The sequence below is a fragment of the Aquarana catesbeiana genome, linkage group LG01 (genome assembly GCF_042186555.1).
Source record: "Aquarana catesbeiana isolate 2022-GZ linkage group LG01, ASM4218655v1, whole genome shotgun sequence".
Classification (NCBI taxonomy): Eukaryota; Metazoa; Chordata; class Amphibia; order Anura; family Ranidae; genus Aquarana; species Aquarana catesbeiana.
Genome location: NC_133324.1, coordinates 962727717 through 962799805, shown reverse-complemented (window position 1 = coordinate 962799805; position 72089 = coordinate 962727717). Strand labels below are relative to the sequence as shown.

At 43.8% G+C, this 72089-nt stretch overlaps 2 protein-coding genes across 2 annotated transcripts; one reads left to right on the top strand and one right to left on the bottom strand.

The window, feature by feature from the left end:
- Window positions 1-20762: 20762 nt before the first annotated feature.
- On the top strand, window positions 20763-30535 carry LOC141126779 (olfactory receptor 2A12-like). The gene is made up of 2 exons (XM_073612765.1): window positions 20763-20861; window positions 29567-30535. The coding sequence occupies exons 1-2, from the start codon at window positions 20763-20765 to the stop codon at window positions 30533-30535; spliced, it is 1068 nt and encodes a 355-aa protein (XP_073468866.1).
- Window positions 30536-44974: 14439 nt separating this feature from the next.
- LOC141128753 (olfactory receptor 5V1-like) lies at window positions 44975-45946 on the bottom strand. The gene has a single exon (XM_073616229.1). The coding sequence runs from the start codon at window positions 45917-45919 to the stop codon at window positions 44975-44977; it is 945 nt and encodes a 314-aa protein (XP_073472330.1). The 5' UTR covers window positions 45920-45946.
- Between the last annotated feature and the right edge of the window lie 26143 nt (window positions 45947-72089).

Sequence of the window (72089 nt, the reverse complement as noted above, 5' to 3'; positions counted from 1 at the left end):
TTTCCATTGGTGCATGTACCTGTATGCCCAGTTACTTGCATAGAAGCCTTCAAAATGGGCACATCTATATTATTATTTTTTTTATTATTCCCAGTTCTGGTCCCATAGACTTCAGTAGGGTTTGTTTGTTCCGAACATTTGCGATGTTCAAAAGTTCTGCCTTGAACCAAATAGCGGGTCATTCGGCCCATCTCTACCTAAGACCTACCGGAGAAGGAACCGACAGGCCCCGGATGCTGACTATAGAGATTTCCGGCGGGCAAGATGGTCCCCGGAGTCTCTGAGAGAGACTCTTTACAGCCTAGAGGTGTTGACTTGTAGACCTCAGATCTCACTGTAAAGAGGACCTGTCATGCACTATTCCAAGGGATGTTTACAATCCTTGTAATAGGAATAAAAGTGATCAAAAAATTAACAATAACAAAAAAAAAAAATTGAAGCGCCCCTGTCCTCGTGTGCTCGCTCGCAGAAGCGAACGCATATGCAAGTCGTGCCCACAAATGTAAATGCTATTCAAACCACACATGTGAGGTATCGCCGCGAACATTACAGCAATAATTCTAGAACTAGACCTCTAACTCAAAACATGTAACCTGTAAAAAAAAATTAGGCGTTGCCTATGGGGGTTTTTAAGTACCGAAGTTTGGTGCCATTCCATGAGCGTGTGCAAATTTGAAGCATAAAATGTTGGTTATCCATTTATTACTTGGTAACATCTTTCACATTATACAAAAAAATTGGGCTAACTTTACGTGTGTGTGTTTTAAAAAAAAAAAAAAAATTGCTGCGCAAATACCGTGTGAGATAAGTTGCAATGACCACCATCGTATCTTCTCTAGGGTGTCTGCTAAAAAAAAAATATCTAACGTTTGGGGGTTCTGTGTAAATTTTCTAGCAAAAAAAATGATTTTTACATGTAGGACAGAAATGTCAGAATTGGCCTGGGTGGCAAGTGGTTAAACTCGCTTTTTCTGTCCAATGCTTATTACCAGGTCATACTATAAATGATGGTTATACGGAGTGTGTCTTTGTCTTTTTTAGAGGCTTTTCATTACTCTATCGCTTCCATTGCTCATGATGCGTAAGGTCTTCTTGTGACTAGAAGGATGCTATTTTATCCAGGACAACAGCAAGTAGACTTACAGGAGAACTTCCTTGTTATGAAGGAACTTGGCAAATAACAAGATAACCGGTCAGTGAAATATTCTAATCATTGAAATGTCTTCTACAAGTTATGTATCTGTATATAAATTTGATCTGTAAGATAAATATACTTTTCCAAGAAGTCACAAACTGTAAACTTGCCCTAAAATAAAAGGAGCATTAAAGTAGATACACACTGCAACACTCTTAACCCCTTAGAATGGCCCCCTCCCTGGCCCTATAAGAGGTTTTATGATGCTGGGATGTGGGGCAGGGTTTCTAATCCTGTGATTGGCTGGCTGTCACGTGATCGGGAGCTTTCCAATCAAGAGTGGGAGCTTTCCATTAACTGTCTAGTGGGGGGGGGGCACACTCTCTCGGCATAGCTTTTGTTTTACATTCTGGTACACCTATTTGCGGCCGCTCTGTGTTAAAGCCCACCCGCTGTTGCCTTATGAGTTTATGTGAAATCTCCATTCATGGCTGTAAAATATTGTCATTATGTATATATTTCATTTAGCTTGTATCTATGTAAGGCGTGTAACATAGCTTCACAGAAGTGTCTGTTAGACAATTCGGTGCCTAAGCTTGTGTATCTAAACAATGGGACCCAAATCTCATTGTTCTACACATATTCACTTCAAAGGATCCCATCGTGAAAGGGATGGGTCAGGAATTATTAGGTTGAACATATGACAGCCAGGAAATTAGTCTGACTTCAGCTTCTAATGCACATTGCTTGTTCTCACAATTTCAGTATAGGAAAGGTTGCTGTACAGATGACTGCTGGCAAGGCTGAAGTTTTAACTTTAAATGGAGCATAATGCCTTCTCATTCTGGGAGCAGCAGACCGCCTGAAATGGTTATGAGATTTTCAAGTGAACATACAGAAATTTTCAGTGTTTGATCTATAGGTGTGTGTGTGTGTGTGTGTGTGTGTGTGTTATAGCAAATGTAAGTACATCAAGATATCAGTATGGCAAAATTTGTTTTTACTAGTTTTGGATATAGCAGAAAAACTGTCCTAATGACCACTTGAAGATGGTGATTGTCCCTAGGGGGACTTTAACAATGGAAACCATCACTAGTCTAAAACAAAAGTTATGGCTATACATATACTTTTGATTATTTTTCTCCCTTCGCCTTTCAGGACAGCACCTTGGAGAGAGCGTAGCTCCACCTCTTAGACAGGAAACACTGCGTGACAACGCCCCTTTAAAAAGCAGCTGCTTCCACCATGCCATCAGTTTTAGTGTTTCCTCCGCCATGGTGGAAGCACTGCTTGGGGAACCAGAGGGGCTGCGCTCTCTCCAAGGAGAGGGTTTTGGCAGGACCTCCACGTTTGGATACTCAGACCAACCCAGCTCCTTCCCTTACGTGAGGAGGGTGCTCCGGTGTCCCTTCCTTCTCCGGCTCACAGGAGTAATGGTCTGCCGGAAGTTTTCCACCCGGGGTGTTCGGGGGGCCGCGGTTGTGCTCAGTAAGAGCGTCCATGCCAGGCCTCTGCATGGCGGCGCCGAATCCCGGACAGCAGGTGATGTCAGTTCCGGTGGGCGGATACTTCCGGCGGGGCGTAGCAGCGATTGGTTCCTGCTGCTGGAACGCAGGAGGAAGGGGCGGGTCCTCTGGCCGGGACTTCCTTTTGTTTGGCACATGGAGCCTAGTACACAGTGCAGCAGCTGCGGATTGCACTATGGAGACAGCGGAATCGTCAGCAGCAATGGCGGATGCAGGCGCCCAGGTTCCCGGCCAGGCCCAGGTAGGAGAGGTGCGGTGGCACCTCTTTCCTTTTATATCACTGGGTGTTTTATCTTTGATGTGGTTATTCAAAACCTGCTGCTGTCTGCTATGGGGTAACAGTTTCCATTAGCAGTTCAGCAAAGGAGTGAGACTCTGGGCACTTAGGGTGTTGGCTGGAGGTACTACTTTTCTCTGAAGCCTTAGTTCTAAAGGACCTGGGTTTTTTCTTGTTTCTCTGTTTCAGAAAGCTACTGCCAAATCAGAGAGAACAGGGAGAAAGTGCCCCTCATGCAAAAATCCTTTAAGGGACTCTTGGCCCAAACCACTGTGCAAATCCTGCATTGTGGATTTAGTAAAAGAAGAATCCTCACAAGAGTGCAAAGAGCTCTTATCTTCTGTGAGGAAGGAGTTAGCAGAGGCCCTAGGGACAGTGCGTTCCCTTGTAAAGCACGGCCAGAGTTCCAGCCAAGAGCAGAGTTCTCACTCCAGTTTCCCTCAGTCCACTTCCAGACAGGTGGAAAGTGAGTCGGAGGAGGAAAGGGAAAGCATTCCACCCTCAACCATTGATTCTGAGGAGGAGGAGGTGGAAGAAGAGTCAAGATCATCTAGATATAAGCTGTCACTTGAGGAGGTGGATGAATTACTCAAGGCAATTTATACTACCCTGGAGATCCAGGAAGAAAAGGCTCAGCTGTCTGTGCATGATAAGATGTACCTGGGGCTGGAGGAAATTAAACACAGGGTGTTCCCTGTGCATAAAGTGTTAACAGACACTATTAAAAAGGAATGGAAGAACCCAGAGAGAGGACAGTTTTTTTCTAAAACCCTCAAAAGGAGGTTTCCTTTTGAGGAGAATGAGGAACTATTGTGGAATAAAAAACCAAAAATAGACGCTGCCTTTTCTCAAGTATCTAGGAAGACTGATTTAGCTTTTGAGGACATGGGTATTCTCAAAGATGCTATGGATAAGAGGGCAGATGGGCTACTGAAGAAAGCCTGGGACTCATCTCTAGCTAATCTTAAGCCAGCAATGGCGGCTACGGTTGTGGCTAGGAATCTGGAGTGCTGGTTAGAGCAACTTAAAAATCATGTTGTGGCAGGTACCTCCAGAAAAGACTTATTGGAGTCCTTCCCTACCCTGCTTAAGGCAGTAAAATATATGGCAGATGCCTCTGCAGAATCTATCAGGATGTCAGCCAGGTCCTCTGCGCTTGTTAACTCAGCAAGAAGAGCACTCTGGCTAAAGACCTGGTCAGGGGATTCAGCTTCTAAAGTAAAACTGTGCGGAATTCCCTTTTCAGGAGACCTGATGTTTGGGCCAGAACTAGAGACTGTCCTTGACAGGACAGCAGACAAGAAGAAAGCTTTCCCACAGAAGAAGAAAACGGTACAGCAGAGGAAAAATTTTCGTCCTTTTCGACAAACCGATAAGGAAAAGGACCACACACAGAAGAGACCCTGGTCTTCTCAGAGAGGAAGAGGTAGAGGTGGGGTACTCTTTAGAACCCCAGAACAAACCCCTAAAAAACAATGACCATCTAGTAGGGGGGAGACTACAGGACTTCTTACCAATCTGGGAAAAAACAACAAAGAGTCCTTTTGTTCTGGGGTTAATCAAAAAGGGTTATCAATTGGAATTCTCACAAAGCCCCCCAAGTCGGTTTTACATCACAAACCTGCCAAAGGATCGGGAAAAGGCTCTGGCCATGAAGTCTCTGTTACAGGAACTGATGCAACAGAAGGTCATTTCCCAGGTTCCGAAAGATCAAGAGGGGAAGGGGTTTTACTCCCACATTTTTATGGTCAAAAAGCCATCAGGAAAGTTCCGCCTGATTCTCAATTTAAAGGTTCTAAATCGATCCATAAAATACAAAAAATTCAGGATGGATACGATTTTCTCAGTAAGGAATTTGCTAACCCCCAAATGTCATATGGCTTCCATCGATTTGAGAGATGCCTATCTCCATATACCAATAGCGCCCCCATCACAAAGGTTCCTGCGTCTTGCAGTCAATCTGGGGGGAGGGGAGATTTGGCACCTGCAGTTTCGGGCTCTGCCTTTCGGTCTTTCCTCTTCTCCCAGGGTATTCACAAAAGTGATGGCGGAATCTTTGGAGCCCCTGAGACTGAAGGGGATTTCAATAGTACCCTATTTGGACGATCTGCTACTGTTTGCAGACTCAAGGGGTCAAGTAGAGGTCAACCTACAGACAGTTCAAACACATTTAAGAGGTTTGGGATGGCTTCTCAATCTTCAGAAGTCAAACTTAATTCCATCTCAAAGGGTAAGGTTTCTGGGGTACGAAATAGACTCGATAGAACAGAAAATTTTTCTACCCCAGGAGAAAATAGAGAAGATGCAGTTGACCCTGATAACACTTCAATCCAACGCAGAGATCTCTGTAAGACAAGCCATGTCTGCTCTGGGTCTGTTGACAGCAGCAATTCCTTCGGTACAGTGGGCCAGGTTGCATTCCCGTCCTCTGCAATCGGATATCCTGATGAATTGGTCATACCAGGAACCTCTGGAGAAGAAATTCAACTTGGGGGCAAGAGCAAAAAGGTCTCTCTGGTGGTGGAGGAACCTAGGAAACGTTTCAAAAGGGCTTCCTTGGGTCTTTCCGGTAACCAGAAGGCTGACTACAGATGCCAGCGCCTGGGGATGGGGAGCTCACCTGGAAGAAAAAACGGTTCAGGGAGTTTGGACCAAACCAGAAGCAAGAAGATCTTCAAATTGGAGAGAGTTAAAGGCTGTTCACTTAAGCCTCCTCTCCCTCCAGGAATTCCTAGTGAATCAACATGTCCAAATATTGTCAGACAATATGACGACAGTATTATATTTAACAAAGCAAGGGGGCACAAAAAGCAAAACCCTAATGGGTCTAGCGCATCAGATCCTAAGATGGGCAGAGAACAATGTGGCCTCTCTATCAGCAGTCCATCTAAAGGGGACGGAAAACACCTTAGCAGATCTCCTCAGCAGGAAAGAAATAAGGGAAGCAGAGTGGTCTCTCAATCAGGAATTATTCGAAAAGATTTCCAAGAGTTGGGGTCATCCCCAAGTGGACCTCTTTGCAAAAGAGGAAAATGCAAAAATACCAGTCTTCTTCTCTCTTCAGAGACAGGATCAAGCTCTCGGAGTAGATGCGTTAGCTCACAAATGGGACTTCCATCTGTCCTACGCTTTTCCCCCGTTCCAACTGATACCAAAGGTGTTAGCCAAATTCAGATTGGAGTCCACGGAGCTAATATTAATAGCTCCTTATTGGCCAAAAAGACCCTGGTTTTCAACCTTGATGAACCTCTCAGTGAAACCTGCTTGGAGATTACCAATCAGGGCAGACCTGTTGAGTCAGGGCCGAATTCTCCATCCAGATCCAGCTTACCTCAAACTAACAGCTTGGTTTCTGAAGAACAAATCTTAAGACGGAAGGGTTTATCAGAGAGGCTTATTTCTACCCTTCTTGCAAGTAGAAAAAAAGTGACGAGAGACATTTACTTTAAAGTCTGGAAGATCTATAATTCTTGGTGTTCCAGTAAAAACTTTGATTTTCGTACCACATTTTCAGTTTTGGAATTTCTTCAAGAGGGATTGGAGAAGGGGTTAGCAGCAAGTACGCTCAAGACGCAGGTAGCTGCTTTATCAGTTTTTTTGGAAAGAACCCTGTCAGGGGAACCTTTAATAATCAGATTTTTTAGGGCAATGGCAAAAGTAAAGCCTAGACCTGTTGTTAGTTTTCCCAAATGGGATTTATCTTTAGTTCTTCAGGGTCTAACTATGGCACCGTTTGAACCCATAGAAGAAGCATCATTACGTTTCTTGACGTTAAAGACTATTTTATTGGTAGCAGTAACTTCCGCACGTAGAATTAGTGAGTTACAAGCCCTTTCAATTAAAGAGCCCTTCATGAGATGTCTACAGGATAGGGTAGTCTTAAGGACGGATCCAGCATTTCTACCAAAGGTGGCTTCAGTTTTTCACCGTACACAGGAAATCATTCTCCCTACTTTTTGTCCTTTACCTTCGGGAGCAGGAGAAGAAGCTTTCCATACCCTTGATGTCAGGAGGTGCCTGCTTAAATATCTGGAAAGAACAAAGGAAATCAGAAAGTCATCCTCACTCTTTGTTTTAATGGAAGGTACTCACAAAGGAGGTAAAGCTTCCAAAAGGACCCTTGGAAGATGGTTAAAGCAGGCCATCAAAGAGGCATACATATCTTTGGGTCTGGAACCTCCGGAAGGGGTATTACCTCATTCTACTCGAGCAGTGGCGGCATCATGGGCAGAAAGGGCTGGGGCATCTCCTGAGCAAATCTGCAAGGCTGCCACATGGTCCAGTTTTTCGACCTTCATAAGGCACTACCGCTTGGATCTACTATCAGCCTCGGACCAATCATTTGGTAGGAAGGTTTTGCAGGCAGTAGTCCCACCCTGAAGTAAGTTTCTCGGTTATCCTCTCCAAGGTGCTGTCCTGAAAGGCGAAGGGAGAAAACCTTAGTTAGACTTACCGGTGACGGTATTTCTACGAGCCTTTCAGGACAGCAGCCTACTTCCCTCCCTTGGTTATCATATGTAAAGTATAATTATAGGACCTGGTAATTGTCTGATTATATTTTCCAGCATGTCGGAGGATTTCTCGGTAACAACTGATGGCATGGTGGAAGCAGCTGCTTTTTAAAGGGGCGTTGTCACGCAGTGTTTCCTGTCTAAGAGGTGGAGCTACGCTCTCTCCAAGGTGCTGTCCTGAAAGGCTCGTAGAAATACCGTCACCGGTAAGTCTAACGTTTTTTTTTTTTTTCCCTCCTAGGTGGGAATTACAGAAGACTTGGTTCAGAGATGTGCAGTTCAGATCGCCCCAATGCCCTCAAATTCAGAGAAAGGACTGGTTCCCATGGATGCAAAGCCATAAAATGTGTTGGTGTTTGACAAGGAATGCCATGTGTCAAGATCAGACTTTGGCCTTGCAGATGTCAAAAGGGACAGTGATTACTGCCTCACTTGGATGTTTTCCACATTGCCCAAGAAATGTGTGGAACGATCAGTTGGTGTAATCATCTACCACCTACTTAACAGCCGAGTTTACATGACATGTGATGAAGAAATATAAAAGTGACTATATCCAGAGTGACGATCCACTGACTCATGGTATTTTGGACATGGATTGCACAAAAAGATGTCTGTACAGAAATAACAGGACTAAAAGCTGGAATGAACCCCAGATTCTGCCGCTAGAGAAGAGGATGAGGATCTTTTTTTAAAAAGCAGATCTTTAGTACAATCTGAAGCCTTGTGTGAGGCTTTCCAGCTTAACACCTAACGGCTTCCATCACAACCTTCCTCCAGGGCTTCCTGATTGATCATAGGCACTTCTGGCTCTCAATCGGAGATGACTCCAGAGAAGGACAACAGGGAGGCATGAATGATATTTAATGAGAATTTTCTTTACATGTTGGTCCAGAGGTGATTGTTATCAGAATTGGTGAGCAATAGGAGCATTTTGAAAGGGCATATGTAGAATTAACTTTTTCAGATATTTGGTTTTTAGTAGAAGGATCAAAAGATGGTACATGTACTGTGTAGTCAAGTGTACAATAACCTTGTCCTATTAGCGGTTCTGCACCATGTGTAGTCATTACTCCTTTCCCTTCTAAACCCACCACTGACTTTTTTTATTTTTTTATTTTTTTTTTTCTCTCCCCTGGCTTTAGTTGTCCATCTTCTGATAAAGAGGAGATTCTCTCAAAGCAGATATTGATATTTGAGCTTCTAATACTACATATGTATACAGTAAATGGAAAGTATGCTACCTGTACTATGTCTTTTACATTTTGTGTTCTATAATTGCATAATAAAATGTTTAATGTTTTGTATTGCATTTCCAAAAATGAATGAATAATACAAATACACCCTCCCTTTTTTTTTTTTTTTTTTTTCTCCTCTTAATTCATGCATAAATCCATGATGCGAAAGGGAAGGTGAATAAAGCAGGAAATTACTAGATGGCCCAGTGCAACCTACTTTTTTTTTTTTTTTTTTTTTATATAATTCTAATTTTCCTCTTTTATAGATATCACCAACCTCCATCTTTTTCATTCATCCCTCAAAGGTTTCCCCTGTACTCCATTCATAAACTCTCCATGCTACCAGGCCTCAATTTTTCCTTACGATTATAAATATACCCCACTTTTTTTTAAGTTTGTTTGTGTTTTTATTTTTTTGGGGGGTTTTCTATAATAAATATAAACTTTTCAGTAATATATTTTCTAATAAAGTGTGTAATAAAACCTACTTTTTTTTTTTTTTTTTTTTTTTTAAGTTTGTGTGTGTTTTCTCACCCCCCTTATATTCCGGTGAATACTACTAATGGGTAAAAATACTGGGGTCCCCCCAAGACTTGTATTGAATCTAGAATGCTTGATAACTCTGTAACCCCCCCCCCATACTGATCCCACCCAAAAAATATAGTGTGGGTAAGATGTGAATTTCATGGGGAGGTTAAATGGAATCAGAGTGTCAACTTTCTAAAAGGGCCCGTTTACGGTCCTTCAGACTTTAGGGGGCTGGACTGACCAGTGGGAGTAGAAAATGTCCTGGTGTCAGTGGAATCCAGTGCCCCATCGGTGTAAGTGGAAAGCATAAAATCCAGAGAAGGGCCAGACTAAAGAAAACAAAGCCACATCTGGCCCCCAAGCCACACTCTGAAGACCACTGCTATATCCAGGGAGCTCTGAGCCCAAGTACAATGCCTGCAGACCAACCAAAAGAGGAAATGTTACCTGCTGGGACTTTAGTTCATGTGATTCCCTCCCACCAAATGAGAACCCTCCCCTGCCTGTGTGTAGTACACACAGGCAGGGGATGTGATGTCATCTCTCCTCGGCTCGGCAGTTTCCGTTCCGGCGCCGAGGAGAGAAGGCTTCACTGTGAGTGCACCAAACACTACACACACACAGTAGAACATGCCAGGCACACTTTACACCCCCGATCGCCCCCCAAATCACCCCTGTCAGTTTGTGACAGTTACTGTGTTAGGGCAGTTAGTATTAGCCCCCTTTAGGTCTAGGGTATCCCCCTAATAAAGTTTTAACCCCTTGATCACCCCCCATCGCCAGTGTCACTAAGCGATCATTTTTCTGATCGCTGTATTAGTGTCGCTGGTGACGATAGTTAGGGACGTAAATATTTAGGTTCGCCGTCAGCATTTTATAGCGTCCGGGACCCCCGTATACTATCTAATAAATGTTTTAACCCCTTGATTGCCCCCTAGTTAACCCTTTCACCACTGATCACCGTATAACTGTTATGGGTGACGCTGGTTAGTTCGTTTATTTTTTTTATAGTGTCAGGGCACCCGCCATTTATTACCGAATAAAGGTTTAGCCCCCTGATCGCCCAGCGGTGATATGCATCGCCCCAGGCAGCGTCAGATTAGCGCCAGTACCGCTAACACCCACGCACGCAGCATACGCCTCCCTTAGTGGTATAGTATCTGATCGGATCAATATCTGATCCGATCAGATCTATACTAGCGTCCCCAGCAGTTTAGGGTTCCCAAAAACGCAGTGTTAGCAGGATCAGCCCAGATACCTGCTAGCACCTGCGTTTTTCCCCTCGGCCCAGCCCACCCAAGTGCAGTATCAATCGATCACTGTCACTTACAAAACACTAAACGCATAACTGCAGTGTTCACACAGTCAGGCCTGATCCCTGCGATCGCTAACAGTTTTTTTTTTTGGTAGCATTTTGGTGAACTGGCAAGCACCAGCCCCAGCCAGCATCAGGTTAGCACCAGTACCGCTAACACCCACGCACGCACCGTACACCTCCCTTAGTGGTATAGTATCTGATCGGATCAATATCTGATCCGATCAGATCTATACTAGCGTCCCCAGCAGTTTAGGGTTCCCAAAAATGCAGTGTTAGCAGGATCAGCCCAGATACCTGCTAGTACCTGCGTTTTGCCCCTCCGCCCGGCCCAGCCCACCCAAGTGCAGTATCGATCGATCACTGTCACTTACAAAACACTAAACGCATAACTGCAGCATTCGCTGAGTCAGGCCTGATCCCTGCAATCGCTAACAGTTTTTTTGGTAGCGTTTTGGTGAACTGGCAAGCACCAGCGGCCTAGTACACCCCGGTCGTAGTCAAACCAGCACTGCAGTAACACTTGGTGACGTGGCGAGTCCCATAAGTGCAGTTCAAGCTGGTGAGGTGGCAAGCACAAGTAGTGTCCTGCTGCCACCAAGAAGACAAACACAGGCCCGTCGTGCCCATAGTGCCCTTCCTGATACATTCGCCAATCCTAATTGGGAACCCACCACTTCTGCAGCGCCCGTACTTCCCCCGTCCACATCCCCAACCAAATGCAGTCGGCTGCAGGAGAGGCATTTTCTTTATGTCCTCCCGAGTACCCCTACCCAACGAACCCCCCCCCCAAAAAGATGTCGTGTCTGCAGCAAGCACGGGTATAGGCGTGACACCCGCTATTATTGTCCCTCCTGTCCTGACAATCCTGGTCTTTGCATTGGTGAATGTTTTGAACGCTACCATTCACTAGTTGAGTATTAGCGTAGGGTACAGCATTGCACAGACTAGGCACACTTTCACAGGGTTTCCCAAGATGCCATCGCATTTTGAGAGACCCGAACCTGGAACCGGTTACAGTTACAAAAGTTACAGGTGATATATGCCGAAGCATGGGGGCAGCAGGGGCGGAGGAGTGATTTGCTCCTACCTTTTGCGGGAGGATGCCCCCATGCTTCGGCATATATAAATGGTGCATGTATGCCCATCATTAGAAGTGGGTGGATGAAGGGAGGTATTCTAATGGTGGGCATACCCACCGATCAATCTGTTTTTTTCGTTCAGCCCACAGGCTGCATGAAAAAAAAAGATTACAATATATGCCCAACAAGGCCAGCAATGTACTGGTATGTTGCTGGACTTTGAGTGGTTATAACAGAATGATGCCTGCAGGTTTAGGTATCATCTTGGTATCATTCTTTTCAGCCAGTGGTCGGCTTTCATGTAAAGCAATCCTAGCTCCTAGCAGCTAATTAGCCTCTAGACTGCTTTTACAAGCAGTGGGAAGGAATGCCCCCCCCCCCACCTTCTTCCATGTTTTTCTCTGGCTCTCCTGTCCCAACAGGGAACCTGAGAATTCAGCCGTGATTCAGCCAGCTGACCATAGAACTGATCAGAGATCAAAGTGGCTCCAAACATCTCTATGGCCTAAGAAACCGGAAGCTATGAGCATTTCATGACTTAGATTTCGCCGGATGTAAACAGCGCCATTGGGAAGTTGGGAAAGCATTTTATCACACTGATCTTGGTGTGGTCAGATGCTTTGAGGGCAGAGGAGAGATCTAGTTATCTAGACACTTATAGATATCGTGACAACCTTCCAAGAATATTATGGGGGGTTGTATGCTATGAATAAAAATGACACCCTGGAGGAGAAGGAAAAAAAAGAGTGAAAATGAAAAATTATTTAAAAGACATTAGAATGGTCAAAATAACTGAAACTGAACAAACTTTCTTAGAGGCTCCCATAACTGAGGATGAAGTAAGAAAGGCACTCAAGAAAACGCCTGTAGGTAAAAGCCCAGGCCCTGATGCGTTGACGGTCCTATACTATAAAAAAATACCAGGATTATCTAATCCCCAAAATGTGCTCTTATATGAACGAAATTGGGGATAAAGGGAAAATGAGAGGAGGAGCATTGGCAGCTAATATAGCCATCATCCTGAAAGAAGATAAAGATAGTGCACTATGCTCCAGCTACAGACCCATCTCGCTCCTAAATGTAGACACAAAATTATTCACCAAAGTGCCCATGGAAAGACTAAAACAAATAATAAATAAGATCATACACTCAGACCAGGTTGGGTTTATACCGGGAAGAGAGGGACGTGATAATAGTACCAAACACTCTTAGTAGTACATAAAATCAAAGAGAGTGGAGCTCCAGGTCTACTTCTGTCAATAGACGCTGAAAAAGCGTTTGACAGAGTGTACTGCGGCTTCATGATGTGCACACTGGAGGAGATTGGCCTCGGGGACAGGATCCGTAGATGGATAGGGGCACTATACTCCAGACCTACAGCGAGAGTGAGGATAAATGGGGTACTCTCAGAGCCATTTGAAATGTTCAATGGCACAATACGGGGGTGCCCACTCTCCCCGCTGCTGTTTGTGTTGGCTCTCGAACCCCTTCTTTTTTCTGGCATCAGGCAAAACCCGGACATCAGTGGGATAATGATAGGCAAAGATGAGTATAAACTGGCTGCCTTTGCGGATGATATCTTGCTTTATGTCACACGCCCGAGGATCACTCTCCCGAATATTATGTCTACACTAACAGAATATGGGAAGCTATCCAACTTTAAGGTTAACCCGACCAAATCGGAAACACTCAGTAACAAAAGTAAATCTAGAGATTATTCATATCAAAAACATTTCCCCTTTATGTGGGGGAAAAAAGAACTAAATTATTTAGGGGTCAAAATTACTACATCAAAAGAGACGCTATTCCAGGCAAATTATATGCCCCTTCTCAATGAGATAAATCAAGAACTAAACAGAATCTTACGCGGTCAGCTATCCTGGACACGGAGAATTAATATATATAAAATGGTAATACTGCCAAAAATTACATACAAAATGCAGATGCTTCCAATAACGCTTCCACAAACATACCTCAGAAGTATACACATGATGTTTTTAAGATTCATTTGGAGAGGAAAAAAACCCCGCTTAAAATTCACACAACTGATAAAAGACAAGGGCAAGGGGGGGTGGGGGGCATCAGATGTTCGTAAGTATTACGAGGCTATAGCCTTGGCAAGGGTAATAGACTGGGTTAAAAATAACGTAGAAAAACATTGGGTAAAAATGGAAAACAAAATTAGTGAAACCAATTTGAATAAAATTGTATGGATTCCACAGCACTTAAGAAAATGTAGCGCTGAAACACAAGATATCACAAGACACGCACTCAAAATCTGGGACACATTGCACAAAAGGGAGCACTGGGTTTTCAATTCACCCCTAATTCCACTTAAGGATTCAGAATACTTTGCATCGGGGAAGGAGGAGTGGTTTGGAAAGTGGATTTTGGAGGAAAATGCCCAATTAAAAGACGTAATGTGTCAGGATAAAATATGCACATATCAGGAACTTAAAGACAGGGAAAATCTGTTAGTTATTAATACATGGTGGTACAACCAACTGAGCCACTTCATCGACTCATTCCCGCAGCCAATTACATTGGCAGACAACCTACTACCATTGGAGAAAATTTGCATTGAAAAAAACAGGAGGGGGGGTTCTCTAAGATCTATAAATTTCTAATAGAGCTGGGGGAGCACGGACTTCCCAGCATTCATTAGGAAGTGAGAGAAGGAACTGGAAAGTAAGCTTACAGACCCAGAAGTGTGGCAGATACTGAGGAGAGCGAACGCCACCTCGGTTAACTGCAAAATACTGGAGCTGAACTATAAGTGTTTGGCGAGAATGTACATGACCCCCGATCGTGCACATAAATGCCAGAAGGAAACTTCACAACTCTGCTGGAGGGGTTGCAAAGAAATAGGGTCAATGGCCCATATTTTGTGGTTCTGCCCGGAAATCAAAAAATTTGGGGGGGAAGTGAGGGGAATTATTAAAGAAATCACCAGTATTGACATCTCTGACGACCCTTGGGAATGTTTATTTCATAAGAGCGAAATGCCCACAAAAACCTATTTGAAAACGTTACTACCACAGCTTACCGACGCGGCCAAAAGTCTTATACCCAGGTATTGGCAAAAGAAAGAAAGACCCACGATGAGGGAATGGTTTAATAAAATCAATGAAATTTATAGCCTAGAATACCTTAGGTTCAGTGAAAGGACGAAAATGGCGGTCTTTGAGACGAAGTGGAGGGTATGGGTGGAGTTTAAGGACTCACTAAGAGCCGCTGAGATATGGGCTATCTAGCTTAGGGATCGGGAAATCGTTTTATGGTGTAAAAGGGGTTAGGGGGTGATGAGCAGATATCGGGAAAGACAAGAGGAGAACGGTGTGGGAAAGGGGGGTGAAACAAGCGAGTTGTGGATGGGGGGGTTGGGGGTTGGCAGGAGGGGGGAGGGGGGGCGTGCTCTGGGTCAGGTTAAACGTGGGTATTATAGTGTAATAAATGTATGTTTGTGTCATACTTGTTTTGTAAAAACGCAGATTAAAATTGCCACTATGATATGCCGAAATGAAGGACGATTTTGAATTTTAAATAAATGAAAGATGACTTGCTGACGTGGCAAAAAAAAAAAAAAAAAAAAAAACAACTGAAAGAATTAGGTCTTCAGCAACTGATAAATGCTCCTACACATGGTTCAGGACACATTCTGGACCTCATCTTCAAACAAAATATGGACGTCGACATATTCGACAACCTACCGCTACTATGGACGGATCACTACGCTATCAAATTTAAAATCGCTACCAACACCACCCTCCAAAAACGGAAACAAGCAGTAACAACACGCTGGACAAGATCTCAGAAGAAACTACACTCCGAACTCTTCAAAACCAAGGCATTACTACAAACAGCGGACTCAGTGGCTCCAAAACATAGAACACACATCCACAAAATAAACTCGGGATGGTTTAAGGGCACTCTTACTTTACTAAAGCAGGAACACAGAAGAGCTGAAAGAGCCTGGAGAAGAAACTCCAAAAAAGGAAAACCACACAAACTACAAAGCACTCATGGAGAAATATCACAAAGCAATCTTCAAAGCAAAAAAGGAACATTTCTTAAACACCATCTCAACAGCCTTAAACGGCCCTCGGGAACTCTTCAAAATAGTCACCAAGACTATGAACCCTACCTGCCTAGAGCCCCTAGGAAACGAAACCCAAGAATTCTGCAATGAGTTATCAGATTTTTTTATTGACAAAATCGACAACATCCGGGAAACAATTCAACAGAAAAAAACAACCAACCTCATTCATCTAAAGCAAAAAGAAAAAATCGATACGAACATCACACAATCACCGAATTTTTCGCTGATCCCAATCACCACTGACACCACCAAAAACATCATTAAAAGCCTCAGAGACAGCACATCACCAAACAACATCATTCCCACAAAACTCCTGAAAGAATGTTCTGACATCTTGGCTACTATAACTCTCCTCATAAACCAATCGTTCAAAGAAAGGACTGTTCCTATCGCCCTCAAGCATGGGATCATTAAACCCCTGCTAAAGAAACCCAACCTCGACCCTAAGGAACCTAACTACCGCAGACCGATAACAAGCCTTAACACCATCTCCAAAATTATGGAGAAAGCAGTAGTACAACAGCTTCAACACCACCTGGACACGCACAAACTCCTGGACCCTCTGCAATCAGGCTTCCGCCCAGGCCATGGCACAGAAACGGCACTTCTCAAAATATGGGATGACGCCCTCGAAGCAGCTGATGACGGAGAATCATGTCTCCTGGTACTGTTGGACCTCAGTGCAGCTTTCGATACAGTGGACCACAATACTCTACTCATCCGCCTCACAGAAGTAGCAGGAGTCACAGTTTCAGATCTACAATGGTTCGCATCCTTCTTAGGAAATCATTCTCAGACAGTGAAACTAGGAGCATTCACCTCTGAAACCCACAAAATCTCTTGTGGAGTCCCTCAAGTTTTACCCTTGTCACCAGTGCTCTTCAACATCTATATCCACCCACTCCTCAAAATCATCAGAAAATCTGACCCCTGCTTTCACTCAAACGCTGATGACACTTAACTCTACTTTCGTATCACCGGAGAAAAAGACCATCATCAGCGACTAGAAAAATGCCTCACTTTGATGGACGACTGGATGACCACTAGCTCCCTCAAACTCAACAGATCAAAAACAGAGCTTCTTCTCCTACACGCAAACCAAAATTCCAAAACTAAGACCCCTTGGACCCCCCACCATCTTTGGACAGACCATCTCTCCAAGCACCAAAGCCAAGAGTCTAGGAGTCATTTTTGACTCAGAAATGTCAATGGATGCACAAATAGGATCAGTAGTCAGCGGATCTCACCATCTCCTCCGACTGCTATGTAGACTCATCCCCTTCATTTCAGAAGAGGACAAAGCAGCAGTAGTTGGAACAATCATTAATTCCAGACTCGACTATGCAAATTCCCTCTACATAGGACTACCCCAATATCAGCTTGCGCACTTACAACTCATCCAAAACACGGCGGCAAGACTGTTAACAGGAAAAACCCTGGGAATCCATCTCCCCATCCCTGAGGAGCCTACATTGACTAAGAAGAATCAAAACACTTTCAAGACCCTCTGCCTCACCCACAAATGTATACAAGGAAGCGCTCCTCAATACCTATGCGAGAAAATAAAACGCTACACATCCAATCGCAGTTTTCGAATTTCTAACCAAAACCTCCTCCTTATTCCCAAACCCCGCTACAAAACAAAGGGAGAACGAAGATTCGCAGTCCAAGGACCACGGCTATGGAACGCTCTACCGACTTACATGCGCATGGAAGAAAACCATCAGGCCTTCAGAAAAAAACTCAAGACCTACCTCTTCTTAGAAGCTGGACAACACAGGATGGATCTAGTGCCTTGAGGCGATTCAGTTCGCATTTGCAGCGCTATACAAATCATTAATTAATTAATTCATTCATTCATTCATTAAGGAGGCAGCAAATGCTCCTTGCTCAATAAACCTTTAGCAACCTCTGGAAGAATCTTAGGGATCCATTTTGGAAGGTATTTGCAGTGCAAGCCAAAGATTTGTCTTAAAACTTGGTTTGTCGTTCACTGAGAACATGTCAGTATGATATTTTCCATTACTCGATATACACATGGAGTGTTCTCGGTCAGTGTCTCACCATGTTATGAAGAAATGATCAGGATGTTTGGAGAAGAATCTCTAGAAATAAGCCCAGACATGGCAGCTCCAATAGTCCAATCCTGACAGGTCCTTTTAATTCTCAGGCACTCACTTTTCAAGCTGATTTCATTTTTATGCTCAAAAAGATGTTATTTTAAATAAATTCCTCTTTACAATGAACCCATTGGTTTACAATGTTACTGGAAATAAGACACAATGGTATAAAAGAACCAGCAAAAACTTACAGCTAATGTTACAATCAGATGTTTTTTGTCTTTTTTTCTACCGGAAGCCTTTTTGAAATCTGAACCACCAAAAATGACATTGTAATTGGGATTAGGATTTGGCCATCCAAATCTGTGAAGTTTGGTCAAAATTTAATGTCATCGAGAATTCAGGTTCAACTTGGTGTCTCAGTCCCAGAACCTGTATATAAACACAAAAAAAAACCAGAGGGGCAGATACATACAGTATTTTTTTTTTCATGCTTACAGATCACCACCACTCCCAAGTCCTGAAGTGAGGCAAGTAAAGCCTGCGGTCAGCACCATGCCCTGGCTGACAACATCCTTTTGGGTGGTATACACTGCAATGGTATCATATTGTCATGAAAGACGTCCTGGTAAACCTGCTACTGGTGGAAGATCTGTGCGCAGAATCCCTGTCAGAGGAGTCAACGGCCGCACACGGATGCACGCTAGCGCAAACGGGCGCACGTGTGTGCACGAGGATGCAAGCAGGCGCACGCTGGCATGTGCGGGTACGCGCAGTGTGACAGCACTTGGCGCCAAGAGGTCTATTTAAAGGAGTCTGTCATCATGCCTTCTTGCTGTCCGGTCTACAGTGTTTTCCTGAGACCCAAGCTACTTGTTACCTGCCTACCTGATCCCTGTCTACCCGGCCTGCTCCTGACTACTCCTGTTTGCTTATAAGTATAAAATTGATGCGCTCTAAAATATGACCAATGTGCAAACAAACTATAGAAAAAAAATGCTCAAATAAATAAATATTGCATATAAACCTAAAATAAAATGGTATAAATGATTCTGGTGCTAATACATGAATTTAAATTCCCCATAGAAATGTTCCACAAAACTGGTGATGTGACGGTGAATAGAAAATTATTAAAAGAACTCTGAAATAAAAAGCGTGGGAGGAGCTTAGGACGTTCAGTGCTGCAATACACTTTGAGTTTAACAGCAGCAGTTTCTCTATGGGAAGCCTCGTCCACAGCGGCTGACTGCAATCTGCATACTGAATGCCTTAATATACCGGGCGTATGTGAGTGTATCTCTTATAGCTGTTTGCTTGTGTACTAATTTACTAGTTCACTGCACAATGATATATCTTTTTGCTTGTCTTGCATAAATCTTTACCCTGAGAACTGGAATTACCAGCAGTATAATGGCTGAAGTGGGATGCAAGAAAAACCAAATATCCTGAAACAAACGATTTAACCCAGTGAATCAATCAACTGGATTAAGGGCAGGAATTGTTTAATTACTTTTATTTCTCCTAAAAACTTATTCCTGCTGGTATAATTTTTATTTCAGAGTTCTTTTAATAATTTTCTATTCACCGTCACACCACCAGTTTTGTGGAACATTTCTATGGGGAATTTAAATTCATGTATTAGCACCAGAATCATTTATACCATTTTATTTTAGGTTTATATGCAATATTTATTTATTTGAGCATTTTTTTTGCTATAGTTTGTTTGCACATTGGTCATATTTTAGAGCGCATCAATTTTATACTTATAATTTTATTCTTTGGGAATCTGATCACCGTGTATTGATAGCAGCTTTATTTTATTGATCTAATCACAGCACCTAATTTTATGTAGTATACCTTTTAAGCACCGTCATTTGTATATATTCAAATGTATCCACATCAGCGCTTGGTTTTTACATAGTATTAGTTTGCTGCCAGTCCCCGACCCTGGCTTGTCTTGACTACTCTCCTGCCTCTTCCTTTGGTTTGATCGCTGCCCGCCAGTTGCCGACCCGGCCTGTATTCCGACTACTCTCCTGCCTCCGTCTGGTACCTGCTCTGCCTGCCAGTGTTGACCCGGCCTGTCTGACCTTTCCAGTGTTCCTGTCAAGTTCCAGTGCATCTCCTTGCAGTCTGCTGTGCCAGTGTCCCTGCCGAACTACAGAACACCTCCTTGATGTCTACTGTTCCAGAGTTCCTGCTAAGCTACAGTGCTCCTCCTTGCAGTCAGCTGTTCCCGTGTTCCTGTCAAGTTCCAGTGCATCCCCTTGCAGTCTGCTGTGCCAGTGTCCCTGCCGAACTACAAGAACACCTCCTCCTTGCTGCCTGCCGTTCTAGTGTACCTGCCAGCTTCCCCTCAGCTGCTTCAGAGGTCCGGATCAGCCCCTACATCTGCCACCTGCCAGGCACTTTTTGGCCCTTTGCGCTCTTGAGCCCCTGTCTCCTCTATCAGGGGTTCCCAAGCCAGAGGCATAGGAGAGGGTGCTCCCTGTATTCTGGGCGCCACCATCAGGTATGTGACACATATATTGTGTTGTCCCACCAAAAATATGAGGCTACACCAGCCCTCTGGCAGGATGAACACCTAAATTTTATGAATCTGTTATTGAAAGCATAATCTTTGTTTAGGGACATATATACAGTATATTTATAATTATAATTCTGCTTGGTATATATACTGTATATGTATGTATGGTTTCTTACATAAAAATAACATTTAAAAACAGGTATTGGAGATTCCAACTTTCCATAAACATTATCGTTCTTTGTTCTTAGATAGTTTCCATGCTTAGGATGATGAAATCAAATGTTTATTTCATAATGCTAAGATTGTTTGTTTTATTTTTCGATATCAAAAACAAACTAATGATCAGCTTTGGGAAATGATTGGCACCCACTGGGATTGATCATCACCACAGTATTTGATCAGAAGAGTATATAAAAGGTGATGTGAGAAGTCATGAGATGTAACGCTCGGCTGAACCTCTCCGGAGTATGGGCATACATGGAGGACTCCAACATACTCAGGAAGATGATCATTATAATACGAATCTGTATATTCCCAGGATAAATAGCGAGGAGCACAGTGCCAAGGTACAGTAAATATTCTGCTAATGTCACTGTATGAAGGATAGCTTTTACACACAGCTTCTGAAAGATCAAAACTGTTCTATGTAGTGGGAGAAATAACAATACCAGTACTGGTGTGTATGTATATATATATATATATTATGGATATTGTAAAATTGAATGTCATGTTGGTGCTTTTTATAATGTCTATGCATTGTGCTCTCTACTCTGACAGTAATAGCAGCCCAGCTCTAGACTGACTCTGACTGCTTATGTAACGACACACACAGCATTCTTCTCCATTGACCTCCATTGTACCTGTTCACTGCTCTGCCAATGTAAAATCACACACAGCATATTTCTCTACTGACCACCAACCTAACAGCACACACAACATTCTTCTCCACCGACCGCCGCTGCACTGGTTCAATTTTTTTCCCGACCCCGTCCTATGTAACAGAACACACAGCATTCTGCTCCACTGACCCCCACTGTGCTGATTCACTTCTTCAGATACTGCTGCCAATGTAACAACACACACAGCATATTTCTCTACTGACCACCACTAATGTAACAGCACACACAACATTTTTCTCTACTCTACTACCCTTACACTCCATTCCTAGAGTGACTCTGACTGCCAATGTAAAAGCAAAAGTGACATTCTTCTCCGGTGGTGGCCACTGTACCTGTTCACTGCTCCACCAACTGCTGCCAATGTAACATTAAACAGAGCATAATTCTCTACTGACCGCCATCAATGTAACAGCAAGCACAACATTTTTCTCCACTAATTGCCGCTTTTCCAGTTCCATTTTTTGCTGACTGCAATCAATGTAACAGCACACCCAGCCTACTTCTCTACCGACTGCCACCAATGTAATGGCACAGAGGTTTTTCATTAACTGCCACTGTACTGGTAACTTTTCCACTGGCTGCCATCAGTGTAAAAGCACACAGAATTTTTCTCTATTGACTGTCACTAATGTGATAGCACCTGCAACATTCTTCTCTACTGACAGAGTAAATCCGGTGTAGGGTTTAACGTCAAGAGAAGAATGCCATCTGTGAATTGGGATACCCGAAATTCTGTGTGCTCTTTCAGCTATGCGCTTAGCCATTAGCCCGGGGGCCTCTGGGATATGGCAGGGGTGGAAGTATAGATGTCGCAGAATTTGCCATTGCGACTGGGCCCCATGCTGCAGGGGGCCCGTGTGCGACTCCCCGAGGGAAGGCTGCATATAGGACCGAGCTCCCCGATCCTCAGACGATGCGTAAAACGTCAGCGCAGCTCGGTCACGCTGTGATTACTCTGAAATTGAAAGCAAGGAAGGGGTGTCTAGCACAGTGTATGCTGTGCTCTCTGCCTCCCCCTACAGTGCAGTACCCGGCATGGAGGAATAGCGCTGCAGCTGATGATTTTTAAAAAGGCGATCTATATATGTTTGTATGCATGTGATGTGTGTTTATATGTGTGTGCCTGCATGTTTGGGTGTGTGCATGTGTGTGTCCGCATGTGTGTGTGCGTTTATTTGTGTGCATGTGTATATGTTTATATGTAGGTGTGTGCATGTGTATATGTTTATATGTAGGTGTGTGCATGTGTATATGTTTGTGTGTTTGCTCGTGTGTGTGTGTTTTATATGTGTGTGTGCGTTTATATGTGTGTATGTTTATATATGTGCATGTATTTATATGTGTATGTATATGTGTGTGCATGTGCATATGTGTGTGTTTACATGCATGTGTATGTATACACATTACTATTAATCCTGACCCCCTTTTTCTTTACGATTAGAACTCATTTTTTAGGGCGGGTTCATAATACCAACAAGAAAATACCATTCCTCTGAAAAGCGATGCAGGCTCAGATAGCTTTTCAGAGGCATTTGACAGGCAGGGAAGAGGCAATATGTTGCGCCTTGAATGGTAAAATGTTGAGAAACACTGATACAGAGAAACTGATATCTCCATTTTCCTCCTGCAGATGCTGAAAGCCTGCGGGAGGGAAATATGGGGGAATTGGAAGGATCAGTTCCTCTATATGTAGCCGCACCCACTGCGACTCCTATGCAGCTTCTTTCTGCTGCCCCCGTGTGCTCTCCAGCCCCCTTGTACTTTTTCCTGGCCCTCCGTGCTCTCTCCTAGCCCCTCCCCTTGTCCCCACAGCTCAGCAGAGTTCCCCCCTTCCCTCTCCTCTCTTGCCGGTTGCTGTAGGGTATCTGCAAGGAGAGTCACAAACTCAGTCCATTCATCACTGAAACATAGCAAACTGTATTTACTATGCTTCGGTTTGCGAATAAAGGGGCAGCTCTATACAGAGCTATTCCTGACCATTCATTCTGTGCAGCAGAGGCTGTGTTCTCAATCTCATTTCTCGGTCTCAAAGGTGAAACATCAGAGGTCTGCTTAGACCCCTGATATTTCACAAAAGCCCCCAACTCTTAAAAAAAAAATTCAATATTTTTTCAAAAATAATATTGTAAAACAATAAATAAATAAATGGTAGAAAAATACAATAACATTAAAAAAAAAAACAGACGCCAGTGGCAGAACTACCAGGGTCCCAAATGTCACACTTGTGACCGAGCCTTGGCGTTTATGCCACTGGGCTCGTAGGGAAGGACCCCAGCTGGGGGTCAGGGGGGCCCTTCATGGTTTCTTGCACCGGGGCCCTGAAGGTTCTTGTTACGCCACTGGGATATGGATTTCGCATATATCCAGTAAGGATTCTACCTTTTAGGTTTCTGGAAGATCAATGATGTGTAAATTGTTCCACCTTGAGCGATTCTCAAGATCTTCTAACATGGCTTGGATATATGTATCTGAGAATGTTGCTGCGATGCTAGAATAGATTGGCAGAGTTCCTTCTCCAACACAGAGATACGATGCTCAGCCTCAGAGAGCCTTTGTGCCTGATCTCCAAGTTCCTTACGTATCTGGTCTAGGCCTACTGCCACAGCTCTGTCCACAGCTGCTGTGATGGTAGGGGATTAGAGAGCCGCCATTGCTTGAGCGAACCTGTCTTGAGAATTCTAGTGTTTGGTCTGACTGGGTTCAGGAGATTGTTGGCTGCTTCTGTCAGCTGCTGCCTCAGTCCCGGCAGCCATATGAGTTCACTTTTCTACTGACTGCCACCAATGTAACAGCACATACACCATGTTTCTCTATTGACCACCACTAATGTAACAACACATTCTTCTCTACTGACAGCTACTATAGCTCTCTTCTTTACTGACTGCTGCAATGTGACAGCACACACAGTATTCTTCTCCACTGACCACCTTTATATAGATTCACTACTTTACTGACAGGCCCCAATGTAAAGGTATACTTCTACTGGCCAAGTATGTAACTGCAAACACAGCATACTTCTCCACTAACCGTCACTGTACTATTTTACTCCTCCAGTGACTGCTACCAATGTAACAACAACACAACATTCCTCTGCACTGACCACCACTGTAACAATTCACTTTGTTGCTGACTACTAACAATGTAACAGCATACACCCTACTTCTCTACTGACTGCCACCAATGTATTTTTAACCACCTCCTGTCCACTGTACCTATTTAACCACTTTAGGACCGAGTCTCCTTTTTGAGATTTGGTGTTTACAAGTTAAAAACTATTTTTTCGCTAGAAAAATAATTAGAACCCCCAAACGTTATACATTTTTTCTAACACCCTAGAGAATAAAATGGCGGTCGTTGCAATACTTTCTGTCACAACGTATTTGCACATCGGTCTTACAAACGCACTTTTAAAAAAAAAAAATACACTTTTTTTTAATTAAAAAATAAGACAACAGTAAAGTTAGCCCAATTTTTTTTATATTATGAAAGATAATGTTAGGCCGAGTAATCTCCATAGGCGACATTTAAAACCACTTTATGACCGAGCCTCTTTTTGAGATTTGGTGTTTACAAGTTAAAAACTGTTTTTTTTTTTTTGCTAGAAAATTACTTAGAACCCCAAACATTATACTTTTTTTCTCTAACACCCTAGAGAATAAAATGGCGGTTGTTGCAATACTTTCTGTCACAACGTATTTGCACATCGGTCTTACAAACGCACTTTTTTAAAAAAAAATACACTTTTTTGAATTAAAAAATAAATTAAATAGTAAAGTTAGCCCAATTTTTTTATATTATAAAAGATAATGTTATGCCGAGTAAACTGATACCCAACAAGTCACACTTCAAAACTGTGCCCGCTCGTGGAATGGCGAAAAACTTTTACTCTTAATAATCTCCATAGGCGACATTTAAAAAATTCTACAGGTTGCATGTGTTAAGTTACAGAGGAGGTCTAGAGCTAGAATTATTGCTCATTTCAGATGATTGCAAAATGAGCAAACAGTGTGACCAGGCAGTGGGAAATACAAATAGAATTCTAGGATGCATCACTAGAGGGATCACCAGCAGGAGGATGGAGATCCTGATTCTTCTATATAGATCTTTATATCACTAGATTGGTCACCAGCAGGAGAAAGGAGGTCCTGATTCGTCTATATAGATCTTTATATCACTAGAGGGGTCACCAGCAGGAGGAAGGAGGTCCTGTTTCCTCTATATAGATCTTTATATCTTTACATCACTAGAGGGGTCACCAGCAGGAGGAAGGAGGTCCTGATTCATCTATATAGATCTTTATATCACTAAAGGGGTCACCAGCAGGAGGAAGGAGGTCCTGATTCATCTATAGATCTTAATATCTCTAGAGGGGTCACCAGCAGGAAGAAGGAGATCTTGATTCCTCTATATAGATCTTTATATCACTAGAGGGATCACCAGCAGGAGGAAGGAGGTCCTTATTCCTCTATATAGATCTTTAAATCACTAGAGGGGTCACCAGCAGGAGGAAGGAGATCTTGATTCCTCTATATAGATCTTTATATCACTAGAGGGGTCGCCAGCAGGAGGAAGGAGGTCTTGAGTCCAACATATAGATCTTTAATTTACTAGAGGGGGCACCAGCAAGAGGAAGGAGGTCCTGATCCCTATATATAGTATAGATCTTTATATAACTAAAGGGGTCACCAGCCAGAGGAAAGAGGTCCCGATTCCGCTATATAGATCTTTATATCACTAGAGGGATATCGATCTTTATTTCACAAGAGAGGTCACCAGCAGGAGGAAGAAGGTCCTGATTCCTCCATATAGATTTTTATATCACTAGAGGGGTCACCAGCAGGAGGAAGGAGGTCTTGGTTCCTCTATATAGATCTTTATATCACTAGAGATCTTAATTCCAATATATGGATCTTTAATTTACTAGAGGGGTCTCCAGCAGGAGGAAGGAGGTCCTGATCCCTATATATACAGTAGATCTTTATATCACTAAAGGGATCACCAGCAGGAGGAAGGAGGTCCTGAAAGGGGGTGAATAAGGTTCAGGAGGGAAGTTTTTTCAAAATCAAGAACATGGGGACATGACCTGAAACCAGCTGGAGGAAAGTTCAAAACTAAGCTTAGAAAGTATTATTTTACTGAAAGGGTAGTTGATGTTTGGAATAAACTTACAGCAGAGGTAGTGAGACAGTCAACAGTAAATGACTTCAAATGTACTGGGACATACATAGATTTGTACTCAGACAAAAAAGTTACCAACAAAATACAAAACGTATTAAAAAAAGAAAAGAGGGGTACCGACTACTCTGTCTTTTTTCTGCCATCACTTTTTCACTTTTCTATGTTTCTGTGCAGGATCTGTGATGTGAGCAGTTTTGCGGCTGTCCTCAGTCTAAGGGCTCTTTCACACATATATGTCCGTTTTGAAGAACTCGGCTTGCTCAGCAGGGATCGAGCTTTTGATCATCGCTGAGGCGGCGGATGACAGGTCCATCTCTGCTCACTGTGCAGGGACGGACCTGTCAGAGCCCGGCTCTCCTCTATGGGGGGATTGAATAAAAATGGACCGCCTGTCCGTTTTCTTCCGATCCGATTCACCAGACGGATGGAAAATAGGGTTTCCATCCATCTGCATTTAGCAGATCGGAGCGGAGCGGATGTCAGCGGACATGTCACTGTCCGTCACTCTATAGAGATACATGGAGAGTCCGTTCAGGTCTGCCTGGAAGACTGACAGGCGGACCTAAACGGTCTGTATGTGTGAAAGGGGCCTTAGGCTCACATCCCTGCTGACAGGGAAATATTTAAATAGAGGTGCTCACCTCTCCATTACTCCTCGCCAAGAAGAGAGGAGAACATTCACACACAGACAGTTTAACAAAAATCCTCTCTTCGCTCAACCTACCTGAACAGTGTTCATTGGGATCTGTAGTCCAAAGAGTCTATTAGTCCGATTATATGGCTGCTGTCTCAAACTACCACTGCCAGGATTCTTAGCACTCTGCATAGAAGTCTATGGGTTTACTCGGCTTTAGCTCTCCCCCTGCTGGTCAGAGGAGAATGGTGCAGCATAACATCAGTATCTCAGTAGAGGGAGAGAAGAATAAAAGTCAATGTCTCCATCTCTAGATTTCTGTAGTCCAGCACTTGGCTACATATATATATATATATATATATATATATATATATATATATATATATATATATATATATATATATATATATACTGGTGTAGCCAGGTGCTGGCTAGTCTGTCTTTGTCATCAAGGGACATTCTGTTCCCCTTTAGTGTTCGGCCTGGGCATTGTGACATCATTTCCTGAAGGCAGAAAGAGAGAGACCACTACTGAAAGCAGGGGATCGTTTGACATGTGGTCTGGAGATACAGAATTTACATGGAGCCAATGCTGCTGCAGACTACAAGTTCCAGCTGGCTGGAGACAGAGGAATGCTTGGTGTGGAAATAAATAGCCTGGTCTGGGAAGGAGCATTCTTTCTTGGGACCATGGACTTCAGCTGAGAGCAGGGACCCAGCCACTCTGGTGGATGTGAGCAGGCGCCACAGCCTGGATGGCGTGGTGATTCTTCAACAAGTGAGCCATACATGTTCAGGCAGATCCACAAACGCCAGCTCTCTTTCAGCTGAGTGGCTATCTGGGGTCACTCTCATTGTCACCATTACAGACCCAGCCGGATCCATGTGTCACTAGGCACATTGGCAGGCACCCTTCACTGGTTGCAGATTTTTCAAATGTCTGTTCTGGGACATCCTATATCCTTGAGCCTTGGTATCATCAGAATTGGTGAGAGGGCATAAGCCCACACTGTGTACACTCTACAAAAAACACTGCATGCAGACACCTTTATCCCATCTCTTTACACAAAAGCTTCTAGCTGGAAACACTTTGTATATGCTATCCACCATTTCTGGTCACCATTGCACAGCAACCCCTCTGGGCTCTTGTTGAGCTAGCTGAAGATTCTGAACACCTATGCTACTTCTCTTCTATTGTATATCCTCTGTATATTTGTTAAAGTGGTTGTAAACCCTATTTTACAACCTTATGCTACAGGTAAGCCTATATTAAGGATTACCTGTAGCTACCCAGGATATCTCTTAAACCTGCACGGTTTAGGAGATATCCCCTGTCCCCTGCATGTGCTGATGTCATTGGCACATGCACACTGGGGAAACTGAAGCAATGGCACCTATGTGCCGTTGGTGCCGTCTCTGTGCCGTTATCAGCTGCTCACGCGCGCATGTGCGGGAATGACATCATCGCAACTCCGGCCAATCACAGCACTGGAGCCGCGATACCAGGAAGTAACTCCGGGATGACATGTCTGCGGCCGGAGGGGGAGACGAGGACCGCTGCGGGGGCTTCAATCTGAGGTAAATAATACATAATGAGCTACTATGCATGCTAGCTCATTATGTCTTTTTCTTGCAGGGTTTTTTTTCTTGTTTTTTTGTAAGTGGGTTTACTTCCTCTTTAAGACTAAAGTTTGAGATGGGAAAGATATCTGCATTAACATTTGTATCTCTCTGTTGACTTAACAATCTTTAGTTAAATACGTATTTGCTTTGCTAAAGTCTGGTGTCTTTTGCAAATGTATCCTTCCTTTGAATTATGTCAGAACCCAGGGTGTCAGAGGTGTCGGGAAGCTTGCAAGGTCAGGTTTGGGGACAGTCATCTTACAGCGGCCCCTACGGGGGTGGCGCTACATTGGAATAGTGAAAAGTGTGGTCACTTTTTCTGCCAAACGGTAAGGAATTGCTTCTTCCACTGATCTTTGTGGTGTAGATTCATGTGTCTCCTCATGCATATGGTGCCCATATGGCTGGTAATGTAACAACAGCAGAGGCTGCAGACCGTGGTGTTAAAAAAATTAGTCCTAGACTGAAGAGCTCTGCGGACCAGATCTGAGAATAGCAGTGGCCTTTGCCTGCGAGGCATTGCTGTCCATTAAAATAGGATAGCTGCTCCCGCCTGTGTTTTGCAAGCTGCCCCTTCCCCTGGACAACATCATTCCTTGCTGCTGTTTCCACTTACGATCTGCCACCTTGTCATCCCTACCTTCTAATTTACGGAGAAGAGGACAGAAGAGGTGTTCTTTAGTCCTAACTCGCTTCCTGTTCTTTAATGTCAACGCTGCTCCTCCATAGCTCCAGCACAGTGAGTGAGGGTTGACACCCTAGGACAGGAAGTGTGTTACTGGCTGGACCACCAGGTGAAAAAAGAAACCATCACCACACAATAACATCTAAGGGCTATTAAGCTGCAATATGTTACATTTGTGTTTTTAGGTTCAGATACACTTTAGCTTTACATATCATGCTGGGTGCTAAAATATTAACCATCACTTTTTCACAGGTGTCACGTCAAAGGAATGAAACAATTGTTGTAGAAGTCCTGCTTGTTGGGTTTGATGGGTTTAATGAATACAGAATTCCACTTTTCCCTTTCTTATTGATTATCTACACCGTTACCTGCATTGAGAACGTCCTGATCATCTCTCTAATATGGAAAAGCCCTCATCTCCACTCCCCCATGTACTTCCTGATCAGCAATTTACTCCTTTGTGAATTTGTTGGTTCAACAAACGTTGAACCATCGGTGCTGCAAAACATCCTATGGGGAAGAAGCGTTGTTCCTTATGTTGATTGTGTCGTCCAGATGAATGTAGTGCTTGCTGTTTTAGTCTTTGAGACTTTTCTGCTGACGCTGATGTCCTATGACCGATATTTAGCAATATGTCAACCATTGAGATATGCTGCTCTCATGAACATTAGGCTATGCCTATATCTTGTCATTGGCTTTTGGTTGTTTTCAGCTGCAGTTGTAGCCATTTTTTTTTACTTCTTTATGTGTCTAAAATTTTGTGCCCCTGTTATCATCTATTATTTTTTTTGTGAATTCACTGCATTCTCTATTCCGGTGTGTGTTATATCAAACGCAAAACCCCTTATCATATACGGATGGGTGATAAGTTATTTGCTTAATCTACCTTTTGGCCTTATTGTGTTGTCCTACTTACTGATCATAATCTCCATCCTCCGGATAAAATCATCCGCCGGGAGACGGAAAGCCTTCTCCACTTGCAGCTCCCATCTTCTGGTGGTGTCTTTATATTTCGGAATACCATTTGTTTCATATGCAGTGTCATTTACTGCAATAATAAGTGACAGCATTTATACCGTACTCTCCTTTATATACTATTTAATGCTTCCCATGTTAAACCCCATCATTTACACTTTAAGGAATCAGGACATTCATAAAGCTTTAAAGACATCAGTGACTGACATGAAAGGATATTGTGCTGTTAAAGGACATTCAAGATAAGGAGAATTATGGGGGAGGGGGAAATAATGATGCGAACACCAGTTTTTTAGGGCATGAATTTATTTGTGTAGGATACACTGAAAAAAGGCCAAATGTTGCAATTACTTTTTCTTTGTCTGTGTTCTCTATGTTGCATGATAGTGTATTACATGTTGTGTTCCCTTGTTATATGGCAGTGTATTACATGTTGTGTTCCCTTGTATGGTTGTGTAATAAATGTTGTGTTCCCTTGTCTGACTTCCAAAGAGAATCCTTGGTGTCTGTTTAGCTAAAGCATTGGTAACCATAATGTTCCTTTCTTTTATGTTGCTTTAGCTCTTCTGTTAATGTTGGCTTTTTGAAATTCCCTGTGGACTAGGATCTTTAAGGTGGATATTGAGTTCTTTAATCACTTTTGATGCAGCCTTTTTGTTTTGTTTGACCACAATCAATGGTCAACAAACTGTCATTTAATTTATGGCCCCTATTATTCTTCCCCAATGGAGTCTTGCCATGCTTGGTGGACGCTGGAGCTCTTGGAGTCTTGTTATGCATGGTGGAGACTGGTGATCTTGGAGTCTTGCCATTCTTGGTGGAAACTGTTGCTCTTGGAGTCTTGCCATGCTTGGTGGAGACTGATGCTCTTGGAGCTTTGTCTAGCTTGGTCAAGAGTGGTGCTCTTGGAGTCCTTTGATGCATTTTTGCTCTTGGAGTCTTGCCATGTTTGGTGGAGACTGGTGATCATGGAGTTTACCCCATACTTGGTGGAGACTGGTGCTCTTATTGTCTTGCCATGTTTGGTAGAGACTGGTGCACTCAGAGTTTTGCCATTCTTAGTGGAAACTGTTGCTCTTGGAGTTTTGCCTCGCTTGGTGGAAAATATCATGCTTGGTAGAGACTGGTACTTGTGGAGTTTTCCCCATACATGGTGGAGACTGGTGATCTTTTTGTCTTGTCATGCTCAGTGTAGACTGGTGCTCCTGGAGTTTTGACTTGCTTGGTGTAGACTGTTGCTCTTGGTGTCTTGCCATTCTTGGTGGAGACTGGTGCTCATATAGTTTTGCCATGTTTGGTGGAGACTTGCCATGTTTGGTGGAGACTGGTGATATTGGAGTCTTGCCACTCTTAGTGGAGACTGTTGCTCTTGGAATCTTGCTATGCTCTGTATAGACTGGTGCTCTTGGAGTTTTATTTTTTTAAATTCTTTTTATTAAGCTTTAAGATAAGATTACATCAACAAAGCCTATTGGGTATATCCAGTCTTGAACTGAAAACATAAAAAAGAGAAAAGATGAAAACAAAAAAAACAAAAACACAATTATAACTTATTAACACAAGGTATTTGGTAACCAAGGCCTATAACGACTTCATACATCGTAGCTGGAAGGTGCTAAGTAGACATCTGAGGATTGTCCCTGAGTGCACAAAACTCAGCAAGAAAAATGCTCAGAGGCAAAACAGCGCATACTATGGAGGCATTGCTGATGACTAGACAGTGTCCCTGGACTCTGTCCAAATGTCCCATAACTTGGAGAATTTTTACGGGCATCCCCTAGATTCATAGGTAAATTTGTACAATGGGATCATTTTGTTGACAATAGATTTCCAATAATCTAAGGTAGGTGCCTGGGGAGATTTCCATTTGAGTATGGACTTACGTGCATAAAACAATAAAATACCTAGTAGTGTTCTCATTGCCCTGGAGGTAGCTAGTAAATGAACTAATTCTAAGATACATACGTCTATTGATAGTGGCACTGCTACAGTAGTGACCTTGCAGATACAATGAGAAACCTCTGCCCAGAAGAGCTTTATACCAGGGCACTCCCAGAACACATGCAGGAAGTTGGCAGAATCTGCTGTGCTTCTCCAGCATTGCGAGGGGTGTGAGGGGTAAATCCTATGTAACCTCTGGGGCGTTAGATGAATTCTGTGAAGAATTTGAAACTGTATTAGCCTGTCTCTAGCTGAGCCCAGGTTATGCATGGGATAGTCCCATACGTCTTCCCAGTCCTCTGTATCTAGTTCTGGAACCTCTGCATGCCAGTACGACAGGAGCCTATCTGACCCGTCATGTATGGAGGGTTGCAGGGTCCTGTATATGGAGGAGAGTGGTTTCTCTAGTATGTCTGCATGTAGTAGGGATTCAGTTTTTGACGGAGCAATGGTTACAGGCTGGTTACCAAATTTCATCTGAAAGGCATGTCGGAGCTGGAGATATCTGAACAAATACTAACTCGGGAGGGCATATTTGGTTTTTAGGATGTCAAAGGTCAGGAGCACACCCCTTCACAAATTTGGATAAGGTATTTAATTCCCCCAGAAGTCCACACAACAGGGTCAGGGAACAATGAGATATGCTTAAGGGAGGGGTTAAGCCACAATAGTGTATGAGGTAAAAAAGTATGTAAGGACTCTTGGCGTTGAAGTTGCCATGCCTTTATAACTACTCTCATAAACTGAGCATCCCTGTCTGGTCCCCCTTCCAATGGGAAACACTTCAGACAGTTCAACTCCCAATTTTGTTTGTGCCAGGGGAGCTCTGTACAGGATTTTAATCTGGTTACGGAAATGTGGACCAAAGACCATTACCTCCGGTACTGCGGACATGTAGACCCAGTCCTCTGAGTCGAATGCTTTCTCTATGTCAAGCAGGGCCAGGACCCTAGAGGCTAGTTTACTAGGAGGGAGCTGCAAGTGCGTCAGAACTCTGCGTAAGTTAATGTATGATGATTTTCTGGGGACAAAGCCAATCTGATCGATACAACTAATGATGGTAAGAATTTGGTCAGTCTCATGGCTAACACAGGTCGGGATTTTAAAGTCATAATTCAAAAGGGTGATTGGTCTATAAGACGTGCAAAACTTGGGGTCTTTCCCTGGTGTGGGTATTAGTATAATGTGAGCCCGGTACATCGATTATGGTAGAGCCTGGGACTCATAGCTCTCTGAAAAGACCTCATGCAGCCTCGGGGCTATGTGTTCAACTAATTTTTACCACTCTCCCGGCAACCCGTCAGGTCTGGGTGTTTTGTTGGGGGGGTGAGTTAATTGCTTTTGCAATTTCGGTAACGGAGGTGTCTGCATATAAGGAGACAGCTTCCTCAGTGGACAAGGATAACAGAGAAAAACTGCGTAGAGTGTCCAATAAGGATGAGAGATCTGGGGGAGGGCCTTCGTGGTATAAGGACTGAAAAAAAACTTGAAATGCATTCAAAATGTCAGAAGGGTCCGTAAAGGAGCCCCCAGTATCTGAAAGCATTTCAGAGACCACCATCCGATGCCGGGAGTCCGTAACTAGATTGGCCAATAGCTTGCCATTCTTGTCCTCAGACTCAAACAGCCTCCCTGCCTGAAGAGCGGCCTCTGCATGAGTGAGAGACGTGAGATGAAGATTCAGGTCTCTACGGGCCTGTGCCAAAGCGGAGTAATTGTCTCCAGTAGGGGAGGACACAAATTCAGAAGCTGCCTTGGACTCAGTCTGTTTCGAGCAAGATCAGCTGGGAGTTATATTCAACCCTTGCAGTTTTGAGGGCTGATATATACTGACCTTGGGTAAAAGCTGTAAAGGCATCCCACACCATTTGGGTGGATGCTGAGGATTTATTTGCCTCCCAGTATTGTGTGTCTGAGTCCTTCAGCAGCTCCTGTACCCTGTCATTATGTAGCCATTTAGAGTATAGGCTCCAACAACCCGGATCTACCTCCTCCTACCTGTACCATAATCTCTATCGGGGAGTGGTCCGAAATGCCAGCCGGCAAGTAGGAGACTGTCCGTATGGAAGACAGCACCAGCCTAAAGCTAAATGCTAGGTCAATGTGGGAGCCAGATTTATATGAAGCTGAGTAGTGTGAGCAAAAGCGATCTAAAGGATACTTATTTATCCAGATTTCCATTATGTCAAAGGACCCTAGTTCAATACAGGACAGTCACTGAGGATTGGAGGAGTCCAAGTCAGCTTGCAAGACAGAATTAAAGTCCCCGGGCCCATACAACTCTAGTGAGCTGCAGAGGTGCCAGTTTCTCCTGGATAGCGTACAGTATGCCCAGAGAAAAAGGTGGAGGGACATATACATTGACAAACGCATACTTCACTGCACCAATCTCCAGAACTAAAATAATGTATCTGCCCTCAGGATCTAAAGACACATGTATCACTTTATATGCAAGAGATTTGTTTAGAAGGATGGCGACCCCTCTGGCATAACTGGAATAAGTGGCATGAAAGGCATGTTGCACCCTCAGGCTCTGCTGAGGGACAAGATCTTGTTCCCCAGAAGGTGGGTCTCCTGCAAAAAGAGGATATGGGGGTTTATGAGTGTTAAGAAATTTAAACATTAGGGACCCTTTAAATTTGTAGTTTAGACCTCTTATATTCCAAGAAATTATTTTCATCTCCAAAAGGATATTTGATGAAAGTAGCAAAATGGGCACTGTACTAACGATCCAATTATCGTACGATCACTTCGGAAGTGGTATTTTTCCTCCCGATTTTGGGATTGTGTGTACGAGCCTTTAGGGTGCAGTGGCTCCTTACCTTACCGCTGTAAGGTAACAGCATAAAAATAACTAGGGGTAATCCTGATTTCCAGGATACTGCAGTAGGTCTCCCTAAGTGTGTCTTTATGGATGGCGGTCTATATGGAGCCTGATATCCTGTTGAATGCTTCTCTTTTATATGTGTCTCCTCCACACAGGTTAACAGCGATGGAGATCATTTCAGGTGGACACATAAACAATGGAAAAAAGAGAACGGGGGACCCCAATAGTGAAGTATATAAAAACTATGTTTACTTTGAACTTTTTGTCACTAGCACTTTATCCCGTTCAGGCTAGCGTGGGTCTGGATCAGTGGTGGCTGGTGCTTAAAATTTTTTGGGGGGCACAAAAACATTTTGAAAAAAAATCATCAATTGCAGCCACTGTGCCCTCAAACACTGCCACTGTGCCATCAATTGCAGCCACTGTGCCAAACCCTGCCACTGTGGCCATTAAATGCTGCCACTGTGCCCAATAAACTGTGCCCAATAAACAGAGCCACTGTGCCATCAAATGCTGCCACTGTGCCCATCAAACGCAGCCACTGTGCCAAACGCTGCCACTGTGCCATCAAAGGCTGCCAGTGTGTCCATCAAATGCTGCCAGTGTGCCCATCATATGCTGCCAGTGTGCCCATCAAATGCTACCAGTGTTCATCATATGCTGCCAGTGTGCCCATCAAATGCTACCAGTGTGTCCATCATATGCCGCCAGTGTTCCCAACAAATGCTGCCAGTGTGCCCATCAAATGCTGCCAGTGTGCCAATTAAATGCTGCCAGTGTGCCCTTGAATGCCCCCAGTGTGACCCCCGCCCGCTCGCCATCTGCCCGGCACTTACCTTGTCTTGATGGGGCAGCGACAAGTGGGGTCCTCCGTGTGTCTCCTGCCATCCTCATCTCCTGTCCTCACCTCCTGATAGGCGTCCAATAGCGGCGCCTGTCGTTTCAGCCAATCAGGTGACAGGTAACAGACCTGAGCACCTGATTGGCGGAGAGGTGGTTTAGTATTAGGAAAGCGAATAGTCATTCTCTTTTCTAACACAGCTGAGTGACCTGCGAGCGCCCAGCATGTCACTCGCAGGTCACCTTTTTTGACGCCTATTAGAGCCTATGGCTCTGGCTCTAATCAGGTGCTTCAAAAACACCCCCGCCGCTGTAATTCAGGCTGCCGGGCGCCTGAATAGGGGGTGGCAGTGGCGGTGCAATGCAATGCATGAATCTATCTATTGGTGATAGAGGGGTGACAGGAGAGAGGGGGCGGCGCAAGTGCACCCTTAATGCATCGGCTGTCACTGGTCTGGATGCTATCCTATATTGGACTATTTGTACCTATTGCACATGGGAAGTTCATCACTTATCTCTCTGATTATTTATCACTTTAGATTCTGTATTTTACTGTGTTTATGAATTTGTGTGTATGAATTTGAATAATTTTTTGGAGTCCATTATCTTGTACACTTAGCACTTTATATGAATCGCTGAGCACTTTATTTGTTTTCTATTACTTGGCGTGCAGCGCCATATATTGATTTTCTTTATTATATTTCCTGCTGGGTAGTGTTTGACCCAAACGGTACTTGCCATAACCAAGCACCATATTAATTTATTACAGTTTAGGCAGCGCAGGAATATTCATTTCTTCTATCTGCTCTTGGAGTTTTGCCTTGCTTGGTGGAAATTGTCATGCTTGGTAGATACTGGTGCTCTTGGAGTTTTGCCTTGCTTGGTAAAGACTGGTGCTCTTGGAGTCTTGCAATGCTTTGTGGAGACTGGTGCTCTTAGAGTTTTGTCATGCTTGGTATAGACTGGTGCTTTTGGAGTTTTGCCTTGCTGTGTAGAGACTGGTGCTCTTGGAGTCTTGCCATTTTTGATGGATACTGATGCTTTTGGAGTCTTGCCAAGCTTGGTAGAGACCGGTGCTCTTGGAGTCTTGCCATTTTTGATGGATACTGATGCTTTTGGAGTTTTGCCTTGCTGTGTAGAGACTGGTGGTCTTGGAGTCTTGCCATTTTTGATGGAGACTGACGCTCTTTGAGTCTTGCCAAGCTTGGTCGAGACTTTTGCTCTTGAAGCAGCAAACAATTTGGCTGTTCTGTTAGAGGTGCTCCAGCTAAATGGGCACAAATGTTTTGTCCTCTATGGAAGTCTGACAAGTCACTCAGTTTACTCACCACACATACAAACTGTTGCCAAACAGTTGTAATGCACTGGCATAGAACCTAAGAAATATAGACTAAGAAATAAACACAAATAAAATTGGGATCTACAATGCCGGTGGTTCACATTTTTGTGTCCGCCTCCTGTACTTGTACATACAGATTTTTTAAAAGTGGTTGTAAAGCTCATCTACATGTTTTTTAAAATACTTGCACTGCAATATGTCCTGACTCATCAAAATCCCAATCACAATATCTGTACCTTATTTTGTGGATCGGAGTGCCTGTCACAGCCCTGTGAATGTCTCCGGTCCGTGGGCATGTCCACGGGCCGGAGCTTGGGAGGGGGGAATTGTGACATCATTGACTCTCCTTCAATCTATACACACAGTAGGTAGTGTGACTTAGTGTCAATCACAGGTGCGGGGGGGGGGGCATGGCGACATGCTGGTGTCGGGATGTTCTCCATTAACACAGCACAGAGGATTTGAGCTGACAGGTTGCTCTTTTCACAGGCAAACTAAGGACAAGTGAGCCTTGCCTGCATACTGTACTACCTAAACTGGTTCTTTTGCATTTATTTTTGGGGTTTACAACCGCTTTATCTGAGAACCTTGGGGTAGGAAATACACTCTAGAAACTTTGTTGAAGATTTTTTTTTTTTAAATGTGTCATACACCCAGCTCCTCTCCCCCTACTGCTTCTCCACCACCACAAATACCAACAATTCCAGGCTGGAAAAATGACAGCCAGGACTTTCTATGTATCACATATCAGGAGCGGTTGTCAAAACGCATCTGCACCTGTAAAATCACAGTCTGAAAGTGTCATTAAGTACCCTGTTTCCAACTGAAAATAAGCCCTACCCTGAAAATCAGACCTAGCATCTTTTTCGGGAATGGCTGCAATATAAGCCCTACCCCCAAAATACGCCCTAGTTAAAGTCATTGTAAAAATATGTAATCCGTTTTGTAAAAAGAATATATAATGTGCAGTGTGTCTCCTTTTGTAACTTTATTGTGTAAAAAAAACCTTATTTACAGCGCCGCTGGGCGCTCACGTGACCCCCGGAGATCTTCTCCTCTCCTCCCGACTGACATCAGCAGCTCCTCCCCCCTGCAGTGCTTGGAGTGGGGCTGACGTCAGCGGGGATCTCGGTCTCTCCCTCTGCAGTATTCGGCATGGGGAAGAAGGGTCAGGTGCTGTAAATAAGGTATTTTTTACACATTAAAGTTACAAAAGGAGACACACTGCACCTTATAGATAAGTAAGATGAGACCATAAACGGCGCTGCCCTCTATAATATTAATGGGTACCAGGTAAAAATATCACAGGATCCACACTGAATCCAGATGACTCCGATACATAAAAAACTTTACCAGTATCAAAACATACTACGGTTTAGGCCAGAAGAACCATATATTTGGAGGTGAGCAAAATTACAAAAAAACAATACTTAAAAATTGCTAAATAAGATGTGTTCCCCCAGCGGGATATAAGTGTCATCCATAGTGAAATATATAATACCTGAGTGAAAAAATATATAATACCTGAGTGAAGAAAAATTAGGTTGGACAGTGCAAACCAAAGAACAGTGTAAAAAAGGAAGCAAGTTAAAAAATTATTTTAAAAAGCTTTTTACCCCAAAGTTCACAAGTATTGGGACAAGATGGCGCCAAAGGAAACCTATTAGATGTAAGGATATGTGTGCTTAATATTATCAGTGTGGTGTCTGTGTGTCCCCTTCCATATTTATATGCAAACAATATTAAGTAGAGTTGTGTTTGACTCCAATGTTCAAAAGTATTGGGACAGTAATAGGTATAAATAGGTATTATACGGATATGTGTGCTTAATATTATCAGTGTGGTGTCTGTGTGTCCCCTTCCGTGTTTATATGCAAGAGATATTAAGTATAGTTGTATTTAACCCCAATATTCAAAAATATTGGGACAATATGGCGCAGAAGAAGCGTGAGATGTGAAATATCCTTTTGTGTGAAACGTGAATTGTCCTTCTATGTGATAAGCAAATAATAATGAAACCACTCCCAATATTTAAGTTACAGGTCATAAAAAGGTATATACAAGTAATTCAAATTTCTTTTGTTTGAAACAAGTAGTATAGTTAATTTCTAGAAAGTTCATATATATAATCCATGCAGGACAAATATTGTTAACCAGGTGGGGAGAACAGAGTTCAGCTGAAAATGCTGTTTATTTCACCCAAGAGGGTACACCGTAGTGACTTCTGTGTGATTTTTTTCATAAGGTGACTTGAAGTGCTCGCCCCCCTCTGCTACCCCACTCACCAGAAATAATCACCCCTGCAGGGGTACCAAGCGACAAAGTGGGTGCCTCAGGGCGAATGATGTTTACTTCAAAAGTGCTTTCATTCCTCTGCTCTGTGCGATCCTTATGGCTGTTCCAGGTAAAATGTGTGCTCTGACATGACCATGCTACTCCAGCAATGTACCACCTTAAGCTGTTAAACACTCCAGAAATCCAGAGAAAAGAGAAACACAAGGGGCTGCCTTCGTGAAGTATGTCAAAGTATTTATTCCATAAAAGCAAATCCAATCCAAAAAATGCAAGCCACAATGTACATCATAAACAGCGCTGTAAGCAAGGAAGAGACCAGCAGCGATCTGCGAGCGTGCGTCCCAGCTTGCGTTCCAGCGTCCACTTCCGGGTATGACGTGTGAGCGTGACTCCGCCTTACGCGTTTCGTCATAGGACGTTTTCAAAGACGGTGTCCACGCCTACGCTTCACACTATAATATAGTCATGCAGCCCACAATACCACTCCCCTTATTATGGTAATGTCGCTCGGGGGGAGGGTATGTTATTGCCACTAGACTGCAGAGATGTGTTAAGTCCATATGGCAAAACTAAGTGCTTTCTACTCATTCTGCCAGCTGTTTACCGCTACTTGTACTCCAACTGCTCACTGTGTTGAAAACCCCTTAGACTAAATACAGTGCATTTAGAACGGGTGTATATAGGTCAATGTGGGAGTAAGGTCTCCTGGTGTAGTGTGTATTATTGGAGACACTGCACCTTATATATTCTTTTTACAAAACGGATTACATATTTTTACAACAACTTTAACTAGGGCATCACCTGAAAATAAGCTCTGGTGTGTTTTTTTTGTAGTCAAAATGAATATAAGACCTGATCTTGTTTTTGGGGAAACACGGTACATACGATCTAACAATTGTTATATGTACTGTTTATTTATATGTAGTCTGAAGATTTGACCTTTGATTTTCATAGGACATCAGCAAGCAACCTTACAAGCAAATAAAAAATGTTTTTGTAATAAAATTAATTCTTAATTAAAGGGTAACTCCACTTTCGTGGAGGGGGGGGGATAGCAAATAAAGAAAAAATAATATAGTGTGCACAATTGTGATACAGGTCATATTGTAATTGAGTGTTATTAAAAATTACCTTTCCTTTTCAATCTGCAACCTCTGTAAATTTCTATATAAGCATTGAAATATGGCTACATGAAGTTGTTCTGTACACAGAGTGTGTACTGACCACTCCCCAGGAAACATCATTTCCTGCTTGTGTGATTGGCTCACCAATTTTCCCAGAAGTCTGCCTAAGATACAGGTCAGATTTCAGGCATCCCCTGCAACAAAAATGTCATTTTTGGTGAGATATTTCCAATAGGAACACGTCTAAAGGGATGCAGGCCCAGCAGCTTTTCTCATAAGACCCCTTTCACACTGGAGGCGTTTTTCAGGCACTTTAGCACTAAAAATAGCACCTGTAAAGTGCCTGAAAAAAGCCTCAGCTGCAATCCCAGTGTGAAAGTCCGAGTGCTTTCACACTGGGGCGCTGCGCTGGCAGGATGTCAAAAAAAGTCCTGCAAGCAGCTTCTTTGCAGCGCTGTAGAAGCGGTGAATACACCACTCCTAAAGTGCCCCTGCCCATTGAAATCAATGGGCAGTGCCACCGAACCGCCAGTTTTAACCCATTTTCGGCCGCTAGCGGAGGTTAAAAGCGCCCCGCTAGTGGCCAAAAAGCGCTGCAAAAATGACAGTAAAGTGCTGCTTAAAATGGGGGCGCTTTACCACCGATGCCCTGGCCCTGGCAGTGTGAAAGTGCCCTTAGCGCTCTTCAGCTGCACAGCTGACAGTTAATTATGAAACCACTCCCATTATACCCACTCAGTACAGAGGCACAGACAACCACACAGGGATTTCTTCAGAATAACAAAAGGTAGGAATCTGAGACAAAGTTTGTTAAAATCATTGCAATGTACATAGATCACCCGGGGGGATGTTTTTATGTTTTTTTTCTCAACAAAAGTGGAGTTACGCTTTAAAGCGCTAGTAAACTGCTGTTTTTTGTTTTTGTTTTTGTTTTGTTTTTTAATCCTGCAAGGCATTGCCGTAATTGGGTTGAGTCATGAACCCCCCCCCCCCCCCTCCCCCATCGAGTCTGGATGTACATACTTCCCACCTGACAGGAACACCAGAAACCACCCTGTCACTCTTGGAGCTCCCATTTCCAGGTACATTATTTGGGTTGGTGATGCTCCATACAGCCATCCCTTGCCCTAATAAATCCATCCAAGTCATCATCAACCCTAGGTTCACATCTATGCAGTTACGGTTGATTCAGCTTTCAGGTACGTTTTGCGGTGTGTTTTTGAACATGCATCTTTCATGCGTTTTGTGTTTTTTTTTCTCTTTAACAAACTGTGTATAACTGGTTGTTAAGGAGTGGGCTCGGAAGCTGGCTGCTGCCTCTTTAACAACCAATGAGTCATCAGCTGTTAGCTGGCAAAAAAACAAAAACAACGTGGGGTCAACCCAATCAATACAAGACCCGTCAGGTCTGGTATGGATTTTAAGGTGAACCCCATGCCAAACATTTTTAACAAATGGCATGGGGTCCCCCCAAAATCCATGTGCTCTTAGACGGCAAGCTGACTGCTATACTAGTTATAGCAACCTCCTGCCACACACACTTTTATCTCCCATCTCAGAGAATGTGTGAGACGTTATCAGGCTGTTAACAGAGCTAGGGAGCAAGAGACAGCTACAGGACACAGTGCTTTTGAGAGAGATAAGAAAACACTACAGATATATGTGCCCAGCTCAAATTTCATGAATCGGGTTTACATCCATTTTAAATGATCAGAATAAGGGGGAACAAAGTAACAATAACACAGTGCAGCCACCAGATTTCCCAGTGGGGATGTCAGGACCAGAATCTGAACCCATGACCTCTGATGCATCTGATAGTAGCTCTCCTTGCTGAGCCCCCTAAGATGTTGGAGAGCTTCCTGTCTGAACCCTTGGATAATCTTCTCTTGTACCTTGTTTCTGGTGAACCTTGAACTCCTTGCTCCTCCCATGAACTTCCTATTAAGGCCATGCCTTTGGACTTCCTTTTTGCCAGATTATTGCCAATATCTTGAGGGTTGCTGGGACTGTGACGTCATAAAGGGGCGGGGTCACCGGATGACATCACCCGGTGACCACGCCCCATGCCTATATAAGTCATTGCGAGGCGCTCACACAGCATTACAGCGGGAGTGAGCGTCATGTCAACATCGGAAGAAGAGAAGAGGGAAGAAGATGACGAAGTAGACCGGGCCACCGCTAGCAAGAGAGCGGCAAAAGAGCAGAAGATAGCGGAGGAGCCCAGCAGAAGAACCGGACACCAAGAGAAGAACCGGACACTGGGAGAAGAGGCCAGAGAGAGAGCGGAGAAGAACCGGACACCGGGAGAAGAGGCCAGAAAGAGCAGAGAAGAACCGGACACCAGAAGAAGAGGCTGGAGAGACCCCCGAAGTCATCAGAAGAAGACCCCCGGAGCTGCCTAATAAATTACTTTAAAAACCTGTGTAGTGTGTTTTTTATTGACACTTTTTTCCCTAGGTGAATGGGTAGGGGTATGGTTGTACCCCATACACATAGGGTGGGGTGCCGGGATCTGGGGGCCCCCTTATTAAAGGGGGCTCCCGGATTCCGATAAGCCCCCCGCCCGCAGACCCTGACAACCAACGGCCAATGTTGTCGGGAAGAGGCCCTTGTCCTCATCAACATGGGGACAAGGTGCTATGGGGTGGGGGGGGGCACAGGATGCCCCTTTCCCCCAAAGCACCCACCCCCCATGTTGAGGGCATGCGGCCTTGTATGGTTCAGGAGAGGGGGGCGCTCGCTCATCCCCACCCCCTTTCCTGACCAGCCGGGCTGCGTGCTCGGATAAGGGTCTGGTATGGATTTGGGGGGACCCCCACGCTGTTTTTTTCGGCGTAGGGGGTTTTCCTTAAAATCCATACCAGACCTAAGGGCCTGGTATGCTCCCAGAGGGGAATTCCCTCTCAAGCTCGCTGCAATAGGAAAATGTGTTTTTCCTGTTGCAGCCAGCACGAGATGTACAGTACCCTGTCGCCGAGAACCAGCGCGATGGGATTGCGCTGTAAACATTCTCGTGGCTGCGTACTGTAGTTTGTACAAAAATCCAATGGTTTTGTGTACACATGATCAGACTTTTGTTGCCGGAAAGTTGTGCGTTCGCACAGCCAACAAAAGTCCGATGAAAACAGAAAAAGTTTGTCTGATGGAGCGTACACACGGTCGGATGTTGCTCCAAAACAGCTAATTTGCATGTTTGTTGTCAAAAAGTCTGATTGTGTGTACAAGCCTTTAGTTTCACAGGTGATGAACTCTCTGATAGTATGACTCTTGCCCACTGTTCTTGTCACCTCCTTCTTGCAATGCCACATATAGGCTCAAGCACCACAACTCCTCACACCGCATTTGTAGCGGCTACTGGACAGCTAGAAGGGCAGCTACAAATGTGAAGTGAGAAATTGTGGTGCTTGCAAAAATATGTGTAAACGCAAGAAGGAGGTGAGGGGCACAGATGGTAAGAGCCACACTATGGCTGTCTATGGACAGTTCATCAACTGCAGATCCTAATCTATTATATACAGTGGCAAGAAAGAGTATGTGAACTACTTGGAATTAACTGTTTTTCTGCAGTAATCTGCCATAAAATTTGATCTAAACCTCATCTAAGTCCCAACAATAGACAAACACAATGTGCTTAAGCTGATGACACACAAACAATTCTAATTTATCGTGTCTTTATTGAACACACCCATTAAACATTCACAGTGCTTTAGGAAGAGGTAAGTGAACCCTTGAAGTTAATAGCGGGTCAAAACTCCATAGGTGGCAAACACTTCCGTAGCTCTGGTCCAGACCTGCACAACATTCAGGAGAACGTTTTGACCATTCCTCTTTACAAAACTGCTTCAGCTCGGACACATTTGTAGGATGTCTGGTGTGATGGCTCTCTTGAGGTCATTCCACAGCATCGCTATTGGGTTAAGGTCTGGGCTCTGACTGGGCCATTCCAAAATTAACCTATGACTTAGCCCTGTTGGGCAGAGTTAAATTTGTCAGAAGCGTGGTTTCTTGGTGGAGGCATATAGGCTGAAGCTGACCCTTACCCACATGCCATGGTGGCTGGCTGGGAGAACGGTACTTTTTCTGCTTACTAGCGCATATCGCTTTGGATGAACATATACAGCCTGCAACCCTTCACCTGTGGATTATGGATACAGTATTCCTGGCTTTGAGCGATGTTCCAAGTATAGCTTAAGGACCATTCCAAAAGGCACATTTTCTTTTTTCAAAGCCAGCCAATGATGGATTTACTTTGATGCCTAGGACCATTGGGTCATTGAATATATTTTGATACATTATAATACAAATGTATATGTTTAGCGCTAACAATAAAGAGTTTTTATTTTACCGATTGCTGCCTGCAGAGCTTTATGAATCTCCTGATTCCTTAAAGTATAAATGATGGGGTTGATCATCGGCGTCACCGAAAAGTATGTGAAGGACAATCCTTTGTAGACATTGAGATAATGGTCACTCCTCGGCATCCCGTATAAGCAAAAAACCGCGGTGTAATATATAGTCACCACTAGGAGGTGTGAGCTGCAGGTAGAGAAGGCTTTCTGCCTTCCCGCCGACGTCTGTATCCTGAGGATTGTGACTATAATAAAGACGTAGGACAGAACAATGAAAAAGAAAGGCAAGATTGTTAATGTTACGCTGACCGATAGAGCAAATAAAACAAGAGTCCTTATGTCTGAGCATGCAAGGGACACATATGGGGTGAAGTCACAGTAAAAATGATCGATGGTCAGAGGGCCACAAAATTCAAGATTTAGTACGTAGTAAAATACAACTATAAGGAATATTAATGAAAGGAGCCAAAACACGGTTACAAAATAGAAGCAGAGTCTATTGTGTATGAGAGCAGAGTATCTGAGAGGCTTACAAATGGCCAAATATCTGTCGTATGACATCAAGGTGAGCAGCAAGGTCTCAACGATCGTTATGGCTCCAGACACATTTAACTGGACAGAACAGCCGAGATGGGAGATGACGGGTCTTCTTGAGAGCATGTGGTGCAGTATCAGGGGGACCAGATCCGTCGTGTAGAGAAATTCACAGAAGAGCAAATTGCCGATCAGGATGTACATGGGACAATGGAGACGAGGGCTTATACATACTAAAAATATAATTAGGATGTTCTCAATGCAAGTCAATGTGTATATGATCAGTAAGAGAAGGAAGAGAGGGATTCTGTATTCAGTGAGGTTCTCAAATCCAACAATCAGGACTTCAGGATTGACTGTTTGATTTTTTTGGTGTGCCATCTGTAAAAGGAATTGACTGACAGTTATTAAGCTGTAACTACTAGTGGTATTAATCTGTATGCTTTTAGTTACTGGTGTGTTCTTTAACCACTTCAATACCGGGCACTTTCCCCCCATCCTGCCCATGACCATCTTTAGCTCTCAGCGCTGTTGCACTTTGAGAGACAATTGCGTGGTCAGGCAACGCTGTAGCCAAACAGAATTTTTATCATTTTTTCCCACAAATAGAGCTTTCTTTTGGTGGTTTTTAATCACCTCTGCGTTTTTTATTTTTTTTTAATAAATGAAAAAATACCGACAATTAAAAAAAAACAAAACTGATGGGCACTGATAGGCGGCACTGATAGGCACTGATAGTGCCCACCAGTGTCTATCAGTACCACCTATCAGGGCCCATCAGTGCCCACCAGTGCCACCTGATAGGTGGCACTGGATAGGCAGCACTGATGAGGAGCTACTGACAGGCATTACTTGGGCTTTAACCTCACAAATCCCCTTTGGAAGAATGGTCAAACATTCCCATAGTCACACTCCTAAACCTTGTGGACAGCCTTCCCAAAAGAGTTGAAGCTGTTATAGCTGCAAAGGGTGGGCCAATCAATATTGATCCCTATGGACCAAGACTGGCATGCCATTGAAGTGCATGTGCGTGTATTTTGGTAATATAGTGTATTATTATTGGCAGACTGCATAATATATGTCATTTTACCTTTCACCGTTGTTCTACTTTAAATTCAGATTTTAAAGCTTTCCCTTCAAAACACTCCACAACTCATCATCATGAGATTCATGACCAACCTATATATTTGACCTCTATCCACATTTATTCCAAAAACAGCCCTCTTAGCTCTTACACCGACTTACAATTAGCCAGTGTTATTTTCGGTGACAAAATTAATACTGGTACTGGAGATTTTAGTTGACTAAAATACGACTAAAACTAAAACAATTCAGATGACTGAGACACAACCAAAGCTAAAACGTCTTACTGTATAGTAGGGGGGCATCTACTAAGCTGCTGAAAAAAAAAGAAGAAAAAGGCTTCTTATTTTTTTTCTTAACCACTTAAAGACCAGCCTCGTTTTGGATTTTAGGTGTTTACATGTTTAAAACAGGTTTTTCTGCTAGAAAATTACTTAGAACCCCAAACATTATATATGGTTTTTCTTCTAACACCCTAGAAAATAAAATGGCGGTTGTTGCAATACTTTTTTTTGCACCGTATTTGCGCAGCAGTCTTAAAAGCGCACTTTTTTTTGGAAAAAATTCACTTTTTTGAATAAAAAAATAAGACAACAGTAAAGTTAGCCCAATTTTTTTTTATATTGTGAAATATAATGTTACGCCAAGTAAATTGATACCCAACATGTCACGCTTCAAAATTGCGCCCGCTCGTGGAATGGCATCAAACTTTTACCCTCAAAAATCTCCATAGGCGATGTTTAAAAAATTCTACAGGTTGCATATTTTATGGTACAGAGGCGATCTAGAGCTAGAATTATTGCTCTCGCTCTACCGGTCGCGGCGATACCTCACATGTGTGGTTTGACCACCGTTTTCATACTCGCGTATGCGTTCGCTTCTGCGCGCGAGCTCGTTGGGACGGGGGGTTTTTTAATTTTTTTTATTTTTATTATTTATTTTACATTATTTTATTTATTTTTACACTGTTTTTTTAAAAAAAAAAAAATTGTGTCACTTCTATTCCTATTACAAGGAATGTAAACATCCCTTGTAATAGAAAAAAGCATGACAGGACCTCTTAAATATGAGATCTGGGGTCAAAAAGACCTCAGATCTCATATTTACACTAAAATGCAATACAAAAAAAAAAGTTATTGAAAAAAACGTCATTGAAAAAAATGTGCCTTTAAGAGGCGTGGACAAAAGTGACATTTTGACGTCGCTTCCGCCCAGCAGTGTCATGGAGAAGAGTGAGGGCCATCTTAGCCTCACTCATCTCCAGGTACACCACAGAAAAGGACACGATCGCCTCCGCCGCTACCGATGGCTCTGGTAAGCGGCGGAGGGCAACGGAACACGGCGGGAGGGGGGGCCCTCTCCCGCCACCGATAAAAGTGATCTTGCGGCGAATCCGCCGCAGGGACCACTTTTATATGAAAGCCGGCCACCGCAAGAAAATGGGGATACCGGGGTTATGGCAGCTAGATTTTTTTTTATTTTCTAAATAAAATAAAAAAAACAAACAAATGAAACAAAAACAAACACATTTGTTGGCAGTGCACATGTCTAGTTTCAAAGCCAAAGTCACTGCTGACCAAAAAGAACACAAAGGCTCATCTCACATTTGCCAAAAACATCTTGATTATCCCCCAGACTTTTGGGCAAATATTCTGTGGACTGATGAGACAAAAGTTGATATTTTTGGAAGGTGTGCGTCCCGTTACATCTGGCGTAAAACTAACACAGCATTTCATAAAAAGAACATCATCCCAACAGTCAGACATGGTGGTGGTAGTAAGATGGTCTGGGGATGCTTTGCAGCTTCAGGACCTGGACAACTTACCATAATTGATGGAACCAGGAATTCTGAACTCTGCCAGAAAATCCTGCAGGAGAATGTCCAGCTATCAGTTCCTGAACTCATGTTTAAGCACACTTGGGTTATGCAGCAGGACAATGATCCGAAACACACCAGCAAGTCCATCTCCAAATGGTTCAAAAAACAAAAAACAAAATGTAGGTTTTGGAGTGGCCTAGTCAAAGTCTGGACTTAAATCCAATTGAGGTGCTGTGGCATGACCTTAAACAGACCGTTCATGCTGGAAAATCCTCCAATGTGGCTGTAATTAAAACAATTCTGCGAAGAATCGATTTAAAAGGCTTGATTGCAGTTGTTGCCACCAAGGGTGGCACAACCAGTTATTAGGTTTGGGGGCAATTACTTTTTCACATAGGGCCAGGCAGGTTTGGACAGCTTTTTTTCCCCCTTAATAATAAAAACTGCATTTTGTATTTAATGGGATATCTTCGAGTAATATTAACATTTGTTTGATGATCTGAATCATTGACATATTTTGACAAATATAAAAAAAAAATACTTTTTCACAGCACTGTAAAAAAAAATATTAACCCCTAATTGTCCCTTTGTTTACCCTAATAAGTCTCAATTATTTTCTTCTTCCCTTCTCCTCTTAGCTTTTATTTACCTGTTTTTTTTTTTTTGCTTGTTTATTTATATATATTTTTAAACCATTATTATTTGAACATTTACAGTGGTTGTAAAGGTTGAAGGTTTTCTTTTTTCACTTTACAGCATTCTACGTAGAAAGGTAAAAAAACCTTCATTGGCCACTGGCACCCACTGATGTCAATCACAGACAGTGGGGAGAGAGCAGTTGGCGGGGCCGAGCAGCACTCTATATCCTACAAACACACACGGCGAGGCCCTGGAGTGATCAGGCATGTGTGCTATGGGGTCACTCAGCAGGGGGGTGGGTGTAGCCGGTGGAGGACCCCAGAAGAGGAGGATTGGGGCTGCTCTGTGCAAAACCATTACAGAGTTTAATTTTTTTTATGTGTTAAAGTAAAAAATGCAAAATAAGATGATATTTTTTTAATGAAATAAAATATTAAAATAAATTTGCAAATTAAATGTTGATGAAAGTAGAAACAACTATGTGTGTTTTTTGCTACTTTTATGTATATGGATTGTAAAAAAAGAAACAAAAAACAGCATAGCCAGAATGAAGCCTTGGTTGTCCTAAAAGGCTATGGAATGGAAAGGTAATAATTTTGTTTATTAATATATATATATATATGTATATATATATATATATATATATATATATATATATATATATATATATATAACAGCTGGCTCAGAGACAGTCCAGTAAAATAAAAGTAGCTTTATTCAGCAAAATGGCAAAAACAAACAAAAGACAGGCTGTCTTGTCACACAGTTGTGCACACAGGTACAGCTCACAGTTCCTCAGCATACAGGTTTACAGGCAATACTTCATGGCTCTAATCAGAGCTACAGTCTTTCATGTGGTTAAGCTCACCCATCAAGTACACAATCCAGCAATGGATCTTTTCACACAGGGTGCTGCTGTGTCTCTCTCTCCTACTCCAACAGCTCTCCTCTCTGACACTTTCAGTCCAGCTGACAATAAGCAGGTCTGAAGGGGAAGTACCTGCCCTCTTCGATTAACCCCTTCTTAACAATGCCCCAGGCTGACCCTCTACACTAGATTGTGAGCTCTCTGATTCCTCCTGTATTCAATTGTATTGTACCTGCACTGCACAAACTGCTGGCGCTATATAAATCCTGTCTAATAATAATAATTTCATTACTTAAAATAACAAATTAACACACATTTATAGCAGAAATGTAAAAACTGCTCTGGTCTATAAGGAGTGTACAAGTGTTAGAGTTGTAGTGATTAAAAGAAGACTGTGCAGAGTATGACAGACCCAACCGGGACAGGAGCTTTTGGAGGGGACTGCAGGGTAGCCTCTTGCCTGATAACTATGGGCCCTGACATTTGAGGGAGCTACAAGCATTTAGGAAGATGTCCTATTATATAATGCAGAATGACATGTTATTACCACATTTAACAGTCAAGGAAGCCATGATGGTCCCAACATGGAACTCAAAGAGAAGATGGATGTGAAAAGAAAGCTGGTTAAAGTGGAGTTCCACCCACATTTTTCACTCCTCACCATGCAGCACTAATGCACATCCTTAAAATTTTTTTTTTCCTGTTCACTTACCCGATTTTTGCCTATATCTAATTTCCCTTCCTCCTCTAGGGGGCCGTGGCTGCAGACATTGCGGTTTTACATTGGCTCCTGGGAGATCTTGGTCAGCTTGGTGTGGCGTCTATGGAAATTCTTGGCCAGCTTGGCATTGCACAGCTCCGGAAACATTTAACACTGGCGTCTATGAAAATTCTTGGCCAGCTTGGCATCGCACGGCTCCAGTATCATTTAACATTGGCGTCTATGGAAAATCTTGGTCAGCTTGGCATGGCTGTGCTACGCCAAGCTGACTAAAATTGCACTGCACATGCGCGAGATCAGCAGGTGTGTGCTGGGTAGCCAGCATGCACGGATTACAGAAAGAAGGACACTGTGGCTTCAGATGCCCACACTGAAGATGGCCGTGCTGTGCAGGAACTTCACAAAGTAAGAAAACAATGCTGCACAGATTGAAAACTGGGCATATTTTACAGCATACCTTTGTTACATTGCATGAGGCATGAGTACTCTAGGGGTATTTTTAACTTAAAAGTCGTATTTTGGCTTTAATGAGATTTGGACTGCCCTGAGTGTTCTTGAATGCGGGGGAACTGTTGCCGGGCTGTCTGGGGTGGGGAATTCCCGTGACTGCTAGTCATAATGATTAGGGATGAGCTTCGTGTTCGAGTCGAACCCATGTTCAACTCAAACTTCATCTGTTCGATCTTTCGCTGAATTGCGAACGATATGGTCCGTTCGCGCCAAATTCGTGTGACACGTCACAGCCCATAATTCACTGCGGCACCGCAGTGCATTGCTGGCTGATGATTGGCCAAGCATGCACTATGACCCGCATGGTTGGCCAATCACAGCGCCGTCAGTAGAGAGAGCTGTAATTAGCCAAAACCAGGGTGGCTTTGGCCAATTATGGCTCAGGGGGTTTAGAACACGCCCCACACTATATAAGGCCGCCTTCACGGCGGCCCTGTGTAGTGTGTGTGCCGGCGTGCTTAGATAGACAGAGAGACAGTGTCATTTCATTTGCGTTAGCTAGATTAGGCAGGACAGTCAGTGAGTTAGCTGCACTTACTGTGTATTGTGTATATATATGCATCCCAGGTGTTATATATATATATATACACACTGCATTCAGTTTAGCTAGATCCGTTCCTGTTATCCTACTGACAGGCAGGCTTGCCTTGTTACAGTATTTACAGCTACCTGAAGAAAATTGCTGGTGGTCTTTTGATCCTATTAGTACCACAGTCAGGCAGCTAGACTATTTACAGTTAGTGTAGTGCGTCCTCCTCACAGTGTTCAGTTAACCACTTAAGGACCGCCTCACGCCGATGTACGTCGGCAAGGTGGCACGGGCAGGCAGAATCACGTACATGTACGTGATCTGCCTCCCGCGGGCGGGGGGTCCAATCGGACCCCTGGCCGGTGCCAGAGGCGGTCCGTTTTTGACCAGCGGCGATCGGAGATGAGGGGGAGACCATCCGTTCGTGGCCCCCCCCCGCGATCGCCGCCGGCCAATCAAATCATTCCTCTGCTGCTGTATGCTAAACAGCATTACTGCATTGGTGTCAGTTTGTGACAGTTAGTGTGGTAGGACAGTTAGTATTAGCCCCCTTTAGGTCTAGGGTACCCCCCTAACCCCCCCTAATAAAGTTTTAACTCCTTGATCACCCCCCATCGCCAGTGTCGCTAAGCGATCATTTTTCTGATCGCTGTATTAGTGTCACTGGTGACGATAGTTAGGGAGGTAAATATTTAGGTTCGCCGTCAGCGTTTTCTAGCGACAGGGATCCCCATATACTATCTAATAAATGTCTTAACCCCTTGATTGCCCCCTAGTTAACCCTTTCACCACTGATCACCATATCACCATATAACTGTTACGGGTGACGCTGTTACGGGTGACGCTGGTTAGTTCGTTTAATTTTTATAGTGTCAGGGCACCCACCGTTTATTACCGAATAAAGGTTTAGCCCCCTGATCGCCCGGCGGTGATATGCGTTGCCCCAGGCAGCGTCAGATTAGCGCCAGTACCGCTAACACCCACGCACGCAGCATACGCCTCCCTTAGTGGTATAGTATCTGAACGGATCAATATCTGATCCAATCAGATCTATACTGGCGTCCCCAGCAGTTTAGGATTCCCAAAAATGCAGTGTTAGCGGGATCAGCCCAGATACCTGCTAGCACCTGTGTTTTGCCCCTCCGCCCGGCCCAGCCCAGCCCAGCCCACCCAAGTGCAGTATCGATCGATCACTGTCACTTACAAAAGACTAAACGCATAACTGCAGCGTTCGCAGAGTCAGGCCTGATCCCTGCGATCGCTAACAGTTTTTTTTGTAGCGTTTTGGTGAACTGGCAAGCACCAGCGGCCTAGTACACCCCGGTCATAGTCAAACCAGCACTGCAGTAACACTTGGTGACGTGGCGAGTCCCATAAGTGCAGTTCAAGCTGGTGAGGTGGCAAGCTCAAGTAGTGTCCCGCTGCCACCAAGAAGAAGACAAACACAGGCCCGTCGTGCCCATAGTGCCCTTCCTGCTGCATTCGCCAATCCTAATTGGGAACCCCCCACTTCTGCAGCGCCCGTACTTCCCCCATTCACATCCCCAACCAAATGCAGCCGGCTGCATGAGAGGCATTTTCTTTATGTCCTCCCGAGTACCCCTACCCAGCGAACCACCCCAAAAAAGATGTTGTGTCTGCAGCAAGCACGGATATAGGCGTGACACCCGCTATTATTGTCCCTCCTGTCCTGACAATTCTGGTCTTTGCATTGGTGTGTTTTGAACGCTACCATTCACTAGTTGAGTATTAGCGCAGGGTACAGCATTGCACAGACTAGGCACACTTTCACAGGGTCTCCCAAGAAGCCATCACATTTTGAGAGACCCGAACCTGGAACTGGTTACAGTTAAAAAATTTAGTTACAAAAAAAGTGTAAAAAAAAAAAATATATATAAAATAAAAAAAAATAGTTGTCGTTTTATTGTTCTCTCTCTCTCTATTCTCTCTCTATTGTTCTGCTCTTTTTTACTGTATTCTGTTCTGCAATGTTTTATTGTTATTATGTTTTATCATGTTTGCTTTTCAGGTATGCAATTTTTTATACTTTACCGTTTACTGTGCTTTATTGTTAACCATTTTTTTGTCTTCAGGTACGCCATTCATGAATTTGAGTGGTTATACCAGAATGATGCCTGCAGGTTTAGGTATCATCTTGGTATCATTCTTTTCAGCCAGCGGTCGGCTTTCATGTAAAAGCAATCCTAGTGGCTAATTAGCCTCTAGACTGTTTTTACAAGCAGTGGGAGGGAATGCCCCCCCCCACCGTCATCCGTGTTTTTCAACAGGGAACCTGAGAATGCAGCCGGTGATTCAGCCAGCTGACCATAGAGCTGATCAGAGACCAGAGTGGCTCCAAACATCTCTATGGCCTAAGAAACCGGAAGATATGAGCATTTCATGACTTAGATTTCGCCGGATGTAAACAGCGCCATTGGGAAATTGGGAAAGCATTTTATCACACCGATCTTGGTGTGGTCAGATGCTTTGAGGGCAGAGGAGAGATCTAGGGTCTAATAGACCCCAATTATTTCAAAAAAGAGTACCTGTCACTACCTATTGCGATCATAGGGGATATTTACATTCCCTGAGATAACAATAAAAATGATTTAAAAAAAAAATGAAAGAAACAGTTTAAAAATAAGATAAAAAAGCAAAAAAATAATTAAAAAAAAAAAAAGCACCCCTGTCCCCCCCTGCTCTCGCGCAAAGGCGAACGCAAGCGTCGGTCTCTCGTCAAATGTAAACAGCAATTGCACCATGCATGTGAGGTGTCACCGCGAACGTCAGATTGAGGGCAGTAATTTTAGCAGTAGACCTCATCTGTAAATCTAAAGTGGTAACCTGTAAAGGCTTTTAAAGGCTTTTAAAACGGTATTTAGTTTGTCGCCACTGCATGTTTGTGCGCAATTTTAAAGCATGTCATGTTTGGTATCCATGTACTCGGCCTAAGATCATCTTTTTTATTACATCAAACATTTGGGCAATATAGTGTGTTTTAGTGCATTAAAATGTAAAAAAAATGCGTTTGAAAAATTGCTGCGCAAATACTGTGTGAAAAAAAAAAATTAAACACCCACCATTTTAATCTGTAGGGCATTTGCTTTAAAAAAATATATAATGTTTGGGGGTTCAAAGTAATTTTCTTGCAAAAAAAAAAAAAATGTTTTCATGTAAACAAAAAGTGTCAGAAAGGGCTTTGTCTTCAAGTGGTTAGAAGAGTGGGTGATGTGTGACATAAGCTTCTAAATGTTGTGCATAAAATGCCAGGACAGTTCAAAACCCCCCCAAATGACCCCATTTTGGAAAGTAGACACCCCAAGCTATTTGCTAAGAGTCATGTCGAGTCCATGGAATATTTTATATTGTTACACAAGTTGCGGGAAAGAGACAAATTTTTTTTTTTTTGCACAAAGTTGTCACTAAATGATATATTGCTCAAACATGCCATGGGAATATGTGAAATTACACCCCAAAATACATTCTGTTGCTTCTCCTGAGTATGGGGATACCACATGTGTGAGACTTTTTGGGAGCCTAGATGCGTACGGAACCCCAAAAACCAAGCACCGCCTTCAGGCTTTCTAAGGCCGTAAATTTTTGATTTCACTCTTCACTGCCTATCACAGTTTCGGAGGCCATGGAATGCCCAGGTGGCACAAACCCCCCCAAATGACCCAATATATAGTGAGTATTTTGCAGACCTCACTTTTTGTCACAAAGTTTTGAAAATTAAAAAAAAGAAAAAAAAAAGTTTTTTCTTGTCTTTCTTCATTTTCAAAAACAAATGAGAGCTGCGAAATACTCACCATGCCTCTCAGCAAATAGCTTGGGGTGTCTACTTTCCAAAATGGGGTCATTTGGGGGGGTTTTGTGCCCCGTGGGCATTCCATGGCCTTCGAAACTGTGATAGGCAGTGAAGAATGAAATCAAAAATTTACACCCTTAGAAATCCTGAAGGCGGTGATTGGTTTTCGGGGCCCTGTACGTGGCTAGGCTCCCAAAAAGTCCCACACATGTGGAATCCCCATACTCAGGAGAAGCAGCTAAATGTATTTTGGGGTGCAATTCCACATATGCCCATGGCCTGTGTGAGCAATATATCATTTAGTGACAACTTTGTGCAAAAAAAAAAAAAAATGTGTCACTTTCCCGCAACTTGTGTCAAAATATAAAATATTCCATGGACTCAACATGCCTCTCAGCAAATAGCTTGGGGTGTCTACTTTCCAAAATGGGGTCATTGTGGGGAGGGGGGTTGTGCCATCTGGGCATTTTATGGCCTTCAAAACTGTGATAGGTAGTGCGGAGTGAAATCAAAAATTTACGCCCTTGGAAATCCTGAAGGCAGTGATTGGTTTTCGGGGCACCGTACGCAGCTAGGCTCCCAAAAAGTCCCACACATGTGGTATCCCCGTACTCAGGAGAAGCAGCTGAATGTATTTTGGGGTGCAATTCCACATAGGCCCATGGCCTGTGTGAGCAATATATCATTTAGTGACAACTTTTTGTAAATATTTTTTTTTGTCATTATTCAATCACTTGGGACAAAAAAATAATTATTCAATGGGTTCAACGTGCCTCTCAGCAATTTCCTTGGGGTGTCTACTTTCCAAAATGGGGTCATTTGGGGGGGTTTTGTACTGCCCTGCCATTTTAGCACCTCAAGAAATGACATATGCCCCGTACACACGGTCGGATTTTCCGATGGAAAATGTCCGATCGGAGCGTGTTGTCGGAAATTCCGACCGTGTGTGGGCTCCATCGGACATTTTCCATCGGATTTTCCGACACACAAAGTTGGAGAGCAGGAGATAAAATTTTCCGACAACAAAATCCGTTGTCGGAAATTCCAATCGTGTGTACACAAATCCGACGGACAAAGTGCCACGCATGCTCAGAATAAATAAAGAGATGAAAGCTATTGGCCACTGCCCCGTTTATAGTCCCGACATACATGTTTTACGTCACCACGTTTAAAACGATCAGATTTTCCGACAACTTTGTGTGACCGTGTGTATGCAAGACAAGTTTGAGCCAACATCCGTCGGAAAAAATCCTAGGATTTTGTTGTCGGAATGTCCGAACAAAGTCCGACCGTGTGTACAGGGCAATAGGCAGTCATAAACTAAAAGCTGTGTAAATTCCAGAAAATGTACCCTAGTTTGTAGACGCTATAACTTTTGCGTAAACCAATAAATATACGCTTATTGACTTTTTTTTTACCAAAGACATGTGGCCGAATACATTTTGGCCTAAATGTATGACTAAAATTGAGTTTATTGGATTTTTTTTATAATAAACAGTAGAAAATATCATTTTTTTCAAAATTTTCAGACTTTTTCCGTTTATAGCGCAAAGAATAAAAATGGCAGAGGTGATCAAATACCATCAAAAGAAAGCTCTATTTGTGGGAAGAAAAGGACGCAAATTTCATTTGGGTACAGCATTGCATGACCGCGCAGTTAGCAGTTAAAGCAACGCAGTGCCAAATTGGAAAAAGTCCTCTTGTCCTTAGGCAGCATAATGGTCCGGGGCTGAAGTGGTTAAAGCTGCAAGTTAGTTTAGTGTGACCTCTGCACAGTGTTCAGCTAAAACTACAAGTTAGTGCAGTGCAACCTCTGCACAGTGTTCAGCTAAAGCTACAAGTTAGTGTAGTGCGTCCTCCTCACAGTGTTCAGTTAAAGCTACAAGTTAGTTTAGTGTGACCTCTGCACAGTGTTCAGCTAAATATACAAGTTAGGGTAGTGCGTCCTCCTCACAGTGTTCAGCTAAAGCTACAAGTTGATGTAGTGCGTCCTCCTCACAGTGTTCAGCTAAAACTACAAGTTAGTGTAGTGCGACCTCTGCACAGTGTTCAGCTAAAGCTACAAGTTAGTGTAGTGCGTCCTTCTCACAGTGTTCAGCTAAAACTACAAGTTAGTGTAGTGCGTCCTCTGATCAGTGTTCAGCTAAAACTACAAGTTAGTTTTTTGCGAGCTCTGCACAGTGTTCAGCTAAAGCTACCTGTAGAAGGTTGGTGGTGTTTTCCTGATCCTATCACTACCGCAGGCAGCTAAAAAAGTTACAAATTAGTTTTTTGCGAGCTCTGCACAGTGTTCAGCTAAAGCTACCTGTAGAAGGTTGGTGGTGTTTTCCTGATCCTATCACTACCGCAGTCAGCTAAATAAGCTACAAGTTTGTTTTTTGCAAGCTCTGCACAGTGGTCACCTAAAGCTACCCGTAGAAGGTTGGTGGTGTTTTCCTGATCCTATCATTACCGCAGGCAGTTAAATAAGCTACAAGTTAGTTTTTTGCGAGCTCTGTACAGTGTTCAGCTAAAGCTACCTGTAGAAGGTTGGTGGTGTTTTCCTGATCCGCAGGCAGCTAAATAAGCTACAACTTATTTTTATGCGAGCTCTGCCCAGTGTTCACCTAAAGCTACCTGTAGAAGGTTGGTGGTGTTTTCCTGATCCTATCACTACCGCAGTCAGCTAAATAAGTTACAAGTTAGTTTTTTGCAAGCTCTGCACAGTGTTCAGCTAAAACTACAAGTTAGTATAGTGCGAGCTCTGCACAGTGTTCACCTAAAGCTACCTGTAGAAGGTGGGTGGTGTTTTCCTGATCCTATCACTACCGCAGGCAGCTAAATAAGCTACAAGTTATTTTTTTGCGAGCTCTGCACAGTGTTCAGCTAAAGCTACCTGTAGAAGGTTGGTGGTGTTTTCCTGATCCTATCACTACTGCAGGCAGCTAAATAAGCTACAAGTTAGTTTTTTGCGAGCTCTGCACAGTGTTCAGCTAAAACTACCTGTAGAAGGTTGGTGGTGTTTTCCTGATCCTATCACTACCGCAGGCAGCTAAATAAGCTACAAGTTAGTTTTTTGCGAGCTCTGCACAGTGTTCAGCTAAAGCTACCTGTAGAAGGTTGGTGGTGTTTTCCTGATCCTATCACTACTGCAGGCAGCTAAATAAGCTACAAGTTAGTTTTTTGCGAGCTCTGCACAGTGTTCACCTAAAGCTACCTGTAGAAGGTTGGTGGTGTTTTCCTGATCCTATCACTACCGCAGTCAGCTAAATAAGCTACAAGTTAGTTTTTTGCGAGCTCTGCACAGTGTTCAGCTAAAGCTACCTGTAGAAGGTTGGTGGTGTTTTCCTGATCCTATCACTACCGCAGGCAGCTAAAAAAGCTACAAGTTAGTTTTTTGCGAGCTCTGCACAGTGTTCAGCTAAAGCTACCTGTAGAAGGTTGGTGGTGTTTTCCTGATCCTATCACTACTGCAGGCAGCTAAATAAGCTACAAGTTAGTTTTTTGCGAGCTCTGCACAGTGTTCACCTAAAGCTACCTGTAGAAGGTTGGTGGTGTTTTCCTGATCCTATCACTACCGTAGTCCGCTAAATAAGCTACAAGTTAGTTTTTTGCGAGCTCTGCACAGTGTTCAGCTAAAGCTACCTGTAGAAGGTTGGTGGTGTTTTCCTGATCCTATCACTACCGCAGGCAGCTAAATAAGCTACAAGTTCGTTTTTTGCAAGCTCTGCACAGTGGTCACCTAAAGCTACCTGTAGAAGGTTGGTGGTGTTTTCCTGATCCTATCATTACTGCAGGCAGCTAAATAAGCTACAATTTCGTTTTTTGCGAGCTCTGTACACTGTTCAGCTAAAGCTACCTGTAGAAGGTTGGTGGTGTTTTCCTGATCCGCAGGCAGCTAAATAAGCTACAACTTATTTTTTTGCAAGCTCTGCCCAGTGTTCACCTAAAGCTACCTGTAGAAGGTTGGTGGTGTTTTCCTGATCCTATCACTACCGCAGTCAGCTAAATAAGCTGCAAGTTAGTTTTTTGCAAGCTCTGCACAGTGTTCAGCTAAAATTACAAGTTAGTGTAGTGCGAGCTCTGCACAGTGCTCACCTAAAGCTACCTGTAGAAGGTTGGTGGTGTTTTCCTGATCCTATCACTACCGCAGGCAGCTAAATAAGCTACTAGTTAGTTTTTTGCGAGTTCTGCACAGTGTTCAGCTAAAGCTTCCTGTAGAATGTTGGTGGTGTTTTCCTGATCCTATCACTACCGCAGGCAGCTAAATAAGCTACAAGTTAGTGTAGTACGAGCTCTGCACAGTGTTCCCCTAAAGCTACCTGTAGAAGGTTGGTGGTGTTTTCCTGATCCTATCACTACCGCAGTCAGCTAAATAAGCTACAAGTTAGTTTTTTGCAAGCACTGCACAGTGTTCAGCTAAAACTACAAGTTAGTGTAGTGCCAGCTCTGCACAGTGTTCACCTAAAGCTACCTGTAGAATGTTGGTGGTGTTTTCCTGATCCTATCACTACCGCAGGCAGCTAAATAAGCTACAAGTTAGTTTTTTGCGAGCTCTGCACAATGTTCAGCTAAAGCTACCTGTAAAAGGTTGGTGGTGTTTTCCTGATCCGCAGGCAGCTAAATAAGCTACAAGTAATTTTTTTGCGAGCTCTGCACAGTGTTCACCTAAAGCTACCTGTAGAAGGTTTGTGGTGTTTTCCTGATCCTATCACTACCGCAGTCAGCTAAATAAGCTACAAGTTAGTTTTTTGCAAGCTCTGCACAGTGTTCAGCTAAAGCTACCTGTAGAAAGTTGGTGGTGTTCTCATACTACAGGCAGGCAGTTGATTTTGCTAGCTGCAGTACCAGTATATATATATATATATATATATATATATATATATATATATATATATGTTAATATCCCAGCTTAGTGCAGCTACAGGCCATTAGTATGTTTGGAAGGCCAACAAGGAGAGGCAGACAGTCACAAGCCAATAAAAGAGGGCAAGCAGGCTCTGTGTCTAGAGGCAACAGTGCTGATCATGGAGACGGTGCATCCTCATCTGCACGTGGCCGTGGGACACGCTTGGCCTTTTTTTCGGCAGCTGTTGAGCCACAACATGTGGAAGACTTGGTCGAGTGGATGATCAAGCCATCCTCATCCTCCTCATCCTCTCTCACCCATGCTCAGGGTACTTTGTCCGGCAAAGCAGCTGCCAACGAGGCCTCTTCCCTCAGCTCAATGGCATCAGTGACTCCTTCCCTAGCCCCACCATGTCCTCCTGAGGAGTCCCTCGAACGGTTTGACCACAGTGTTGGGTACATGCTCCAGGAGGATGCCCAGCGTTTGGAAGGCTTTGATGATGATACTGAGCTAGATGAAGGCAGTAACATGAGCATGGACAGAGGGGGTGCCCAAGAAGGACAGCAATCTGGCAGTCATGCTCCCCCTGCTGCAGCATACTGCTAGGTTTGCTCCAGTGATGAGGAGGGAGGGGATGATGAGGTCACTGACTCAACAGGAGGAGGAGGAGGAGGCACATCACCAACGAGTCAGGATGCCCTCCAGGGGCCAGCCTAAGGGCAGCACACTGACTGCATCACACCCCAAAGCTCTGCATGTGCAGGGCGCTGCTGTCTCTGTTTGTTATTCAAAAAGATCTTTGGTGTGGGCCTTTTTCGAGACAAGTGCATAAGATCGCACTGCTGCTATTTGCAACATATGTCTCAAGTGTATCTCGCATGGCCAAAACATCTCCTGCTTGGGCACCACATGCTTGACCAGACATATGTTGACCTGTCATGCAGTTCATTGGCAAGCGTATCTTAAAGACCCACACCAAAGAACAAAGAGGACCTCTCCTTCCTCCTCATCAGCTGAGATCTCCAACCCCACTATACCTTCAGTCCTCTCTGAGACCTGCACTGAGAGGAATGAAGGTGTAGAATTAGGTGTGTCACAGCCAAGTACTTGGGGGCAATCTGCTTTCGGTACACCGACGTCAGATTGTACCAGGCAAATTTCCCTGCCCCAGCTGCTGCACTGCCGAAAGAAGTTCGCTCCCAGCCATCCACATGCCCAGTGGTTGAATTCTAGCTTGGCAAAATTGCTAGCACTTCAACTGCTGCCTTTTCAGTTGGTAGACTCTGCCCCCTTCCGTGAGTTTGTGGAATGTGCGGTTCCTCAGTGGCAGGTACCCAAACGCCACTTTTTCTCATGGAAGGCGATTCCGGCTCTCTACCGGCATGTGGATGGCAATGTCCATGCCTCACTGGACAGGCCACTCAGTGGTAAGGTGCATATTACCGCTGACTCATGATCCAGCAGGCATGGACAGTGACATTACCTAAGTTTCACCGTGCATTGGGTGACTCTGCTGGCAGCTGGGAAGGATGCAGGACAAGGTGCAGTAGTGTTGGAGGTTGTTCCGCCACCACGCCTCCAAAATGCCACTACTAATGATTGTGACACACCTCTCTCCTCCACCCCCTCCTCTTTTTCTTCCTCCATGGCCTCTTCCTGTGCTTTGTCCTCGGAACCTGTGGTGCTCCGTGGGCATTCAAGGGGCTACGCAAGTACGCAGGCCAAAAGATGCCATGCGGTGCTTGAGCTGGTGTGCTTGGGGAACAGGAGCCACACTGGGGCAGAGGTTCTGTCAGCTCTGCAGGGGCAGGTTCAGAGGTGGTTGACGCCACGCCAACTTAAGGCAGGAATCGTGGTTTGCGACAATGGCACCAACCTCCTCTCTGCCCTCTGACAGGGACAAATGACCCATGTGCCCTGTTTGGCTCACGTCCTTAACTTGGTGGTGCAGCGGTTCTTGGGTGGGTACCCGGGCTTACAGGATGTCCTGAGGCAGGCCAGGAAAGTCTGTGTGCATTTCCACCAGTCATATAATGTCAGTGCTCGGCTGGCAGACCTCCAAAAGGAGTTTAACCTGCCCAAGAACCGCCTAATCTGTGACATGCCCACCAGGTGGAACTCAACGTTGGCCATGCTGCAGCGGCTGCACATGCAGCAGAGGGCCATCAATGAGTACCTGTGTGACTATGGCACCAGGACAGGGTCAGGGGAGCTTGTTTTTTTTTCCCACGCCAGTGGGCCATGATCAGGGATGCATGCACTGTCCTGTCACCATTTGAGGAGACCACAAGGATGGTGAGCAGTGACAGTGCATGTATCAGTAACACTGTCCCCTTTGTCCACCTGTTGGAGCACACGCTGCGTGGAATAATGGACAGGGCACTTGAGGCAGAACAGAGGCAGGAAGAGGAGCACTTCCTTAGCTCTCAAGGCCCCCTTTATTCAGACAGTGTTCCTGCGTGCCCGCCGATCACGCAGGAAGAGGATGAGGAGGAGGAGGATTGTGTCAGTATGGAGGTGGAGCCTGGCACTCAGCATCAGCAGCAGTCTTTAAGGGATCAGTCCAAGAAACACATGGACTTGTATGTGGCTGGGAGGAGGTGGCTGCAGACCATGTCGTCCTTAGTGACCCAGAAGACTCCGGACCGAATGCCTCAGCAAACCTACGCTGCATGGCCTCCTTGATCCTGCAAAGCCTGCATAAGGATCCTTGTATTCGTGGTATCAAGGAGAAGGACCAATACTGGCTGGCAACCCTCCTTGATCCACGTTACAAGGGTAAGGTTGCAGACCTTATCTTGCCATAGCAGAGGGAGAAGAGGATGAAACATCTTCGGGAGGCCTTGCAGAAAGGTCTGTGCAACGCGTTCCCAGAGAATGGGAGGTTACAAACTCCTGTTTCTGGACAACGTGTTGCTGATGCTTCGGTCAGTCAAAGAAGAAACGGTGGAGAGGGTGGCCGTCTGACCGATGCATTCAAACAATTTTTTAGTCCGCAGCCCCAAGGTATGATCAGTTCCAGCAACCATCGCCAGCGTCTGTTTTACATGGTGCAGGAATACCTAGGGGCAAGATCTGACTTGGACACCTTTCCCACCGAAAATCCTCTGGGTTACTGGGTCTTGAGGATGGATCACTGGCCAGAGCTTGCACAGTATGCAATTGAGCTACTGGCCTGTCCTGCATCCAGCGTTCTTTCAGAACGCACATTCAGTGCTGCTGGAGGCTTTGTAACTGATCACGGGGTGCGTCTGTCCACCGACTCGGTCGATCGACTGACCTTCATAAAAATGAATCAGTCATGGATCACCACCAGCTATCAAGCACCTGATGCTGATTAATTTTTTTTTTTGAAATCTCAGATCTCTTCAAAGACTGCCTATGCTGATGCTGAGTGACTATCCTGAGTAATTATCCACTTCCTCCTCAATGATCACGCTGATAGATTGTAAGAACACTTTTGGTTCTGGGCGCCGCCACCAGTGCCTAAGGCCCAATTTTTCAGCCCCTGTTTGACAGGGGCATGTAATTACAATTTTTGATGCAATACTTTGCAGCAGAGGTTGTTTCTGCATTCCAACTAGAGTATCTGTGAGGGGTTGCAGTGTTGTGGCACCAGCACCAGTGCCTAAGGCCCAATTTTTCAGCCCCTGTTTGACAGGGGCGTGTAATTACAATTTTTGATGCAATACTTTGCAGCAGGGCTCGTTCCTGCGTTCCAACTAGAGTATCTGTGAGGGGTTGCAGTGTTGTGGCACCAGCACCAGGGGCATGTAATTACAATTCTTGATCTAATATTTTACAGCAGGGCCCATTTCTGCACCCACCAAGAGTAACTGTGAGGACTTACAGTGTTGTGGCACCAGCACCACCACCACCACCAAAGGCCCAATTTTTCTGACCCTGTTCAACAGGGGCATGTAATTACAATTCTTGATCTAATATTTCACAGCAGGGCCCTGTGAGGGCTTACAGTGTTGAGGCCACAACAACACCTAAGGACCAAATTTCTGCTGAGTATATAGGGTAGGCCCCTACTTTCAAACATTTAACTTACAAACGACTCCTACTTGCAAACGGAAGGAGACAACAGGAAGTGAGATGAAATCTACCCCTAGGAAGGGAAATTCTCTCCTGTAATGCCCCGTACCTACGGTCGGATTTTCCAACGGAATATGTGTGATAGGACCTTGTCGTCGGAAATTCCGACCATGTGTAGGCTCCATCACACATTTTCCATCGGATTTTCCGACACACAAAGTTTGAGAGCAGGATATAAAATTTTCCGACAACAAAATCCGTTGTCGGAAATTCCGATCGTGTGTACACAAATCCGACGGACAAAGTGCCACCCATGCTCAGAATAAATAAAGAGATGAAAGCTATTGGCCACTGCCCCGTTTATAGTCCCAACGTACGTGTTTTACGTCACCGCGTTTAGAACGATCGGATTTTCCAACAACTTTGTGTGACCGTGTGTATGCAAGACAAGTTTGAGCCAACATCCGTCGGAAAAAATCCTAGGATTTCGTTGTCGGAATGTCCGAACAAAGTCCGACCGTGTGTACGGGGCATAAGAGTTAATATGGGAAAAACTTTTCTCCTTTCCACTGATGCTTTATCACCAATCCTTGTTTCACAAAAAAACCCAAATTTAAAAAAAACATTTGTCATTGGGACAAAAAGTGAGGTGAAATCTTCTGAAGAGGAGCACAGACAGCAAAACAAATGTCACAGGGGTGATAACCCTTCCCTATGTTTTCCAAAATGCTTAAAATAGATTTTTTGGCTGGAGCTAAACATGTTAAAAATGTACCAGTTCAAAATTACAAACAGATTCTACTTAACAACAAACCTACAGTCCCTGTCTTGTTTGCACCTCCTGTATACTGCTGTTCAGAGTACAGAGCCTGTATAGTGCTGTTTCCTTTTTTAATTTGGGTGCGGGGTTCCCCTTAATATCCATACAAGACCCAAAGGGCCTGGTAATGGACTGGGGGGTACCCATGCCGTTTGTCTCACTGATTTCCATCCATATTGTCAGGACCCGACATTACATTAAAGCCGCAAGCAGTTTTAAATGACTTTTTTTCCTTTAAAAATGACATTTTGTGCAGGGACTGTTCTAAGCATGGGAAACACGTGCCACTTTACAGGCATACTATAGACACCCCCCAGGTATGGTATTTAAAGGAATATTTCACTTTTTTTTTTTTTACTTTAAGCATCATTAAAATCACTGCTCCCGAAAAAACGTCCGTTTTTAAAAGTTTTTTTTGCATTAATACTTGTCCCCTGGGGCAGGACCTGGGTCCCCAAACCCTTTTTAGGACAATACCATGAAAATTAGCCTTTAAAATTAGCACTTTTGATTTACAACGTTCGAGTCCCATAGACGTCAATTAGGTTCTAACGTTCGTGCGAATTTTCGGTCCGTTCGCAGATTCTGGTTCGAACCGAACCGGGGGTGTTCGGCTCATCCCTAATATACAATTTCATTGGATCAATGTTAGCTGTTAATTGGATCGCTGTTTGAAGGTTGCATGGTCATGTTTTTACTGGTTGTATAACCCATCTTATCTATGCTAATATCTTCAAAAGGAGAATGTCCTCTTGGGGGTATAAAAGCTTGTGTCTGGGTTTTAGTAAAAAGTTATTCCTTTGGTTTTTACCATAACATCTTGTCTATGTACAATGCTTGGGGTAAAAAGGGCTGGTATTAGCTATCAGTCTGCTGGAAGGGTTTGGAAGGCAGGAGGCACCCAGGTGGTCACAGAGAGACTTTGATGGTTTCTTGTTCTTCAAATGTTAGATGCATGGCTGTCATGACTTAACAATCGTTTTAACATAAAAAGTATGCTAATGGGCACTTCCAACCATTGCACAGATGAGGTCCTCTGATACACAAGTTCAAGATCTAAGAATAAACCAGTGTGATTTAGCTATAATGAATAATGATTCAGAAGAACAAGTTTGGTTACCATTATGTCAATGAAATTCTGGTTCTATCTGGGAACTAAGGGATCTTATAACGCATCAAAAGCACAAATCATCATTTGATCTTTTAGCAAAGATTTAAAATGTAAAAACTCACCTGTAACTCATCTGGTATGGTCTACGTTCTTTTGAGCTGCCTCCTACAGGACTCTGTGGAAGAAGCCAGACATGCATTGCAGTCATGAAAAAATCGAAACAGGAATAATATTGCTCACGGAAATATTAATGCTTCCACCGCATTTCCACCACCATTACCGCTTTGAAAATTTTTGTGTCACAATGTTATTAACCACTTCCGGACCACCCACCGTCATTATACATCGGTACTTTGAAGAGGAGTATCGTTGTTATGGCAGCAGCTAGCTACCATAACCCGGGTATCCTCTTCTTCAGTGGGCGGTCCGCTTTAAGATAAAAGTGGTCTCTGCAGCTGATTTGGGCCCCCCTCCCGCCATGCTCTCCGCTGCTTGCCGGAGCCATCGGCAGCGGCGGAGGCAATCAGATTCTTTCCCTGGTGTGACATGGAGACGAGTGAGGGGAAGATGGCCCCCACCATACCATTGCAGGGCTGAAGCGACGTCAAAACATCACTTCCGCCCATAGCTCTTAAAGGAACTTTTTTTTTAATTGCATTTTAGTGTAAATATGAGATGTGAGGTCTTTTTGACCCCACATCTCATATTTAAGAGGTCCTGTCATGATTTTTTTCTATTACAAGTGATGTTTACATTCCTTGTAATAGGAATAAAAGTGACACAATTTTTTTTCTTAAAAGAACAATGTGAAAACAAAAAATCAAAGGTAGAATAAATAAGAAAAAAAAAAACGCTCCCCGTCCCGACGAGCTCGCATGCAGAAGCATACCTGAGTAGCGCCCGCATATGAAAACGGTGTTCAAACCACACATGTGAGATATCGCCACGATTGATAGAGCGAGAGCAATAGTTCTAGCCCTAGACCTCCTCTGTAATTCAAAACATGCAAACTGTAGAATTTTTTAAACGCCGCCTAAGGAGATTTTTAAGGGTAAAAGTTTGTCGCCATTCCACAAGCGGGCGCAATTTTGAAGCATGACATGTTGGGTATCAATTTACTCGCCGTAACATTATCTTTCACAATATAAAAAACAATTGGGCTAACTTTACTGTTGTCTTATTTTTTATTTCAAAAAGTGTAATTTTTCCCAAAAAAATGCGCTTGTAAGACCGCTGCGCAAATTCGGTGTGACAGAAAGTATTGCAACAACTGCCATTTTATTCTCTAGAGTGTTAGAACCCCCAAACATTATACATTTTTTTTCTAAGTAATTTTCTAGCAAAGAAAATTGTTTTTAACTTGTAAACAACAAATCTCAGAAAGAGGCTCGGTCCTTAAGTGGTTAAGTTACGGCAATGGGAGTGTATGGAATGAGAATTAAATCTTATTTAGAAATTAAATACAAACCAATAATTGTTGAATAGGGACAGAAGTTTTATGGCCAATTAAAGTTGTGAGACAGTTGATAGACTGAAGATCTATGACCTACCAGAGCCACATCAAAAAACATTAACTTCAGATGGTCACCACTGCACAATATGGCTGTTTTTAGATCTGTGCATCTAAGGAAGAGGGATCCAAATCCCGGATGTTTGAACAGATAATAAGAAGTCTGTATTGCACATCACGTGTCAAAATGAGAATAAATGAACTCAAGTTCAAGCGCACTTGGGTTATGCAGCAGGACAATGATCCGAAACACAACAGCAAGTCCACATCTGAATGGCTCAAAAAACAAAACAAAATGCTTTTCTGACATCCTTACTCAGGATGGGGAAGAGGCCAAGTCACCATTTGAAAATTTATGTAGCGAGGGGTCTAGAGAGGGGGCCAATCTCAATCGCTTACAAATACCTCAATGACTACCGTACTGTTACAAAGTCAATGGCAATGCTGGGCTGGGAAGTGGAAACTGGCCAAGAGCATTCTGCAGAAGATTGGCTTGACATGGTCTCCAACATGCATACGTGTACACGCTCTGTTGCCATCAAAGAGACTGTGGTTAAGCTTCATACCAGGTGGTACTACACCCTAGTTAGGATACATTGAATCTACCTATCTATTCCAGATACATGCTTTACATCACATGTCAAAATGAGAATAAATGAATTGCTGTATTCTGATGTGTATATAATAATGAATTTTATCATACCTGAGAAGGAGTCCTGAACTTTGTTTTAAAAGTATCGCTATCCTTCAAAGCTAAATTCTGGATGGAGATGTCTTGCAGCTCCTTGGACCTAACTCCTTTTGCTGGAATTCAAACAGCTTCTCTGAGAGTTCAGAAAAAGGGGACGGGGAGCTGAAGTTACACTCAGTGAAGAGAGCTCTGACAGCTGATTGGAGGGAATGGACACCCCCCCTCCACACAGAAACAGAGCTGAGGCTGTCAATCACAGGCTGTGTGCTGGAGCTCCCCCCAGTCACCATTTTTCTCTTGGTGTCAGGAAAACTTGTCAGAAGTGACACTTAGTACACAATATAGAAAGATACACTTTGTTCATATTTTATGTTTTCTTCTTTTAAGAGTCTCCCTCAAGCAACCAGTTTTCTTTTCTGTAACCATGCATGCTGTTTGTCAGGACCTATGAACTCTGTGTGTGAGGAGTTTCTATAAGAAATATCTCAGGATACATTAGATTCCATACTTCTTGAGGCTTCCTCACATGGAATATCCTCAGCTACAGGTCCTCTGGCGTGTCTTCTTCAGGCAGATTCTCTGTTTGTGTCCTTTACAGGAATTATTTTATGGCATTAAATCTACCAGGTAAACTGAGTCATATACCATGTATTTTCTGCCATAAAAGTTCATAGCCATGAATCTATTTGGTTAGCCAATATATACACTATATGGTCAAACCAACCTTGTGGTAACAGTTTGGGGAAGGTCATTTTCTGTTCCAGCATGATGGCCCCTGTGTACAAATCCTGCTTTCCAAAGTACTGAACATACACTAACTGGTCCAAAGTATGTAGACAACTGACCATCACATTTATCATATACACTGCATTCGGTGGACCCCATAAATGATGGAGCACAGGTGTTTCCATTAAAAGGTACTGTTAAAATTACATTGTACAATGAGATTGTAAACAAATGTGCTCTTCCAACCTTATGGTGACAGTTTGGTGAAGACCCTTTTCTGTTCCAGCATGACTATGCCCCTGCACATAAAGCCAACTCCATAAAGACATGGTGTGACCAGTTTGGTGTGGAGGAACTGAAGCATCCTGCACAGAATTCTGACCTCAACCCTCCTGAATACATCTTGGATGAATTTGAATCTCAATTGTGAACAAGATCTTGTCATTCAGCTTCAGTACCTGACCTCACAAATGGGACAAGGTCCTACACATCAGGAGCAGATCCAGAGTCTAGTCTTGGGAGGGGCACTGCTAGAAAATACCTTTTATTGTGGGCAATTTATCAGGGAAATGGCTGGTGTTGGCGCTTCAATCATCATGGCACCATGGTTATTATGGTGTCAGGATGATTGAAGTGCATTATTTCTATTCTTACATTGTAATATAAATAGAAATAGTTCAACTCACCATAATGCAGAATCAGTGGGAGCCCCGAGTGTGTCACTTTCCACATCGCCTGCCACCAAATGCGGATTGTCACTTGCCACGTCACCTGCCACCAAATGCGGATTGTCACTTGCCACGTCACCTGTCACCAGATGTGGATTGTCACTTGCCATGTCACCTGCGACACGCTGCAAATTGTCACTTGCCACGTCACCTGCTACACATAGCGGATTGTCACTTGCCACGTCACCTGCCACACGCTGCAAATTGTCACTTGCCACGTCACCTGCCACCAAATGCGGATTGTCACTTGCCACGTCACCTGTCACCAGATGCGGATTGTCACTTGCCACATCACCTGCCACACGTTGTGAATTGTCACTTGCCACATCTGTCACCAGATGCGGATTGTCACCTGCTGTTTCACTTTCCTGCTAAGGTGGTCTCTTGCTGTGTCCCAGAGTCAGGCAGCAGATTACCAGTCATGATGTAATCTCTCTGCTGCCCCCAGCTGCCTTCACAGTGAGGGCGGAACTGCAGGGATGCAGGGTGGTGAGAGATGATGTCATCTCTCTGCTCCCCTGCCTGCCGCCTCCATGATTGGCCACCAGCCCGCTCACACACGGAGCCGCCCAGCTACCCCCCTCTCTCACCAGCCCACTCACAGACCGAGCCGCCCACACTCTCACCTGCGGTGCCGCCCACACTGTCACCTGGGGAGCCACCTGCACTGTCACCCGCAGAGCCTCCCACAACGTCACCCACGGAGCCGCCACGCTGTCACCCGCGGAGCCGCCCGCACTGTCACCCGCATTCTCGGAGGGGACTATTGCCCCGTTGCCCCCCCTGGATCCGCCCCTTCTACACACACCCTCCAAAATCTTCTGGAAAACCTTCCTATCTGGGTATAGGATGTTATAGCCCCTAAGGGAAGCCAACTCCATATTAATGGCCATGGTTTTGGAATGTGGATGTCTAATAAGGTCATACAGGCATCCATAAACCTTTGACCATATAGTGCTATATATGTATATATGTAATTGTCTTGGAAATTTAATAGATTGAAACCACCAATCAAAATTAGGAAAGGAGTTGTCTAACTAATAACTACTGCAGTAAGGAATAGACACATAGACACAAAATGATATGCTCAGCATTTTTCCAAAGTAACTGTTATTCAGCCAATTAAAATATATATATAATTTAAGTTCATTTTTTTCCTCATTAATGTACACACAGCACCCTAGATTGACAGAAAAACACAGATTTGTTGACATTTTTGCAGATTTATTAAAAAAAGAAAAACTGAAATATCACATGATCCTAAGTATTCAGACCCTTTGCTGTGACACTCATATATTTAACTCAGGTGCCGTCCATTTCTTCTGATCGTCCTTGAGATGGTTCAACACCTTCATTTGAGTCCAGCTGTGTTTGATTATACTGATTGGACTTGATTAGGAAAGCCACACACCTGTCTATATAAGACCTTATAGCTTACAGTGCATGTCAGAGCAAATGAGAATCATGAGGTCAAAGGAACTGCCTGGAGAACTCAGAGACAGAATTGTGGCAAGGCACAGATATGGCCAAGGTTACAAAAAAATTTCTGATGCACATAAGGTTCCTAAGAGCACAGTGGCCTCCACAATCCTTAAATGGAAGATGTTTGGGACGACCAGAACCCTTCCTAAAGCTGGCCGCCCGGCCAAACTGAGCTATCAGGGGAGAAGAGCCTTGGTGAAAGAGGTAAAGAAGAACCCAAAGATCACTGTGGCTGAGCTCCAGAGATGCAGTTGGGAGATGGGAGAAAGTTGTAAAAAGTCAACCATCACTGCAGCCCTCCACCAGTCGGGGCTTTATGGCAGAGTGGCCCGACAGAAGCCTCTCCTCAGTGCAAGACACATGAAAGTCCGCATGGAGTTTGCTAAAAAAACACCTGAAGGACTCCAAGATGGTGAGAAATAAGATTCTTTGGTCTAATGAGACCAAGATTGAACTTTTTGGCCTTAATTCTAAGCAGTATGTGCGGAGAAAACCAGGCACTGCTCATCACCTGTCCAATACAGTCCCAACAGTGAAGCATGGTGGTGGCAGCATCATGCTGTGGGGGTGTTTTTCAGCTGCAGGGACAGGAAGACTGGTTGCAATTGAGGGAAAGATGAATGCGGCCAAGTACAGG

Excerpts from the sequence above, each read along its gene's own strand:
- LOC141126779 (XM_073612765.1), top strand. The coding sequence starts at position 20,763 with ATGGGCATACATGGAGGACTCCAACATACTCAGGAAGATGATCATTAT. Across the intron at positions 20,862-29,566 it reads GCGAGGAGCACAGTGCCAAG|GTGTCACGTCAAAGGAATGA; the intron begins GTACAGTAAATA and ends ACTTTTTCACAG.
- LOC141128753 (XM_073616229.1), bottom strand. The coding sequence starts at position 45,919 with ATGGCACACCAAAAAAATCAAACAGTCAATCCTGAAGTCCTGATTGTT.